This window comes from Harpia harpyja, chromosome 9 (genome assembly GCF_026419915.1).
Source record: "Harpia harpyja isolate bHarHar1 chromosome 9, bHarHar1 primary haplotype, whole genome shotgun sequence".
In the NCBI taxonomy this organism is placed as follows: Eukaryota; Metazoa; Chordata; class Aves; order Accipitriformes; family Accipitridae; genus Harpia; species Harpia harpyja.
Window position 1 is genome coordinate 47,340,163 of NC_068948.1, and position 68,790 is coordinate 47,408,952.

At 48.3% G+C, this 68,790-nt stretch overlaps 1 protein-coding gene and 3 long non-coding RNA genes across 15 annotated transcripts; 2 read left to right on the forward strand and 2 right to left on the reverse strand.

The window, feature by feature from the left end:
- Positions 1-3,496: 3,496 nt before the first annotated feature.
- On the reverse strand, positions 3,497-9,611 carry LOC128145605 (uncharacterized). Of its 2 annotated transcripts, none has more exons than XR_008236522.1 (4): positions 9,422-9,611; positions 9,081-9,125; positions 4,786-4,875; positions 3,497-3,921 (listed from the first exon to the last, which is right to left on the reverse strand). It is a non-coding gene; the product is annotated as an uncharacterized LOC128145605 (long non-coding RNA). The 2 variants fall into 2 exon arrangements; XR_008236521.1 differs by having other exon boundaries at positions 4,786-4,931.
- A 1,609-nt stretch (positions 9,612-11,220) lies between these two features.
- LOC128145602 (uncharacterized) lies at positions 11,221-20,023 on the forward strand. 10 transcript variants are annotated; one of them, XR_008236520.1, is made up of 5 exons: positions 11,221-11,816; positions 14,793-14,851; positions 16,593-16,681; positions 17,375-17,473; positions 17,959-18,877. XR_008236520.1 is itself a non-coding variant. In XM_052795957.1 (4 exons), the coding sequence occupies exons 1-4, from the start codon at positions 11,326-11,328 to the stop codon at positions 19,083-19,085; spliced, it is 591 nt and encodes a 196-aa protein (XP_052651917.1). In that variant the 5' UTR covers positions 11,221-11,325; the 3' UTR covers positions 19,086-20,023. The 10 variants fall into 10 exon arrangements, 9 of the variants coding, with proteins under 9 accessions (XP_052651917.1, XP_052651926.1, XP_052651922.1 ...); XM_052795957.1 differs by lacking the exons at positions 14,793-14,851; positions 16,593-16,681; positions 17,959-18,877 and adding an exon at positions 18,939-20,023 and having other exon boundaries at positions 11,221-11,470; positions 11,617-11,816; XM_052795966.1 differs by lacking the exon at positions 16,593-16,681 and having other exon boundaries at positions 17,847-18,877.
- A 4,808-nt stretch (positions 20,024-24,831) lies between these two features.
- Positions 24,832-30,737, reverse strand: LOC128146426 (uncharacterized). Of its 2 annotated transcripts, none has more exons than XR_008236758.1 (4): positions 30,681-30,737; positions 30,340-30,384; positions 26,046-26,191; positions 24,832-25,181 (listed from the first exon to the last, which is right to left on the reverse strand). It is a non-coding gene; the product is annotated as an uncharacterized LOC128146426 (long non-coding RNA). The 2 variants fall into 2 exon arrangements; XR_008236759.1 differs by having other exon boundaries at positions 26,046-26,135; positions 30,681-30,736.
- Positions 30,738-32,954: 2,217 nt separating this feature from the next.
- Positions 32,955-34,680, forward strand: LOC128146258 (uncharacterized). The gene is made up of 2 exons (XR_008236717.1): positions 32,955-33,121; positions 34,231-34,680. It is a non-coding gene; the product is annotated as an uncharacterized LOC128146258 (long non-coding RNA).
- Positions 34,681-68,790: the final 34,110 nt, after the last annotated feature.

Below are 68,790 nucleotides of genomic sequence, written 5' to 3' on the forward strand. Positions count from 1 at the left end.
GAGCGCCTCTTGCTCCGTAAGCAGCAGTACTCGGGCCGTGCAGGTACTGCGCGTTGCAGGCAGCAAAGGGCAATTGTGACGCTTGCTGGCGGGAGCGGCAAGGAGTGTGGAGCCACGCTCCTGTAGGGAGCAAAGATGGAACCTCGAGGGCTCTGCGGTCATCTGCTGAGGACATCTAATATCCCGACGCGCCTCTTTTGCTTTCACTGCTTCCCGTCTAATTACTTTGCACGCCGGAGGGCAGGGCGGTAAGTAACACCGTGCAGCGTCTCTTCGATAAGAGACAAGCCCCGCACAAGAAGCCTTGCGTGCGTGCAGGATTAGGAGAGCAGAGTTGTGATAGCACAGAGGTGAGGAAAGGTGCGCCCACCCCAAGAGAGCCCCAGGATCGCCAGGGTATCGCTCACTTGCAGGTCGGCCGCTCGCATCTGGTCCGCTGGGACGCGCCGTTTCCTGCTGAACAGAGCTGCCCCTCTGGCACGAAGCAGCTTTGGGTCTCTTGTGGCCTGCCTTCAGGCTGTCACCTGAACCAGGCGTTGGTTTGTTTTTTTTTTTTTTTTTTTTGAAATCTCTCGCCAGCATCTGTTGACTGGCTGCTGTCCCTCCCACAACCCTGATGCCACGTGCAGACGGATACAGCAGTCCCTGGGGCTTGGTCCAGGGCAACCCCCCCTGCCCCCTGCCGTTTGCAGGTTCCCTGTGCTGCTTCTCCTCTCTAGAGAATGGGGTGGGGGGGCAGGGACAGAAGCGACCGCCCGCATTGTCTGTTGTTTGCGCTTGACTGCTGTAAAGGCTCCAGCCACTCGGGTGCTTTTTGGAACGGAGGCAATGAAGAGGACTGCCCGGGCTGCGAGTGGGGAAGGGGCAGGGAAACGTAAGCCCTGTGCCCCCAGTAAGTAGTTGCCGCCTGTGGCTGGTCTCTACTGGGCTGAGCTGTCAGTGGTGTCTCATCCAGCTGATGCTCAGAAGAGGATCGTTGCGAGGGTGCTGCTGGCCGGCGAGCGAAGGTGGGAACTGGCGTTCGGGAGGCGCGCATGCGCGGTAGCGCGTGTGGGTGGGCCCCTGCTGTTGCCTGGTAACCGAAACGCGGTACGGCAGCTGGTAGCGCCTTTTACGGCGCTCCTGCTGTTGCCTAGCAACCGCAGCGCGACACGACGCCTCGGCAACCGCGCATGCGCGGTGGCGCGGTTTATGGCTCTCCTGCTGTTGCCTAGCAACCAGAAGGCGGTCCCGGCGTTCGGGAGCCGCGCATGCGCGGTGGCGCGTTTTGCCGCCCTCCTGCTGTTGCCTGGCAACCAGAACGCGGCACAGGCGCTCGGGAGCCGCGCATGCGCGCTGGCGGCGCCTTTCGCCGCCGCTCTCTTCCGCCACCTCGTGACCAATGTTCGGTACTGCCGCTGGGGAGCCGCGCTGGTGCCTCGTGCCAAGCGCTCGCCGCTGCCACCCTGCGACCAATGTTCGGTACTGCAGCTCGGAGGCTGCGAGTGCGCGGGGCTGCCCCCGTCCCGCACGTGCCGTCCGACGGTACCGGCAATGCGGCGCCGGCGGGAGGTGCCGCCGCGCTCGTTGCTTCCTCCCGGTAAGGAAACGCCGCCGGAAAGGAAAGCTTGCATGGGCTGTCTCTGCCTGGCCTCCCTCTCCGCGCGGCGTGGCGCGGCGCGGCGCGGCGTGGCGTGGGAGCACAAGGGGACAGGCAGGGCACTTACCGGCTGTGGGCAGGAGCTGCTGCGGCTGAAGCTGGAGAGGCCAGAGAAAGGTAGAGAAGAAGAAATGGAAGGCCGGCCGGCCGGCCGCCCGGCCGGCAGCTGCCTCCCGCTGCAGGCAAGAGAGAGCCTGCCTCTCCGCGTGTGGAAGGATCCCTCTTCGTAGCCCACAGCAGGTCAGACCGACAGGGTGCACCGCAGGGTCCGTACGCAGCACCGACGGTGCGGTACGGCCGCGAGGCGTGCGGGCCAGCGAGGCTCCGTGCCCAGGAAGCCTCGTCTTGCAAGACCTGTGAGACGCGTGTTCTCCTAGGGGGAGGACGGCCAGCGCAGCCGGAGTTACGGAAGAGGAGGGGAGCGGGAGAGGAGCCGAAAGAAGCGTCTGAACTGGCAAAGTCTGCTGGCAGTGCCAAGAAACAGAGCTGTGGTGACCCGGGCCCTCGGGGCCCTGTCTCTCTCTCCCCTCTTCTGCGTTCTGGTCCCTCCCTGCCCCTCTCCTGGCCCCCTCTCTTTCCCACACCGCTGCTTTTTTTTTTTCTTCCTTTCCTCCCTTGTACCTCTGATACTGAAAAGCCGGTCCAAGAAACTCTCGAAGGCTCGTTTTGGAGTTTTAGAAAGCAGGCATTCTTCATTGCAGCGCTGGATGCTCGGGGGATAGTTCCACCTAGCGTGCGTGCCACAGCTTTAGCACAAACAGGTCATATAGACTAACTAATTGCATATGAATCAGATTAGTATACGTATACATAAAAATGATGGCAACTGATTATCATAGCACTGCCTACATCCGATCACGCGCAATGAAGGATCCATTTGAGACGAAGGGCTGCTTTTGCGACCACCGGCCCATTTGAAGTTCTTGCTGGCTGTCCTTGAAGTCTTTATTCTTGTCCTTGGTTCTTTGATCTCGAAGCTTAACGCAGTTTCAATCGCATGCGGTCAGTTTCAGCATTGTTCTCATCTAGTCATAAGAGCAAAGAACTGCAAAACTTAGGAGTACCTACCTCTGCTAGTTAATTGCTTGGCTATACTTTTGTCTATTGTTTCAATCATCGTGTTAGTGTAAGATTTCTAATAATTATTTACTGAATCTCACTTTTACAGTCACCTAGCAGCAAACCAGTTTCCACGGCTGGTACAAAATATTAAAACCATCCAAAAGTATTTAGACGTGCCATACAGAATGTATGGAAATATGCTATCAGAGGTGTCCCAGGGGCAGGGGGAGCGTCGGGGGGGGCCCCGAGCCCCGGAGCGGACTCGCTGGCAGGACTCGTTAGGCGCGCGACTGACCGAACGGACACCGGCCGGCCGGCCCCGTTGCCCTCCGGGCTGCGTTTGCGCTCCCTTTGCACGGGGCGAGGGGCCGTGAGGGAGCCCAGGGGAGGAGGAGGTGAGGCGCTGGGGGGGGGGGGGTCGGGCCGTGCCCCCCCCGTTCCTGCTGGGCTCCAGCTGTTGCAAATATTCTGGTAAAGAAATCAAAATTTAACCACATAGAAGAGTTAGGTTTGATTAAGAAGTAAAATTGTGAAGCGTAACGTATAGGATTGTTACGTTTGAAACGTAGCCATAGAAACTTTAGGAACTGCGTTACGTGTGACTATCGGAACCTTAATATTGTTAAGGTTGGAAATAGCTAACCCCAGAAACCTCACCAGGAAGTTACAGGTTTTTCTATGTTCCGTTTCAAGAAACGAAGGAAACCGTCGTGGACGCCAGTTTGCTGCTTGGAAACCCCCTTACCCTTCCCATCTTGATTTGAGTATCGAAGATTCCAGTCAGTAGAGCTAAGCGTAACTGACCAATGATTGTTTTTAAATAAGAATATTGATAAGGTTATATAATCAAAGGACCAATCCTTAGAAAGGTTAAATTTAAGAACGAGCATAGTATGCCTTTTTATGGAAAGAGCTTATGTAACAATGACCTGACAGAAAAAGTCTGTAAAAACTGATGGATTTTGATACTAAGTGGGACACGCCTTTGGAGGAGCGATCCCCGGTGTCCCCAGCGCTGCGATAAACGAAGTGCCCGCTTCTTAACTTCACGTTGGTGTTAAGGAGTTCTATTCCGGATTTCGGTAACGGTTTTGGCGACCCAGACGGGACCTTGCGAGTGAGACCGGACGAGATCGAGTGTCGATCGAACTCCGGCCGGCGCCGAGGTATTCTCGGGGAGAACCATCGCCCTCGACTCACAAAGCTCCTCGCAGCGTTCCCTGGAAAAAAGGTAAGGCGCTGCTTCTTTGGAATTTGTTTGGAAAGCCTGCCCGTGAGGCGCGGCGAAAGCTTCGCAGGGTTGGGGCTTGGAGGGTACCCGTTTGCAGCGGAAGCCTAGGCGTCTGCCCCTAAGTCGTAAGCGAAAGCTATTGCTGGGTTGGACTTTGTGTATTATTTGGGACAACTGTCATTTGCATTTGTTTGGTATTTGGGATTTGAATGTATATAAGTATAATGGCATTAGCAAAATTGTTTAAGAATAAGAGTGCAGGAAATAGAACTGCTGATGAAAAGATACCAAAAACATCACCGTTGGGATGTTTATTGGCACACTGGGGTGAATTGCAGGAAAAATGGGAAACAAACAGAACTTTGAGTTATAATACTATATTGCAATTACTGTTGTTTTGTAGGAGAGAGAGTAAATGGAATGAAGTGCCATAGGTAGATTTGTTCTTTTTAAGTGAACGTAGCTGACGGGGACCGGCGGGGAGTCTCCCAGCAGAAGCTCTGGTTACAGCTAAACTGGGAGAACACAAAATTGAATATGAATTGACGCTAGAGTCACCTTTTCAGTTTTAAATACCTTAGAGGGAGAGTTAAGTTTTGAAGAAATTGGTGGTGTTGGTGCAACAAGTGAACGAGAAACTAGACCCTTCTTTAAATCTTTAACAATGAAATTAGGAAAGCAATGGGTCACTCAGCAGTTTTTGTATGTGCCAAATTCTCCTAAACTCCTGTTAAGGGGAGATCTACTGGAGAACTTAGAGGCAGAAATTAAATTAAAAAATGGAGAGATTAAAATTTTAATTCCAGAAACTAAACGTATCGAAGCAGTGGCTTTGCTGTTACAGGATGGTTACCGAAAGCAGAAGATCATACCAGTCAAAGTATAATGCTGTAATTCCAATCGTCTGGACTGGGAAGTTCCCGGTAAATCCAAAAAGCAGAACCTGTGAGACTTGATGTAAAGCCAGGATCGAATCCGCTAAGAATTAAGCCATACCCCCTAAAACTGGAAAGCCGGAAAGGGTTAGTATTGATAATACAAAAATTTTTAAGATATAAATTGTTAACAGAATGTGAATCCAAATATAACACCCCGACCTTGCCTGTTAAAAGGCTAATGAAAAAGATTATAGATTAGTTCAACACCTCAGAGCAATAAATCAAATAGTACAAGATATTCATCCGGTAGTAGCAAATCCTTATACTTTGTTAACAACCCTAACAGAGAAACGAGAATGGTTCACAGTGTTAGACTGAAAAGATGCCTTTTTCTGTATTCCCTTGGATCCCAACAGTCAAGAGCTTTTTGCTTTTGAATGGGAAAATCCCGAGACTGGGAGAAAAAGACAATATACACGGACAGTCTTGCCTCAAGGCTTTAAGAATAGTCTTACCATTTTTGGAAATCCATTGGCACGAGAATTAGAGCTTTGGAAGAAAGAAAATAATCAAGAAATCTTGTTGAAATGTATGGATGATCTGTTAATTGTAGCTGAGATGGAAGAACAATGCACAAAGTTAACTATTAACTTTTTGAACTCTTTGGGAATCAGTGGATAGCGAGTGTCAAAAGAAAAAACCCAAATAACCCAGAAAGAAGAAACTTATTTGAGTTTTAAAATCCTAAAAGGACAGAGACAATTAGGAACTGAGCGCAAAGAGGCAATTTGTCGTCTCCCCGAACCTAAGACTAACAAATTAATGACGAGCATTTCCGGGAACGGTTGCGTGGTGTCACCTGTAGATTATCAGTTGTGGCTTGCTGGTCCGACCTTTATAGGAGCAGCTCAAAACCTCAAACAATGGATTGGACTGATGAGACAAGGGGAGTCAAAAGAATCTCAGTAGACATAATAAAGGGGGATGAGAGATGATGTTTAGCGCTTACATTGTTGAAATTAGCTGAGGCAAAGACGGTCTTTGATAAGAAGAGCTGGTCCCAAGGACCAGCCAATGAGGTAGAGACAGCTCCCGATAAGAAGCAGGAGCAGGCCCCAAGAGCCAGCTAAGACCGGTCTTGCGGCTTGGGTGAATACCAAGAAATCACTGAGCCTGCGCAAGAAAAAAGGTTGCTAGCGGTGACGAAGAGGAGTCATCTCTCTTCATCTCTGCGACCACCAGACGACCACCATAAAGAGGCACTGCGCAAGCGCAGCTGAGAGGGGACTATGGCAATGACCTCTCGGAGCTAATTTTAATAGGAAGCGGGGATAGGTCACGCATATGTATAGGCGTATTGTGAATACGTAACACTTGACTGTATAAACTTGAGACAAACTGCCGAGTCGGGTGCGCACGACTTTGGTGGGACTACCCCCCGTGCTGCCCAGCGCCGAATGAACATACCTACTTTACAATCTCACTGACCGTGGAGTCTGTTTTCCGCACGTCACTGATGCCGAGAAAGCTACTTTCAAAGAATTGAAACAGGCTGTAATAGGGGTGCCAGCCCTAGGCCTGCCAGATCTCACAAAGACATTTGAACTTTTCACTCGCGAAAGAAGAGGTATAGCTCTGGGCATCCCGGCCCAATATTTAGGGCCAAGTGGGCGAGCTGTGGCCTACTTCTCGAAGCGATTAGATCAGGTGAGTCTGGGATGCTCTGGTCGTCTGAGAGCCGTCGCTGCAACTGCGCTACTGATCCAGGAAGCTCGTAAGTTCACCTGAGGACAAAGGATCGCTGTACGTTTCCCATACGATAACTGTTGCGCTAAAACAGAAAGGGGGGCATTGGTTATCCCCTAGCAGAATGCTGAAATACCGAGTGGTGTTGCTGGAACAAGATGATGTTTGCTTAAGAACTACTACCACCGTTAACCCTGTTGCGTTTTCAACAACTGATCAAGTTAAAGGAGAACTGGAACGTGACTGCTCGCAGACAATCGAAAGAGTTTACCCCAGCTGACTGGATCTCTGAGATGTGCCGCTAGAAGAAACAGACTGGGAACTCTATACCGACGGAAGCGGTTTCATCTGTGAAGGAAAACGTTTATCGAGATAGACAATAACAACCGAGGAGATAATTGCGTTGCGAACTTTGCCTTCGATGATATCTGCCCAAAAGGCTGAATTGAGAGCTCTTATTCGAGCTCTGGAACTAAGTCAAGGAAAGCGAGTCAACATTTGGACAGACTCAAAGTACGCTTTTGGAGTAGTACGTGCGCGTGGAGCGATATGGAGAGAGAGAGGACTGTTATCTGCACAAGGAACCACCATTCAGCATGCAGAACAAATACCGAAATTGTTAGAAACCGTTCCAAAACCAACAGCAGTCACGATAACGCGCTGTAAAGCGCATCAGTTAGGTAAGACTGTTCCTAACGCCGGTAACCGACTGGCTGATAAAGCTGCTAAAGAGGCTGCAGAAAAAGGCATCCTAGCGCTAGTTCCAGAGAAAAGTATAAAATTGCCTAAAGAAACTCCAAATTATAATGAAAAAGATGGAAGAATTAATTGTTAGATTGCAGGCTAACAAAATGAAACAGGACAGGCTGTAACACCGACAGGTCAAATAATAGTCCCGCCCACAATAATAAGAGAAACTGCCCGAGCTGAGCATAACAAAGGCTATCGGGGAACAGAAAGTAAAATATGACAAAGATTGTTTAAACATTTATAAGCGGATGTGAAATTTATATATAAAATGATCCCCAAATCAGTAATAAGATTATCTTTGGAATTATTAAATAAGGAAATTTTTTAGGGGAATACTAGCAAATTGATTTTATAGAATTGCCTTGAAAAGAAGGATCTATCCTAGTTTTAGTTGATATCTTTACTGGGTGGCCCGAGGCTTTCCCTTGTCGCACCGACAAAGCAAGAGAAGTAGTTAAAGTCTTGCTCAAAGAGATAATACCAAAATATGGGGTGCCTGTAAGAATGTCATCTGACAATGGCCCTCATTTTATAGCAAAGATGATGAGACAAGTTGAGCAAAGTATTATCTATAGATTGAGACTATCACACCCCATATAGACCACAAGCAAGGGGGGGCGGGGGGGGGGGGGGGGGAAGAAAGAGAATGAACTATACCCTTAAGCAACAGTTGAGTAAAATTTGTCAGGAAACCTCACTCACATGGGTTAAAGCCTTACCCGTGGCTCTATTAAGAATCAGAGTATAGCCAGAAGAGAAAGAAAATGTAAGTCATTAGGCAATGTTATATGAAAGACCGTATCAAGAGACCTATGTTCTGAGTATCTTGAGTGGCTTTGGAGATTTTAAAAGGTGTTATGATTTCTTTAAGAAATTCTTTTCAAGAACTTCGTCAGTATGTCTCCGCAGCTGGACCCTTAGAATTGGACGTAGCAGCGCATCCCTTCCGACCAGGAGATTGAATATATATAAAATCACTGAGAAGTGGAAAGGACCGTATCGAGTCATTTTAAGAACACTTACAGCAGTAAAGGTCTGGGAGAAGAACCTTGGCTTCATTATTCAAGGCTAAAGAAAGCACCAACAGGAAATTGGAAGTCTAAAGAAACTGGCCCTTTGAAACTGAAAACCTGTAAGTAAGTTTCACGTTATCTCTTTGGGAAAACAATTGTGTAAAGTTTATAATATTGGGGTTGCTATTAGGAATATTGTCAAGGGCAGTAATCTTTTTGTGTGTTATAGGGTTTAAGTATTTTTTTTGAGGGGTTCCAAACACAAGATAAACAAAACGAAACAATTATTGTTTGAGCTATTAATCTTGATATTAACCGTTTCTGTAATTCTGATTAAAAAAAAAAAAAATTCTAGTTTTGGAATTGATTCAAAGTTTTGTAAAGACACAAAATTTAACCTCGATAACAGCCTGCCTTCCGATTCCAAAGTCAGATGAAAATCTAGTTCCGTGGAGAATACTGACATTGAATTTAACCAAAACTTGAGAAAAGACGTAGAACAATGAGAATCATTTTAGCAAATTAAATTGGATGGATTTAAAAGGCAATTATTTTTTTAAATTTGAAAGAAGGAATTACAGCATTTTGAATTATAACATTACCAAACCATCCACCTCACGGACAAAAGAATTAATTTATCGCCCTTCGGGAGAGACTTGTACAAACACCCCTTGGGGCGGTCAGCTGCCAAAACCGTAGAGACAAGTGCGAAAAGGAACTTGGGATCCTATTTAAAATATAAAACGATGTTTGGAATTTACTGGAGTTCCAGGATCCTTGTTAGATCCACCCAGAGTCAGGACCATCTATGGAAATTTAGATTGGTTTAGACAAAGAGAGAAAAATCACACATCCTAAAGAGAAGGGTATGAACGTTTAGACTTGCAACTCCTCTGACCCCAAAATCCAAAGACTTTCTCTAGTAGCTAAAGCTCTAAGATGGGGGATGTATTTGTAGAAAGTAGAATAATATTTTAAATGATCCTGGGTCCCCTCTTAATAATGGAAAAAAATTAGCTTGGAATTGACTGTATTAAAGGACAGGTGAAAAGTTTAGGGTTAACTGTTTTGGGTGAATAGTGATGATATACGATCCACTCACCTTTTCCTGAAGGACAAAAGCAAATAATGGACTTTAGACTTAATAACTCTATCCTCTCTCTGGAAGAAATCTCCCTTGTGGCCTCGGCGGTGGACCTGGGTAAATCGAAAAGATGATACCTGGCAATTGCCAAGTCTTAGAACTAAAATAAGACGGGTATTAAAATCTGTATTTTTACCCCAGTGAACAGCTCGTCAAGAGTCATCTTACTTTGACATCTTTCATTCCGTAAACGAAGCGCCTGCTTCTGAACTTCCCATGGGTGTTCTGGAGTTTTATTCCGGCTTTCGGTACCACAGCTGCGGGCCGGGGCTGGAGGAGCCCCAGGTGCGGGCAGTGAGGCTGATGGCGACGGCCCCTCCCTGGAAAGGGGGGGGCTGCCGGGGGAGGGGCCGCGGCGGGGCCGGTGGGAGCCCAGGCAGGAGCGGAGCGGAGCAGAGCGGTGGCCGGGCTGCGGCTGCCCCTCGGGAGAAGGTGAGCGGGGCCGGGCGCCCCTCGGACCGCGAACGTCCCAGGCGGGGGTGGCCCGGGGGAGGTGGGGGCCGCCTGTGCCGAGGCCGGGGGGGGGGGGGCCGGGGCCCTGGGGGCTCGCGGAGGGCCGGGAGCACGTGGGCCGGGGGGGGCCCGGGCCCCGTGGCGGGGCTTGCGCAATCGCCCGGCGGGTCCCGGGGAAAGCCCCGAGGAGAACGGCGGGGTCCGTGCCGGACGCGCGGAGCGGCAGCGGGGCGGGGCCGGGCCGCGCCGTGCCGGAGCGGCGGCGGCGGGGACTGACCGGAGCCGGAGCCGGGCGGGGGGTGCCGCGCCGTGCCGGAGCGGCGGCGGCGGGGACTGACCGGAGTCGGAGCCGGGCGGGGGGTGCCGCGCCGTGCCGGAGCCGGCGGCGGGGACTGTCCGGAGCCGGCGGCGGGCGGCGGGAGCGCGCCGGAGCTGCCCGGAGCGGCGCTGGGGGCTCGGCGGGGACTGCGGCTGCGCCGGCGTGGGGGTGGGCGGAAACGGAAGCGGCGTCCCCTCGGGGCATGCCGGGAGCTGTAGTTTCCGCGGACTGCGGCGGCCGGGCAGCCGCGTGGCTCTCGGGCGCGGCGTAGTCCTCGCTGCTGCCGCCGCCGCCGCCGCGGCCCCCGGAGTGCGACCAGGTCAGACTCAGGAGCGTTGCCGGTTTCGCGTGGTTTTCCGCGGGCTTCCCGCTGCGCCCGCTCCCCGACCAGCCCTCCCGGGCGCATGCGCCGTCCTGCGCGTGGGGCAGCCCGGCGTTCGCGCGCCGGCTCCGGCCCCTCCGGCGCATGCGCGGTCCCCGGGAGCAGCGTGGCGGCGCGCGGGTCTCGGCGGCAGCGGGCGAGCGCCGGGACCGCGGGTGAGGCGAGCGATCCCCTCCGGCGGGGGCGAGGGCGAGGGGTGCCTCCTGCCCGCTGGCCGCCCGGGGCTGGCGGGACGGGAAGCTGCGAAGCGGCCGCCGCGGCAGGCTGCCGGTCCGCCGGAGGCGAGCCGGGCCAGGGCAGCGCCGGGGAGTTCCCCGAGAGAGAGCCGGTAGAAGGGAAGAGGGGACGGAGGCGGGCACCCCCCAGGCGCGGCCAGCGGGCGCCTGCCCGAGTCGCCAGAGCTCCCCCGGCCCCGCTCGGCCCGTGCGGCTGCCCCCAGCTCCAGCCCCTCCCCTGAAGCCTGCGCTGTAGCCGCAGGCAGCCCCCGAGCCCTGTCGCGAGGGCAGCAAGCTGGCCCTGCGGTGGTCTCGAGTCTCCCTTAACGGGGGTGCCGTTAGCAGCGGCGCGGGGAACGAGCGGCGTCTGCGGAAGCCCTGCGGAAGGAGGGGCTCCGGCCAGGGTCGAGCTGCGGTAATAACGGTCACTGCTGCCTCTTTCCCTCTCCCAGAGGCCACGCTGTGGGTGCGGTTGTCCGTTCGTCCCCTGGGGATGCCGTTGACTGCAGCAGCCTCAGGCTTGCGTGGGCTGTCTCTGCCTGGCCTCCCTCTCCTCGCGGCGCGGGAGCGCAGAGGGGCAGGCGGAGCGCTTACTGGCTGTGGGCAGGAGCTGCGGAAGCTGGAGAGGCCACAGAAAGGTAAAGAAGAAGAAGGGGAAGGCCGTCTGGCTGGCAGCTGCCTCCCGCTGCAGGCAAGAGAGAGCCTGCCTCTCCGGGTGTGGGAGCATCCCTCCTCGTAGTCCGCAGCAGGTCAGACCGCCAGGGTCTGTATGCACGACCAGCAGCGGGGTACGGCCACGTAGCGAGCGAGCGAGGCTACGTGTCTAGGAGGCCTCATGTCGTAAGAGCTGTGAGACGCTCGCGTGTTCCGTTATGCGGAGGACAGCCAAGCGACGGGAGTTCCAGAAGAAGAAGGGAGGAGAGAAGGAGAAAGAAGCGTCTGAGCTGGCAAGGTCTCCTGGCAGCTCCAAGAGCGAGAGCTGTGGTGAGTCCTGGGCCCTCGAGGCCCTGTCGCTCCTCTTGGGCGTCCCGGTCCCTCCCTCCCCCTCCCCTGGCCCCCTCGCTTTCCCATGCTGCTGTGACGTTTGGGGTTTTTTGGGTGGTGTTTGTTTTTTTTTTTTTTTTTTTCTTCCCTGTACCTCTCCTCTTCTGTCTATTCTCTTGTCCTGCTCCCCCTTCCTCTCCCCCTTTCTCTCTCTTGTTCGACTGCCCCCCTTCCTTTTTCTCTCTGCGTTCTTGTCCTGCTCCCTCTCCCTCTTCCCCCCCCCCCGCCGCCCCCCGTCTTTGTCCTGCAGCCAGTCGCTGTTTTTTCCTTTTCCATCTCCTTGTCCTGATCTGCATCCACCTCTTTCCCCGCCTCCCAATTTCTCTGGCCTGTTCCCTGGCGTTCTTTTCCTCTCTGCGCCTGTACGTGCCGCTCTGTGTCCCTGCCTTCCTATCTCTCTTCTTCCTACTTTCTCTTTCTCTCTCTATCCCTTTGTCTTGCTCGCTGTTGCTGTTTATTTTTGTCATTCTGGATCTCACTGTCCCCGTCCTCCTTCCTGTTCATCTCTTACTCTCTCTGACCCTTTGTGCTGCTTCCTGCCCCTTTTTTATTCACCCTCCCTCTCTCTGCAGGGCTCCTGATACTTCTCTTTCTAAATTCCCCAACCCCCTGTGCTTCTCACGGTCTCTGTCTGTCTTTCTCTCTCTCTCTCTCTCTCTCTCTCTCGTTGTCATTGTTCTTGTCTGTCGCTCTGTCTTGCTTCCTGTCCCGTCGTTTCTCGCTGTATCCCTTTGTCCCGCTCCCTGCTCGTATTTGTATTCCTCTCTGTCCTGAGGACCATCCCAGTTTTTTATCTCCGTCCTGCCGCTGTCCTGATTTGTCCTTCTCTGCCATGTTCCCTGTCCCTCTTTCTGTCTCTTTTCCTCTGTCCCTGCTGCTTATTTTTCCATCTCTGTCCAGACCCCTGTCGCTTCCCCCCCGCCCCGCCTTGCTGTCCCTCTGCCTTGCTTTCTTTCGCTACCTTTTCTGTCTGTCTCTCTCTGCCCCGTTCCCTCTCCCGTCCTTTCTAACTGTGTCCCCCTGTCCAGCTAGCTGTCTCTTCTTTCTTTTTTCTGTTCCTCAGTATTTTTTTCTTTTTCCGTATCTCTCTCCCACTGCCCATCGCAGTTGGTTTTCTCCCCTCCGATGCTGGCCTGCTCTTTGTCCTTTTTGTCTCTCTCTGTCCTTCTGTCGTGCTCCCTGTGTCTATTTAATCCCTTCATCTCTGTCCTGCAGCCCGTCGCTGTTTTTTTTTTTCTCTTCCGTCCCTTTGTCCTGCTCCCTGTCCTTGTGTCTCTTTCCCTTGGTTCTGCCTCCTGTCCCTTTTTCCTTTCTTGCTCCATCTCTCTGTCCTGCTCCCTATCCCTCTCGCGCTCTCTCTGTTTCTGTGTCCGTCTCCTTGCCTTTCGCCACGTTCTCTGTCTTGTTCCCTCTTTGGTTTTCTTGTTTTCCGGGTGGCTGGGCCCGGCTACCCGCGGGGGTGCTTCGGCTCGGGGGTTTGGGGTGGGGGCCTGGCCGTGCCGGCCATGGCGGGGAAATAAAGCCTGAAACGGCAATCGTGAAGCGACGCCCTGCCTGTGCTGGGGCTGCCCCGCAGAGGCGTGGGGCCGGGCCCTCCGCCGGTCCCGAGCACTCCCCAAAACTGCGCGTGGGGCCCCGGGGGTGCAGGGCTGTGGGGTGGCTACGCTCTGCGTCGCCCGTGGGCGCTGCAGGGTCAGAAATGGAGAACAAGTTTTCTGTTCCTGGGGCTTGACAACAGGCTCGCCTGGCTGATTTTGGGGCTCGGAAACAGACCGAGCTGCTGCGCGGCTTTGGGCCCAGAAACAGAGGTCCGGCCCTGCGTTTTTGGGCCTTGAGAACAGGCTCGGCAGCCGGGTTTTTTGGCTCCCAAATGGGCCCCGAGTCAGCCGGCGTGGGGGCCAAAAGCGGGAGCCGGCTTGGCTGGTTTGGCAGGCGGGTGGGAGGGTGTGGGGAGCTGCGGGGGGAAGCAGGGGGTGGGCAGGGTGCGTGGACCCTCCCCGGAGATGGGGGTCTGGTTGTGTCGGACGCCGAAGTTCGGGAGGCCGGCACGCAGCCGGCCGAACTCAACATCTGCGATGGTCTGTGGGGGGGAAAGGCGCTTTTCAGACCCCACGTGCCCTCTTGGAGTGCAGCTCTTCTTTCTGCGCTGCTCAGAATAGTTGTTCAGTAATTAATCGCCCAAACTAACGCATATTTATACGGCGTGTAACTCTGATGTTTAATCCTAATGCTCCGGTTTTGACAGCAGTTGATATACAACCTTATGGAAAGCCCAGGCCGTTGCACATAGCTGGAGCTTGTAAGGAGAAGCAGCTGAAATCAGCCGGAGCTTCAGTGCGGAGCTGGGGCTTCAGTGAGCCAGAACCGTAGCAAGCGGGAGCTGGAACGAGGCGGGGTGTCCGCTGTCTGGAGCGTGCGTTAGCCAGAGGCAAAAGTACCTGCGGCTGTAACGAGCAGGAGCCGCGATGAGCTGGAGCGTCTTTTCGCTGGAGCGTCCATCGGCCGGACCGCGCTCCCAGCACGGCCGAAGAGCGGCCGGGCGCAGGCAGGGCTGTCCGCAGCGAGCGGCTCCGAGCAGCAGGGAGGTGAGTTGTCCTTCTGCCAGCGGGGAGCCCGGCCTCTTCCCTCGGGGATGCGATCCACGCCACGCTCCTCTCTCTGCGTGGAGGGTCTCGCCCGGTCCGTTCCCGCGGGCAGAAGCGAGGTGGGGGTCCCCCGGCTCTCCTGGGGCAGCCCCCCCCCGCAAGGGGGTGCGGGCGAGGTGTCGTCGTCCCCTCGGTACCGGGCAAAGGGGAGAGAAACCGGCTGGTGGGAGCTCCTGGGGTGCAGAGCCCTTCCGGCAGAATCCTCCCCTGTCTTTTCACCGTTGGCTGGGTGTGACAAGCAGGTTCATTTCTTTGTCTCCTCTTTTCCCAGTGTCACCTTCCGCGTCACACAAAGAAAATCCTGCGTGGGTAATTCCGCTTGCTGCTCAGGTAATCGCACGTATCGGGCTGGGGGAGCGGAGAGAAACACTTGCGAGTTCGAGGGCACTAGAGATGCTCCACGTTAAACCCACAGAAAAGGCAAATTTGCTGCTAGTGCAGAAGAGCTGATGGAAAAATTGCTGTTAACAGATCGTGCCCTGTTCCTGAACTGGTCCCTTGATATGTTTGTGTTTCAGGTGAAAGAACGAAAATTCATGTCTGGTAAATTCAGAGCTGCCTGTTAGCTTCTTTAGGGTCGAGTGTTTCTCTTCTCTCTGTTCATACTGATTTTATGGGCAAGTTGGAGATAGCCTTTTATTTTTTTATGTATAACTGAATTTTTAGGAATATGTGGTGTCCCTGTAGTTCACTTTTGAGCACCTAGATGCCAGTAGAAATGTAATGGGTGAAACATGATGGAAACTGGTACTTAAACTTGATTTTTATTTGTATTTTATTTTTTTTTTTTCTTCCCCATTAAGAGTGGTGATGGCGTGTTGTCCCGTGGCACAATCCCCATTCCGTTCAGCGGAGTCTTCAGTCTAGGCCTTTTAAGTAAAAAAGTTTGTCCTTCCAAAAAAGGACTAGTCGTTCATCGGACCGAGGCGTACACTTGGAGAGTCGCTTAAGTACGTGATCGGAATTAAAGCCAACTTTCAGTTAATGTTGCTGCTGTTGGTCTTTGCTTTCATTGCTTTCTCCACCACTCTGTCATGGTTGGGAGCTCTGAATCGTAATTTTTTTCAGTCTCTAGCACATTCCACACCCCCCCCCCCCCCCCCCCCCCCAAAAAGGATAGGCAGCGTCTAAAAGTTAATTAGTTTCCTCACAAATGCGTGAGTAAATAAAATCTGAGTTATGATGATTAAAACCATAAAAATGACACCAGTCCTGCAGATCTGGACTATTTCTGAACAGGCATTCATCACACGCAAAAGTCGTCAGGGTACGGGTCACCTGCGCTTCATGCTCTGACGAGACAAAATGCTGAGGCAGGGATGAGCTCTGAAAGAAAAAAAAAAAAAAAGGATACAGGGTCACAGTTTTGTTTTGTTGTTGTTTGTTTTTGAAGAGTGCATTATTGACTGGTGCCAGCCTGCAGAGCTCTTCTGCTGCCTGACCTCTCCTTCTCTTTCATGGCTGTAATTGTCATGTGGATAATTGTAGAAGAGCAATTAAGTTACTTGCCTCTGTGAATGTGCTGGTAACACCAGGAAGGCAAATGCTTGAACCAGTAGTGAATAACTTGGCTACAAGTAGAATTTCTGAAGGAAGAACAGCAGCAGCAACAGAAAGCAAATAGCAAGTGACCAAAAATTTGCGTGTGTCAAACGCATCAAAGCTTTATTGCCAAACGTTGTTTGGCAATATGTTCCAAATGGCTGCTTTTTGGTAAACGTAAATTTTCAGGAAGCTCAGGGTTGTGTGTGGCAAAACGTGTCCCTCTGCGTACGCATCCTGCTACGTAAATAGCATGGGTCAATGGCAAGTCCAGCGGCAGGGCTGTTGTTCCCTACTCTCGACGTTGCCGTAGTAGTGTTGCGGTATTGAGACCTTAACGGACGGGCTGAGGAATGGAAGGAGAATGCCCGTTTTCTGTAAGGGCTCAGGATGCTGACCCTTTTCTCTGCCTGCCGCTCCTCTGTGCGTGAGATGAAGCTGTTTTATTTTTCTCCCTTGTTCCTGGTCTAAATATTTCTGGAGCTGTTGCTGCTGTGGGTTTGCAATTTGTGTTACTGCGTTTTTGTAGCATTCTAGCGATGGGTCGTTTCTACTGTGGCGAAGCATCGAGATACGGTTTTCGGTTTAAAGCGTCAGAAACTACATTCACCGAAACCGGTAACTGGCGGCGTAGGTGAAACCGATCTGGCGCGTGCAGCTGTGCTCGCAGGGATGCTCGGTGGCTCCTCATCAAAACGGCAAGGTGTGTGTGTGTGGACATCTGTAGGGTTGCGCTCTGGGTCCGAGAGCGTTAACGTGTTTTTGCTGTTGGAAGATGGAATGGAGCGTGTGCCTGTTAAATCTCAGGGCAGTCAAAAGCTAGGAGGGACCCTGAGCAGGTTTGGTGGCACAAACCAGATCTTTTGTTTTAAAAGATCTTGACCGTTTGGAGCAACGGCCTGGAAAAAATCATTCCTTTTTTGCAACGAGGCAGTTCACAAGGACAGATGTGTTGCTGTGCTCTTTAGCAAAAATACTCAACTTGGGACATAGAGGGTGATGAAGTCTTGGCTATACTAAGGCTCGAGAAAATGTATGTAGGTCTCTATGTCTGTCACCTGCATGTATCTAGGAAAGTGAGTTCTAGTGAAACTAAAGTTACCAATGAGTCAAAAAAAAAAAAAAAAAAAAAAAGCACGGTTGTCTGAAAAATGCAAAAGCTCTAGTGGCCTGTGTCAACAACTGTACTGAAGATGATGCAAAAATACTTTTTGCTCTGCTCAGTCGTACTGTCTTCACAAACCTTCACAAAAAAAGGCAGCTTTGGATTCCTACCCAGCTTTGTGCTAATGGTTTTTTTTCTTCTCTCAGCTGGGTGTCAGCTGGCACCATTTCGCCGTGGTTGCCCTTTCTTCTGCCGTGACGGTAGGAGACAGATGGAAAGATTCCGTAGTGGTCTGCAAGTACAAGGTACGCCTACGATGTGTCTCTGCATTTTTCCAAAGGTACTTGCAGTATGGACTTGAACTTTAAGAGTGTGCGAACTCTCCTTCTACATTTTTTTTACATGAAATATTTTAACACAAATACTAAAAATAAGTTCTGTTCTGGAGCATGTTACACCTATGCAAAGTTTACTTCCCTCCGTTTATTTTCTCTTCCTGAAAGCATAATCTTCTGTTTCTGTGCACTTGCTAGTAAATGATACAGTGAAAATAGTTTTTTACTAAAAGAGGGAAGAAACTGTTCGTAAGAGTTCAGCTGTTCGGAAGAAACAGACTTTGTTTGCATGATAAAAGCTTTATGCTTTTGCAGTCGATGAGTTTTTGAAAATATCTTATAGGAGTACTCGACAACCTTACTGAGATAATTAGCATCTGTGCTAAAAGCAGTCAAGGTCAAAGAAGAGATGTGGACAAAACAGGACAAATTGGCGGCATCTGTGTGTTTTCCAGGCTTTCCCAGGAAGCACTAGCAACCTTGTAACTAGTGACAGTGAGTCCTGAGTGTTTTTGATGAGTTACTGCTTCAGTAATGTATTTTTTCCTTTAACCTACAGTGTGTCATTTTGACTTCAGTTGGAAAGAGATTTTCCAAAATGGAAGTCTTTCTCACTCAAAGAAGTTTTGTTTTATGAACTTCCCATCAGAGTGGATCTTCAGAGGTGATCGACTTGACGGTAGAAGTCATCAGTAACAAGACTTTTCACTCTCTTTAAAAAAAGAAAAAAAAAAAGTCAATTTCCTTCCAAAGACCCAAGCACAGCCCATCTTCCTAAAGTTGATGGCATCGCTGGTCTTTGGTTTCTCAGTTGTAACAGTCGAGGTAACGTGAAAACGTGTTGCTCTGCATGCTTCAGTATAGCCAAAAGCATTAGGAAATCTGCCGGTCCTTTTTGGTGGTCTGAGGTATTGCAGCACTGGGGATTTTACAAATTGACTTGCATTGTTTAAACTGTAACTGCCAAATAGCTGTAGTATATAATTTATTAGGTGTATGTAAGCAGTTAGGTATTTTTCTAAATGTTTAAAAAGAGAGGCAACTGAATGTTATGGGTTTTTTTTCCCTGATGTTTTGGCGGAGTGCTCTGAAGTACTTTCTTTCTGTCTGGCTTTCAATGGTGCGTTTCCCTGGCAGTTCAGTAACACCTCTCTTGGGCAGCGCAGCTGGCCAGGTGTCCCTCCTCATTACGTAACACACACAAAAACCCTAGTCAAATTATAACTGTGTACTTTGGAGATAGATAATTTAATGGTATGAATTCAGAGCTGTGCAAGTTAAGGTAATGCAAAAGGAAAATCAAATACTTTTATAGTATAAGTATTTTTATTGGATGTATATAAACGTGGGCACACCTTTTTAGTGTAAAGTGAATTATTGAGATTCATTCTTTATTTTTCATTTTGCTCTTCGAAGCTTTCCACTTCACTTTCAGCTTTATTCACCAAACAAGCCAGATGCAAAGCAGCAGCAGCAGCGCAAGGGCTGTAGCTGTTGCGGTGGATCCGTAAGCGTAGATTCTGATTGCGTACGACCTCGTCCCGCAGCCTCCCAGGGTTATCTCCCTGCAGCAGTGCTGTAAGGAAGGGAGGAGACGTTTTCCAACACCGGCAAGAGTGTTTACTTGTATGCTAAGAAGGTGTTCAAAATGGTATCGATTAGCCTAAATGCTGATTTTAAGCGTTCAAATTGCTCTTAACTTTTAAAGGAGGTGGTGTATTTCGAGCTGACCTGTTTACCTGGAATCCTCCTTTAGCTCAGCGACTCTTCTTGTGCACCCCCAGCCTCCGCTGGCAGGGCGGTATGAGAAGCTGGAAGGTCCTTGACTTAGTATAAACACCGCTTAGCAACAACTAAAGCGTCGGTGTGTTGTCAACATTATTCTCATCCTAAATCCAAAATGGCCCTGTACCAGCTACTCAGAAGAAAATTAACTTTATTCCAGCCAAAACCAGGATAACCCCAAAGCCCCTGATTCTGGGTCTGCAATGGAAAAGACCGAACGAATTTGGGACTCCTGGGAAAGCCAAATCCGCCTGGATTTGTGCAGCTGGAAAGCAAAAAAACCCACCCCATTTTCACGCACAAAACCACAACCAAAAGATCACCCCTTTTTATGTTGTGGAAAAGCACTGAAACACACCCCAAACTGAGTATTTTGAAAAAGCAGAAAACTCCCCAGTTTGGGGAAGATTGGGGGTGAAGCACAGGCAGTTTGAGGGGCATTGCTGGGGGTCCTCCCAGTGTGGATGATCTGGTGTGGATTCTCTGTTGCGGGTTATCCCAGGTGAGTTACCTGCTGTGGATCGTCCCGGGTGGACTCCCTGGGGTAGGTCATCCCCACCCGTGTCCCCCCATGCACCTTTGTACCCTCCCCTACCCTCCCTCCGTGTGCGTTTCTGCCCCATTTGCCCCCCTGTTGCTCCGGCCCGCCCCCTTCACCCACGCGAGTTTTTAACCCATGCGAGTTGTTTCCCCCCGCATCCCCTGCTCTCCTATCTCCTGCCCCCCCCCCTTCCCTCCTCCGTATTCCACCCCCCCACCCCCCTCCATCACCCGTCAGGCTCCAGACCCCTGGCATGCTGCCTGCACCCCATTCTCTGTCATTTTTTTTCTTCTTTTCCTTACAAGTTGTTGTTTCTTTTTAATGATTCAACTGTTTTTGTTTCAAGCCACGAGTTTTCCCACTTCCGCCCTTCCGATTGTCTCCCCGTCCCACTGGGGGCGGGGGAGCGAGTGAGCGGTCGCGTGGGGCTTCGTTGCCGGCTGGCGTTAAACCACGACACGAGGTGAGTTGGAAGCCCTGCCTGGCTAATGCTGGAGGCTCTCTGTGTTCCTCCTGCCGTCTTGACGGGCCGTCCTTGTTCTTCATTGCCGCTTTATAGCGAGCGCCTCTTGCTCCGTAAGCAGCAGTACTCGGGCCGTGCAGGTACTGCGCGTTGCAGGCAGCAAAGGGCAATTGTGACGCTTGCTGGCGGGAGCGGCAAGGAGTGCGGAGCCACGCTCCTGTAGGGAGCAAAGATGGAACCTCGAGGGCTCTGCGGTCATCTGCTGAGGACATCTAATATCCCGACGCGCCTCTTTTGCTTTCCCTGCTTCCCGTCTAATTACTTTGCACGCCGGAGGGCAGGGCGGTAAGTAACACCGTGCAGCGTCTCTTCGATAAGAGACAAGCCCCGCACAAGAAGCCTTGCGTGCGTGCAGGATTAGGAGAGCAGAGTTGTGATAGCACAGAGGTGAGGAAAGGTGCGCCCACCCCAAGAGAGCCCCAGGATCGCCAGGGTATCGCTCACTTGCAGGTCGGCCGCTCGCATCTGGTCCGCTGGGACGCGCCGTTTCCTGCTGAACAGAGCTGCCCCTCTGGCACGAAGCAGCTTTGGGTCTCTTGTGGCCTGCCTTCAGGCTGTCACCTGAACCAGGCGTTGGTTTGTTTTTTTTTTTTTTTTTTTGAAATCTCTCGCCAGCATCTGTTGACTGGCTGCTGTCCCTCCCACAACCCTGATGCCACGTGCAGACGGATACAGCAGTCCCTGGGGCTTGGTCCAGGGCAACCCCCCCTGCCCCCTGCCGTTTGCAGGTTCCCTGTGCTGCTTCTCCTCTCTAGAGAATGGGGTGGGGGGGCAGGGACAGAAGCGACCGCCCGCATTGTCTGTTGTTTGCGCTTGACTGCTGTAAAGGCTCCAGCCACTCGGGTGCTTTTTGGAACGGAGGCAATGAAGAGGACTGCCCGGGCTGCGAGTGGGGAAGGGGCAGGGAAACGTAAGCCCTGTGCCCCCAGTAAGTAGTTGCCGCCTGTGGCTGGTCTCTACTGGGCTGAGCTGTCAGTGGTGTCTCATCCAGCTGATGCTCAGAAGAGGATCGTTGCGAGGGTGCTGCTGGCCGGCGAGCGAAGGTGGGAACTGGCGTTCGGGAGGCGCGCATGCGCGGTGGTGCGTGTGGCTGGGCCCCCGCTGTTGCCTGGTAAGGGAGAGGCTGTACGGCAGCTGGGAGGGCGCGCATGCGCGCTGCGCCTTTTACGGCGCTCGCCGCTGTTGCCTAGCAACCGCAGCGCGACACGACGCCTCGGCAACCGCGCATGCGCGATGGCGCGGTTTGCGGCGCTCCTGCTGTTGCCTAGCAACCGAGACGGTGTACGGCAGCTCGGAGGCGCGCATGCGCGGTGCGCCTTTTACGGCGCTCGCCGCTGTTGCCTAGCAACCGTTGCGCGACACGACGCCTCGGCAACCGCGCGTGCGCGATGGCGCGGTTTACGGCGCTCCTGCTGTTGCCTAGCAACGGAGACGCTTTACGGCAGCTGGGGAGGCGCGCATGCGCGGTGCGCCTTTTACGGCGCTCGCCGCTGTTGCCTAGCAACCGCAGCGCGACACGACGCCTCGGCAACCGCGCATGCGCGATGGCGCGGTTTGCGGCGCTCCTGCTGTTGCCTAGCAACCGAGACGGTGTACGGCAGCTCGGAGGCGCGCATGCGCGGTGCGCCTTTTACGGCGCTCGCCGCTGTTGCCTAGCAACCATTGCGCGACACGACGCCTCGGCAGCCGCGCATGCGCGGTGGCGCGGTTTGCGGCGCTCCTGCTGTTGCCTAGCAACGGAGACGCTTCACGGCAGCTGGGGAGGCGCGCATGCGCGGTGCGCCTTTTACGGCGCTCGCCGCTGTTGCCTAGCAACCATTGCGCGACACGACGCCTCGGCAGCCGCGCATGCGCGGTGGCGCGGTTTGCGGCGCTCCTGCTGTTGCCTAGCAACGGAGACGCTTCACGGCAGCTGGGGAGGCGCGCATGCGCGGTGCGCCTTTTACGGCGCTCGCCGCTGTTGCCTAGCAACCATTGCGCGACACGACGCCTCGGCAGCCGCGCATGCGCGGTGGCGCGGTTTGCGGCGCTCCTGCTGTTGCCTAGCAACCGTAGCGCGACACGACGCCTCGGCAGCCGCGCATGCGCGGTGGCGCGGTTTACGGCGCTCCTGCTGTTGCATAGCAACCAGAAGGCGGTCCCGGCGTTCGGGAGCCGCGCATGCGCGGTGGCGCGTTTTGCCGCCCTCCTGCTGTTGCCTGGCAACCAGAACGCGGCACAGGCGCTCGGGAGCCGCGCATGCGCGCTGGCGGCGCCTTTCGCCGCCGCTCTCTTCCGCCACCTCGTGACCAATGTTCGGTACTGCCGCTGGGGAGCCGCGCTGGTGCCTCGTGCCAAGCGCTCGCCGCTGCCACCCTGCGACCAATGTTCGGTACTGCAGCTCGGAGGCTGCGAGTGCGCGGGGCTGCCCCCGTCCCGCACGTGCCGTCCGACGGTACCGGCAATGCGGCGCCGGCGGGAGGTGCCGCCGCGCTCGTTGCTTCCTCCCGGTAAGGAAACGCCGCCGGAAAGGAAAGCTTGCATGGGCTGTCTCTGCCTGGCCTCCCTCTCCGCGCGGCGTGGCGCGGCGCGGCGTGGCGTGGGAGCACAAGGGGACAGGCAGGGCACTTACTGGCTGTGGGCAGGAGCTGCTGCGGCTGAAGCTGGAGAGGCCAGAGAAAGGTAGAGAAGAAGAAATGGAAGGCCGGCCGGCCGGCCGCCCGGCCGGCAGCTGCCTCCCGCTGCAGGCAAGAGAGAGCCTGCCTCTCCGCGTGTGGAAGGATCCCTCTTCGTAGCCCACAGCAGGTCAGACCGCCAGGGTGCACCGCAGGGTCCGTACGCAGCACCGACGGTGCGGTACGGCCGCGAGGCGTGCGGGCCAGCGAGGCTCCGTGCCTAGGAAGCCTCGTCTTGCAAGACCTGTGAGACGCGTGTTCTCCTAGGGGGAGGACGGCCAGCGCAGCCGGAGTTACGGAAGAGGAGGGGAGCGGGAGAGGAGCCGAAAGAAGCGTCTGAACTGGCAAAGTCTGCTGGCAGTGCCAAGAAACAGAGCTGTGGTGAGCCCCGGGCCCTCGGGGCCCTGTCTCTCTCTCCCCTCTTCTGCGTTCTGGTCCCTCCCTGCCCCTCTCCTGGCCCCCTCTCTTTCCCACACCGCTGCTTTTTTTTTTTCTTCCTTTCCTCCCTTGTACCTCTGATACTGAAAAGCCGGTCCAAGAAACTCTCGAAGGCTCGTTTTGGAGTTTTAGAAAGCAGGCATTCTTCATTGCAGCGCTGGATGCTCGGGGGATAGTTCCACCTAGCGTGCGTGCCACAGCTTTAGCACAAACAGGTCATATAGACTAACTAATTGCATATGAATCAGATTAGTATACGTATACATAAAAATGATGGCAACTGATTATCATAGCACTGCCTACATCCGATCACGCGCAATGAAGGATCCATTTGAGACGAAGGGCTGCTTTTGCGACCACCGGCCCATTTGAAGTTCTTGCTGGCTGTCCTTGAAGTCTTTATTCTTGTCCTTGGTTCTTTGATCTCGAAGCTTAACGCAGTTTCAATCGCATGCGGTCAGTTTCAGCATTGTTCTCATCTAGTCATAAGAGCAAAGAACTGCAAAACTTAGGAGTACCTACCTCTGCTAGTTAATTGCTTGGCTATACTTTTGTCTATTGTTTCAATCATCGTGTTAGTGTAAGATTTCTAATAATTATTTACTGAATCTCACTTTTACAGTCACCTAGCAGCAAACCAGTTTCCACGGCTGGTACAAAATATTAAAACCATCCAAAAGTATTTAGACGTGCCATACAGAATGTATGGAAATATGCTATCAGAGGTGTCCCAGGGGCAGGGGGAGCGTCGGGGGGGGCCCCGAGCCCCGGAGCGGACTCGCTGGCAGGACTCGTTAGGCGCGCGACTGACCGAACGGACACCGGCCGGCCGGCCCCCGTTGCCCTCCGGGCTGCGTTTGCGCTCCCTTTGCACGGGGCGAGGGGCCGTGAGGGAGCCCAGGGGAGGAGGAGGTGAGGCGCTGGGGGGGGGGGGTCGGGCCGTGCCCCCCCCCGTTCCTGCTGGGCTCCAGCTGTTGCAAATATTCTGGTAAAGAAATCAAAATTTAACCACATAGAAGAGTTAGGTTTGATTAAGAAGTAAAATTGTGAAGCGTAACGTATAGGATTGTTACGTTTGAAACGTAGCCATAGAAACTTTAGGAACTGCGTTACGTGTGACTATCGGAACCTTAATATTGTTAAGGTTGGAAATAGCTAACCCCAGAAACCTCACCAGGAAGTTACAGGTTTTTCTATGTTCCGTTTCAAGAAACGAAGGAAACCGTCGTGGACGCCAGTTTGCTGCTTGGAAACCCCCTTACCCTTCCCATCTTGATTTGAGTATCGAAGATTCCAGTCAGTAGAGCTAAGCGTAACTGACCAATGATTGTTTTTAAATAAGAATATTGATAAGGTTATATAATCAAAGGACCAATCCTTAGAAAGGTTAAATTTAAGAACGAGCATAGTATGCCTTTTTATGGAAAGAGCTTATGTAACAATGACCTGACAGAAAAAGTCTGTAAAAACTGATGGATTTTGATACTAAGTGGGACACGCCTTTGGAGGAGCGATCCCCGGTGTCCCCAGCGCTGCGATAAACGAAGTGCCCGCTTCTTAACTTCACGTTGGTGTTAAGGAGTTCTATTCCGGATTTCGGTAACGGTTTTGGCGACCCAGACGGGACCTTGCGAGTGAGACCGGACGAGATCGAGTGTCGATCGAACTCCGGCCGGCGCCGAGGTATTCTCGGGGAGAACCATCGCCCTCGACTCACAAAGCTCCTCGCAGCGTTCCCTGGAAAAAAGGTAAGGCGCTGCTTCTTTGGAATTTGTTTGGAAAGCCTGCCCGTGAGGCGCGGCGAAAGCTTCGCAGGGTTGGGGCTTGGAGGGTACCCGTTTGCAGTGGAAGCCTAGGCGTCTGCCCCTAAGTCGTAAGCGAAAGCTATTGCTGGGTTGGACTTTGTGTATTATTTGGGACAACTGTCATTTGCATTTGTTTGGTATTTGGGATTTGAATGTATATAAGTATAATGGCATTAGCAAAATTGTTTAAGAATAAGAGTGCAGGAAATAGAACTGCTGATGAAAAGATACCAAAAACATCACCGTTGGGATGTTTATTGGCACACTGGGGTGAATTGCAGGAAAAATGGGAAACAAACAGAACTTTGAGTTATAATACTATATTGCAATTACTGTTGTTTTGTAGGAGAGAGAGTAAATGGAATGAAGTGCCATAGGTAGATTTGTTCTTTTTAAGTGAACGTAGCTGACGGGGACCGGAGGGGAGTCTCCCAGCAGAAGCTCTGGTTACAGCTAAACTGGGAGAACACAAAATTGAATATGAATTGACGCTAGAGTCACCTTTTCAGTTTTAAATACCTTAGAGGGAGAGTTAAGTTTTGAAGAAATTGGTGGTGTTGGTGCAACAAGTGAACGAGAAACTAGACCCTTCTTTAAATCTTTAACAATGAAATTAGGAAAGCAATGGGTCACTCAGCAGTTTTTGTATGTGCCAAATTCTCCTAAACTCCTGTTAAGGGGAGATCTACTGGAGAACTTAGAGGCAGAAATTAAATTAAAAAATGGAGAGATTAAAATTTTAATTCCAGAAACTAAACGTATCGAAGCAGTGGCTTTGTTGTTACAGGATGGTTACCGAAAGCAGAAGATCATACCAGTCAAAGTATAATGCTGTAATTCCAATCGTCTGGACTGGGAAGTTCCCGGTAAATCCAAAAAGCAGAACCTGTGAGACTTGATGTAAAGCCAGGATCGAATCCGCTAAGAATTAAGCCATACCCCCTAAAACTGGAAAGCCGGAAAGGGTTAGTATTGATAATACAAAAATTTTTAAGATATAAATTGTTAACAGAATGTGAATCCAAATATAACACCCCGACCTTGCCTGTTAAAAGGCTAATGAAAAAGATTATAGATTAGTTCAACACCTCAGAGCAATAAATCAAATAGTACAAGATATTCATCCGGTAGTAGCAAATCCTTATACTTTGTTAACAACCCTAACAGAGAAACGAGAATGGTTCACAGTGTTAGACTGAAAAGATGCCTTTTTCTGTATTCCCTTGGATCCCAACAGTCAAGAGCTTTTTGCTTTTGAATGGGAAAATCCCGAGACTGGGAGAAAAAGACAATATACACGGACAGTCTTGCCTCAAGGCTTTAAGAATAGTCTTACCATTTTTGGAAATCCATTGGCACGAGAATTAGAGCTTTGGAAGAAAGAAAATAATCAAGAAATCTTGTTGAAATGTATGGATGATCTGTTAATTGTAGCTGAGATGGAAGAACAATGCACAAAGTTAACTATTAACTTTTTGAACTCTTTGGGAATCAGTGGATAGCGAGTGTCAAAAGAAAAAACCCAAATAACCCAGAAAGAAGAAACTTATTTGAGTTTTAAAATCCTAAAAGGACAGAGACAATTAGGAACTGAGCGCAAAGAGGCAATTTGTCGTCTCCCCGAACCTAAGACTAACAAATTAATGACGAGCATTTCCGGGAACGGTTGCGTGGTGTCACCTGTAGATTATCAGTTGTGGCTTGCTGGTCCGACCTTTATAGGAGCAGCTCAAAACCTCAAACAATGGATTGGACTGATGAGACAAGGGGAGTCAAAAGAATCTCAGTAGACATAATAAAGGGGGATGAGAGATGATGTTTAGCGCTTACATTGTTGAAATTAGCTGAGGCAAAGACGGTCTTTGATAAGAAGAGCTGGTCCCAAGGACCAGCCAATGAGGTAGAGACAGCTCCCGATAAGAAGCAGGAGCAGGCCCCAAGAGCCAGCTAAGACCGGTCTTGCGGCTTGGGTGAATACCAAGAAATCACTGAGCCTGCGCAAGAAAAAAGGTTGCTAGCGGTGACGAAGAGGAGTCATCTCTCTTCATCTCTGCGACCACCAGACGACCACCATAAAGAGGCACTGCGCAAGCGCAGCTGAGAGGGGACTATGGCAATGACCTCTCGGAGCTAATTTTAATAGGAAGCGGGGATAGGTCACGCATATGTATAGGCGTATTGTGAATACGTAACACTTGACTGTATAAACTTGAGACAAACTGCCGAGTCGGGTGCGCACGACTTTGGTGGGACTACCCCCCGTGCTGCCCAGCGCCGAATGAACATACCTACTTTACAATCTCACTGACCGTGGAGTCTGTTTTCCGCACGTCACTGATGCCGAGAAAGCTACTTTCAAAGAATTGAAACAGGCTGTAATAGGGGTGCCAGCCCTAGGCCTGCCAGATCTCACAAAGACATTTGAACTTTTCACTCGCGAAAGAAGAGGTATAGCTCTGGGCATCCCGGCCCAATATTTAGGGCCAAGTGGGCGAGCTGTGGCCTACTTCTCGAAGCGATTAGATCAGGTGAGTCTGGGATGCTCTGGTCGTCTGAGAGCCGTCGCTGCAACTGCGCTACTGATCCAGGAAGCTCGTAAGTTCACCTGAGGACAAAGGATCGCTGTACGTTTCCCATACGATAACTGTTGCGCTAAAACAGAAAGGGGGGCATTGGTTATCCCCTAGCAGAATGCTGAAATACCGAGTGGTGTTGCTGGAACAAGATGATGTTTGCTTAAGAACTACTACCACCGTTAACCCTGTTGCGTTTTCAACAACTGATCAAGTTAAAGGAGAACTGGAACGTGACTGCTCGCAGACAATCGAAAGAGTTTACCCCAGCTGACTGGATCTCTGAGATGTGCCGCTAGAAGAAACAGACTGGGAACTCTATACCGACGGAAGCGGTTTCATCTGTGAAGGAAAACGTTTATCGAGATAGACAATAACAACCGAGGAGATAATTGCGTTGCGAACTTTGCCTTCGATGATATCTGCCCAAAAGGCTGAATTGAGAGCTCTTATTCGAGCTCTGGAACTAAGTCAAGGAAAGCGAGTCAACATTTGGACAGACTCAAAGTACGCTTTTGGAGTAGTACGTGCGCGTGGAGCGATATGGAGAGAGAGAGGACTGTTATCTGCACAAGGAACCACCATTCAGCATGCAGAACAAATACCGAAATTGTTAGAAACCGTTCCAAAACCAACAGCAGTCACGATAACGCGCTGTAAAGCGCATCAGTTAGGTAAGACTGTTCCTAACGCCGGTAACCGACTGGCTGATAAAGCTGCTAAAGAGGCTGCAGAAAAAGGCATCCTAGCGCTAGTTCCAGAGAAAAGTATAAAATTGCCTAAAGAAACTCCAAATTATAATGAAAAAGATGGAAGAATTAATTGTTAGATTGCAGGCTAACAAAATGAAACAGGACAGGCTGTAACACCGACAGGTCAAATAATAGTCCCGCCCACAATAATAAGAGAAACTGCCCGAGCTGAGCATAACAAAGGCTATCGGGGAACAGAAAGTAAAATATGACAAAGATTGTTTAAACATTTATAAGCGGATGTGAAATTTATATATAAAATGATCCCCAAATCAGTAATAAGATTATCTTTGGAATTATTAAATAAGGAAATTTTTTAGGGGAATACTAGCAAATTGATTTTATAGAATTGCCTTGAAAAGAAGGATCTATCCTAGTTTTAGTTGATATCTTTACTGGGTGGCCCGAGGCTTTCCCTTGTCGCACCGACAAAGCAAGAGAAGTAGTTAAAGTCTTGCTCAAAGAGATAATACCAAAATATGGGGTGCCTGTAAGAATGTCATCTGACAATGGCCCTCATTTTATAGCAAAGATGATGAGACAAGTTGAGCAAAGTATTATCTATAGATTGAGACTATCACACCCCATATAGACCACAAGCAAGGGGGGGCGGGGGGGGGGGGGGGGAAGAAAGAGAATGAACTATACCCTTAAGCAACAGTTGAGTAAAATTTGTCAGGAAACCTCACTCACATGGGTTAAAGCCTTACCCGTGGCTCTATTAAGAATCAGAGTATAGCCAGAAGAGAAAGAAAATGTAAGTCATTAGGCAATGTTATATGAAAGACCGTATCAAGAGACCTATGTTCTGAGTATCTTGAGTGGCTTTGGAGATTTTAAAAGGTGTTATGATTTCTTTAAGAAATTCTTTTCAAGAACTTCGTCAGTATGTCTCCGCAGCTGGACCCTTAGAATTGGACGTAGCAGCGCATCCCTTCCGACCAGGAGATTGAATATATATAAAATCACTGAGAAGTGGAAAGGACCGTATCGAGTCATTTTAAGAACACTTACAGCAGTAAAGGTCTGGGAGAAGAACCTTGGCTTCATTATTCAAGGCTAAAGAAAGCACCAACAGGAAATTGGAAGTCTAAAGAAACTGGCCCTTTGAAACTGAAAACCTGTAAGTAAGTTTCACGTTATCTCTTTGGGAAAACAATTGTGTAAAGTTTATAATATTGGGGTTGCTATTAGGAATATTGTCAAGGGCAGTAATCTTTTTGTGTGTTATAGGGTTTAAGTATTTTTTTTGAGGGGTTCCAAACACAAGATAAACAAAACGAAACAATTATTGTTTGAGCTATTAATCTTGATATTAACCGTTTCTGTAATTCTGATTAAAAAAAAAAAAAATTCTAGTTTTGGAATTGATTCAAAGTTTTGTAAAGACACAAAATTTAACCTCGATAACAGCCTGCCTTCCGATTCCAAAGTCAGATGAAAATCTAGTTCCGTGGAGAATACTGACATTGAATTTAACCAAAACTTGAGAAAAGACGTAGAACAATGAGAATCATTTTAGCAAATTAAATTGGATGGATTTAAAAGGCAATTATTTTTTTAAATTTGAAAGAAGGAATTACAGCATTTTGAATTATAACATTACCAAACCATCCACCTCACGGACAAAAGAATTAATTTATCGCCCTTCGGGAGAGACTTGTACAAACACCCCTTGGGGCGGTCAGCTGCCAAAACCGTAGAGACAAGTGCGAAAAGGAACTTGGGATCCTATTTAAAATATAAAACGATGTTTGGAATTTACTGGAGTTCCAGGATCCTTGTTAGATCCACCCAGAGTCAGGACCATCTATGGAAATTTAGATTGGTTTAGACAAAGAGAGAAAAATCACACATCCTAAAGAGAAGGGTATGAACGTTTAGACTTGCAACTCCTCTGACCCCAAAATCCAAAGACTTTCTCTAGTAGCTAAAGCTCTAAGATGGGGGATGTATTTGTAGAAAGTAGAATAATATTTTAAATGATCCTGGGTCCCCTCTTAATAATGGAAAAAAATTAGCTTGGAATTGACTGTATTAAAGGACAGGTGAAAAGTTTAGGGTTAACTGTTTTGGGTGAATAGTGATGATATACGATCCACTCACCTTTTCCTGAAGGACAAAAGCAAATAATGGACTTTAGACTTAATAACTCTATCCTCTCTCTGGAAGAAATCTCCCTTGTGGCCTCGGCGGTGGACCTGGGTAAATCGAAAAGATGATACCTGGCAATTGCCAAGTCTTAGAACTAAAATAAGACGGGTATTAAAATCTGTATTTTTACCCCAGTGAACAGCTCGTCAAGAGTCATCTTACTTTGACATCTTTCATTCCGTAAACGAAGCGCCTGCTTCTGAACTTCCCATGGGTGTTCTGGAGTTTTATTCCGGCTTTCGGTACCACAGCTGCGGGCCGGGGCTGGAGGAGCCCCAGGTGCGGGCAGTGAGGCTGATGGCGACGGCCCCTCCCTGGAAAGGGGGGGGCTGCCGGGGGAGGGGCCGCGGCGGGGCCGGTGGGAGCCCAGGCAGGAGCGGAGCGGAGCAGAGCGGTGGCCGGGCTGCGGCTGCCCCTCGGGAGAAGGTGAGCGGGGCCGGGCGCCCCTCGGACCGCGAACGTCCCAGGCGGGGGTGGCCCGGGGGAGGTGGGGGCCGCCTGTGCCGAGGCCGGGGGGGGGGGGGGGCCGGGGCCCTGGGGGCTCGCGGAGGGCCGGGAGCACGTGGGCCGGGGGGAGCACGTGGGCCGGGGGGGGCCCGGGCCCCGTGGCGGGGCTTGCGCAATCGCCCGGCGGGTCCCGGGGAAAGCCCCGAGGAGAACGGCGGGGTCCGTGCCGGACGCGCGGAGCGGCAGCGGGGCGGGGCCGGGCCGCGCCGTGCCGGAGCGGCGGCGGCGGGGACTGACCGGAGCCGGAGCCGGGCGGGGGGTGCCGCGCCGTGCCGGAGCGGCGGCGGCGGGGACTGACCGGAGTCGGAGCCGGGCGGGGGGTGCCGCGCCGTGCCGGAGCCGGCGGCGGGGACTGTCCGGAGCCGGCGGCGGGCGGCGGGGAGCGCGCCGGAGCTGCCCGGAGCGGCGCTGGGGGCTCGGCGGGGACTGCGGCTGCGCCGGCGTGGGGGTGGGCGGAAACGGAAGCGGCGTCCCCTCGGGGCATGCCGGGAGCTGTAGTTTCCGCGGACTGCGGCGGCCGGGCAGCCGCGTGGCTCTCGGGCGCGGCGTAGTCCTCGCTGCTGCCGCCGCCGCCGCCGCCGCGGCCCCCGGAGTGCGACCAGGTCAGACTCAGGAGCGTTGCCGGTTTCGCGTGGTTTTCCGCGGGCTTCCCGCTGCGCCCGCTCCCCGACCAGCCCTCCCGGGCGCATGCGCCGTCCTGCGCGTGGGGCAGCCCGGCGTTCGCGCGCCGGCTCCGGCCCCTCCGGCGCATGCGCGGTCCCCGGGAGCAGCGTGGCGGCGCGCGGGTCTCGGCGGCAGCGGGCGAGCGCCGGGACCGCGGGTGAGGCGAGCGATCCCCTCCGGCGGGGGCGAGGGCGAGGGGTGCCTCCTGCCCGCTGGCCGCCCGGGGCTGGCGGGACGGGAAGCTGCGAAGCGGCCGCCGCGGCAGGCTGCCGGTCCGCCGGAGGCGAGCCGGGCCAGGGCAGCGCCGGGGAGTTCCCCGAGAGAGAGCCGGTAGAAGGGAAGAGGGGACGGAGGCGGGCACCCCCCAGGCGCGGCCAGCGGGCGCCTGCCCGAGTCGCCAGAGCTCCCCCGGCCCCGCTCGGCCCGTGCGGCTGCCCCCAGCTCCAGCCCCTCCCCTGAAGCCTGCGCTGTAGCCGCGGGCAGCCCCCGAGCCCTGTCGCGAGGGCAGCAAGCTGGCCCTGCGGTGGTCTCGAGTCTCCCTTAACGGGGGTGCCGTTAGCAGCGGTGCGGGGAACGAGCGGCGTCTGCGGAAGCCCTGCGGAAGGAGGGGCTCCGGCCAGGGTCGAGCTGCGGTAATAACGGTCACTGCTGCCTCTTTCCCTCTCCCAGAGGCCACGCTGTGGGTGCGGTTGTCCGTTCGTCCCCTGGGGATGCCGTTGACTGCAGCAGCCTCAGGCTTGCGTGGGCTGTCTCTGCCTGGCCTCCCTCTCCTCGCGGCGCGGGAGCGCAGAGGGGCAGGCGGAGCGCTTACTGGCTGTGGGCAGGAGCTGCGGAAGCTGACGCTGAAGCTGGAGAGGCCATAGAATGGTAAAGCTGCTGAAGAATAAAATAAAGAGGATCCAGCCACCAGCTGCAGACAGGAGATAGCCTGCCTCTTCAGGTGAGGATGGATCCTTCCTAGTGTAGTCCTCAGCAGGTCCGATCACCAGTGTGCACGGCAGGGTCTGTATGCATAACCAAAACCACAGTACAGCCATGTAGTGTGTGTGCATGTGAGGCTGTGTTTCTAGGAAGGCTCATATTGTAAGAGCTGAAAGACACCAATCTATTCTCTTAGGTGGATGACAGTCAAGTGAGTGCAGCTACAGAGGAGGAAGGGAGAGGGAGAGAGAGACAGACATGTCTGAACTGTCAAATTCTCCCAGCAGCTCCAACAGCGGGAGGTACAGTGAGTCCTGGACCCCTGGGGCTGTGTCACCCCTCTTCTGCATCCCAGTCCCTCCCTGCCCCCACCTTCTCTTTCTCTCACTGCTTTAATTTTTTTGTTTTTTTTTTTTTCTGTACCTCTCCCTTTCTTGTTCTCTAAGTCCCCCTCTTTCTCTGTTGTTCTGCCTCTCTGTTTTCTTTTTCTCTCTGCACTTCTGACCTGTCCCATCCCTCTTTTTTTTATCCTCTGTCTCTGCCTTGCAGCCCATCACTACTTTGTCTTTCTCCATCTATCCATCTGTGTTCTTATCCCAATCTTGTTAATTCCTCCCTGTCTGCCCTTTAGCCCTTCACAATTCCCACCGCTGTCACCTGTCTGATGCTGTGTCTCTATTTTTAAATTCCTTTCTCTGCCCTGTATTCTGGATACACTTTTACTTTCTTAGATTCTCTTGTTCCAGGTCCCTGTCCCTATGTTTTAACTTCTTCCCTCACTGTCCCATAGCCCATTTTTGTCTTTATTATTCTCTCTGTCTGGTTCCCTGTCCCTATTCTTTATTTCCCCTCTCTCTCCCCTTTAGATCATCAGTGTTTTTGATATTTCTCAGTCTCTCTCATCTACCTCACTGTCCCGTTTTTTAATTCTTCCTTTTGCCCTGTGGCTCATCACTAATATTTGTTTTTATCCATCTCTCTGTCTGGTACCCTCTCCTTTTTTATTAGTTCCTCCTCTCTGTCCTGTAGCCCATTGCTATTTCCCCACCCTGTCTCTCTCTGTCTCCCTTTCCTTACTTTTCAATCCCCCCTCTCTGCCCTGTAGCCGATCACTGTTGTAGTGAGTTTGTGTGGCAAGCTGGGGCAGGGGAGTGGATAGGGGCTGCAGGGGTGGGTTCTGTGAGTAGACACCAGGACTTGCCCCCATGTTGGGCACAGCCAGTTCCAGCTCCAAGATGGAGCTGCTACTGGTCAAAGCTGAGCCAACCAGGAACGCTGGTAGCACCTCTGTGATATTTAAGAAGGGCTAAAAAAAAGCTGTGCAGAAGCTGTCAGTCCTGCAGACACCAAGGTCAGTGAAGAAGAAAAAGGAGGTGGTGATCCAGGTCCTAAAGCAGAGATTCCCCTGCAGCCTGCAGTGAAGACCATGGTGACACAGGCTGTCCCCCTGCAGCCCACGGAGGTCCATGGCGGAGCAGATATGCACCCTGCAGCCGATGGAGGACCCCTCGCCAGAGCAGGCGGATTCACCCGAAGGAGGCTGTGACACTGTGGAGAGGAGCCCACACTGGAGCAGGTTTTCTGGCAGGACCTGCGGCCCCATGGGAGTGACACCACACTGGAACAGAAGAAGAGCACAAAGAAGGAAGGAGCAGCAGAGACAACTTGTGATGAACTGACTGCAACCCCCCGCTCCTTCTCCCCCTGTGCTGCTCGGTAGGAGGAGGTAGAGAAGTCAGGAGTGAAGATGAGCCCAGGAAAAAGAGAGAGGGGTGGGGGGAAGGTGTTTTTCAGATTTGTTTGTATTTCTCATTATTGTACTCTGATTTTGACTGACAATAAATTAATTTCCCCAAGTCGAGTCTGTTTTGCCTGTGACAGTAATTGGTGAGCGATTGCTCTGTCCTTATCTTGACCCACAAGCTTTTTTGTTGTATTTTCTACCCTCTGGTCTTGTTGAGGAGGGGGAATGGTAGAGTGGCTTGGTGGACGCTCGTCAGCCAGCCAAGGTCAACCCACCACAGTTTCCTTCTCTCAGGCTCCCTGTCCCTATTTTTAAAATCTGGCCTATGTTTCTTGTATGTCGTCACTTTTGAAACTTTCTACCTCTCCATCCTTATTTAAATTCTTGCATGTTTCTTAAACCCAGTTGCTTTTTAAATTTTCTTGCTACTTTTCCTTCTCTTTGTCTCCCTGACCTTATTTTAATTTCTCACCTGTGTTTCTTGTACCCTGTTGCTTTTCAAATTTTGTTCTTATGTCTCCCTCTATGCAGCTCCATGTACCTACTTTTTGATTCTTGTACCCTGTTGCTTTCAAAATTTTCTATGTTTCGTTCTATCCATCTCCCTGTCTCTAGTTCTTAACTCTTCCCTCTCTGTCCTGTACCCTGTCACTTCTTAGATTTTCTTTCTACATCTCCCTCTTTCTATCTCCCTGTGCCTATTTGTTAGTTCTTGCCTATGTTTCTCGTATGCTGTTGCTTTTTGAAAATTTTCTCTCTACCTGGCTCCCTGTTTCTGTTTTCTAGTTCTTGCTGTTTCTTCTCCCGTATCACTTGAGAATGTTTCCCTGTCCCTTGTCCTGTCTTTACCTTGTTGTCCTGCCAGTCCCTTCACCTTCTCTCCCCCACTTCTATTATTTATTCCTCCATCTCCATCCCTGTTGTTTTGCTCAGTCTCTCTGCGCTTCTCTCTCTACACTGTTTTCCTGCTTCTTGTCCCTAGCATCCCATTTTCTGGCTCCCTGTCTTGCACCTCTGTGTCCCTCTGTCCTTCCTCCTGCTTTACTCTTCCCTTTTATCACCCCATCCTGCTGCCTTTGGGCACTGAGCCTTGTAGCCAACTCATTGCCAGGATTTCTTATATGCATTAATGAATAAATTTTTCCTGCCTCCTCTGTGTCCCTGGATGTGGGTAGGTGCAGGGGCAGGGATAATATGCTGTGGGGCTTTGGCAATGGCCCCTGTTCCTGATGGGCTCCAGCTGGGGCTGGGATGGCCCCAGGTGTGGCCAGTGAGGTTGAGGATGGGGCTGGCCCTGCTGTGTGAAGGGGCTCCAGCTGTAAAGGGGGCTGCCTGGGCAGGGGAACTGGCTGAGGAGGGAGTCCAAGGGGGTCTGGCTGGTAGGTGCCTGCAGCAAGGAATGGCCAGTCCCCGTGGCAAGGAAGGATCCCTCTGAGCTGTTCCTGGCCTCTGTTGGCTACACGCGTGAGCTGCCGTGTATCAAGGAAGTCTTGTGGATGAGGAGCATTGAGGCGTCCGCTGCGTGCTGCCGAGTGGGTGAGGGTCAGGCAGCCGGCACTGGGGAGGAGGAAGGGGCAGAGGCAGAGAGAAACGTCGGGGCGGTGAAGGTCTCCTGCCGGCACCAGGAGCTGTGGTGAGTCGCACATCCTCTCCTCTACATCCTGGCCCACCTCTGCCTCCCTTCCTCCGTCTCCCTCTCTGCCTGCCCGCCTATGTGTATGGCTCCTTAAAACTTGTTATTCTTCTGTCAACTCTGCCCAGTACCCTGTTGCCTTTTAAATGTTTAATATGCCTCTCTCTAACCAGCTGCTTCTCCCTGTTTTTTATTTTTTCTGCACCGGCTTGTACCCCATTACTTTTAAAATTTAATTTCTATGTTTTCCCCTCTCTGTCTCCCTGACCCTATATTTTAATTCTTCCCTCTTTGTCCTGTACCCAGTTGCTTGAGACTGGCTGGGCATCGGTCAGTTGGTGGTAAGCAAATGTTTTCGTTTGCTGGTTTTTTTTTTCTGTTACAACTTTTAAAAAAAAGTCTTTTTAATTATTAAACTTCTTATATCAACCCATGAGTTTCTTACATTTACCCTCCTGATTCTCCCCCTATCCCACTGTAGGAGGGAGTAAGTGAGCAGCTGTATGGTACTTAGTTGCCAGCCAGGGTTAAACCACAATGCTACATCTACATTTATGAAGCTGCCTATTGCTATTTTTTAATTATTTCCTGTCTGTTGTGTACCCTGTCGCTTTGAAAATTTGCTTTCTATGTCTACTTTTATCCAGTTTACTGTCTTCATTTTTTATCTCTCTGTCCTGTGCCCCTGTGATACTTTTAAATTTCCTTTATATTTCTCAGTTTTAGTTCACTGTGGCTATTTTTAAAATTTTTTTCTGTCCTGTACCCAAGCACTTCTTAAATTTTCCTTCTATGTCTACTTCTATCGAGCTGTGTATCACTGTTTTTTAATTCTTTCCTCACTATTGTGTACCCTGTTGCTTTTTACTTTTTCTTTCTATGTCTACTTTAACCTATTCACTGTCTTTAAGTTATTCCCGTCTGTCATGTAGCCCATCACCTTTTAAATTTTCTTCCTATGTCTGTTTGTTTAGTTAGCTGTCCCTATTTTTTAATTCTTTTGTCTCTGTCATGTACCCTGTTGTGCTGGTTTGGGCTGGGATAGAGTTGATTTTCCTCCCAGTAGCTAGTATGGGGCTACGTTTTGGAGTTGTGCTGAAAACAGTGTTGATAACAGAGGGATGTTTTTGTTATTGCTGAGCAGTGCTTGCTCAGAGTCAAGGGCTGTTCTGCTTCCCACCCTGCCCCACCAGTGAGCAGGCTGCGGCTGAACAAGGAGCTGGGAGGGGACACAGCTGGGACAGCTGACCCCAACTGACCCAAGGGCTGTTCCAGACCATACGATGTCATGCTCAGCATATAAAGCTGGGGGAAGGAGAAGGAAGGGGGGACATTCAGAGCGATGGCATTTGTCTTCCCACATAACCGTTACGCATGATGGAGCCCTGCTTTCCTGGAGATGGCTGAACACCCGCCTGCTGGCGGGACGCTTCAAGGAATGAATTCCTTGTCTTGCTTTGCTTGTGCGCGTGGCTTCTGCTTTACCTATTAAACTGGCTTTATCTCAACCTGTGAGTTTTACTTTTTTTCTGGTTTTTCTCCCCCATCCCACTGCAAGGGGGCAGCGAGCAAGCGGCTGGGTGGTGCTTAGTTGCCAGCTGGGGTTAAACCATGACACCTGTCACTTTTTTCCAATTTGCTTTCTATGCCTACTTTAACCTATTCACTGTCTTTGTTTTTTAATTTTATCCTCTGTCCTGTACCATCTCACTTTTAACATTTTCTTTCTGTGTCTGTTTGTTTGCTGTCCCTATTTTTTAATTCTTTCCTGTATGTCCTGTAAGCAGTTGCTTTTTAAATTTTCTTTCTATGGCTAGTTTTATACAGTTCACTGTCTATATATTTTTAGTTTTTTCATCTCTGTCTTGCACCTCATTGTTTTAAAAATTTTCTTTCCATATCTCTATTTATCTATTTTTCTCTCCCTATTTTTAAATATCTTTCCTGTCCTGTATGCCATAATTTTTTAAATTTTCCTTCTATGTCTACTTTTATCAAGCAGTGTATCACAGCTTTTTGATTCTTTCCTGGCTGTCGTGTACCCTGTCACTTCTTACATTTTCTTTCTCTGTGTCTCTCTATTATTCACCCTATCCTTATTTTTATTTTTTTTCCTAGCCTTTCTTTAATGCTGTCACTGTTAAAATTTTCTTTGTGTCACCTTTTATCCAGTTCACTTTGTTTTTTAATTTTTCCGCTGTCTTGCACTCCATCACTTTTACATTTCCTTTCTATTTCTCTATTTAGTGTGCTGTCACTATTGTTTAATACTTTCTTGTCTGTCCTGTAGCCTGTTGCTTTTTAGATTTTGGTTCTACATCTTTATTTCTTTAGTTTGCTGTCCCTATTTTTCATTCTTTTCCATTTTTCCTTATTCCCATCACTTTTTAAAATTTTCTATCTCTGTTAACCAGTTCTGTCCCTATTTTTTAATTCTTTCCTGTCCTGTACCCCATCACTTTTTAAATTTTCCTTCTATGTCTACTTTTATGATGCTGCATATTACTGGTTTTTAATTCTTTCCTGTCTGTCCTATACCGCATCACTTTTAAAATTTACTTTCTATGTATCTCTCTCTTTTTCAGCCTATCAATATTTTAAAATTTTTTCCTTTGTCTTAGACTCCATTGCTTTTAAAATTTCCTGTCTCTGTTTTAGTTTGCTGTCCCTATTTTTTCCCTTTAATTCCTTAATGCTGTGCTTTTAAAATGGTCTTTCTATCTACTTTTATCCAGTAACTGTTTCTATTTTTTAATTCTTTCCTGTCTGTCATGAACTGCATTGCTTTTAAAATTTTCTATGTCTACTTTTATGTAGTTCACTGTCCCTATTTTTCAATTTTTTATCTCATAATTCTACTTTTCAAATCTTTTTTTCTAGGTGTACTTTTATCTTGTTTTCTGTCCCTATTTTTAATTTTTTCCTGTTTACTGTATCTTGTCACTTTTAAAACTTCCGTTCTATGTCTACTTTTATCAAGATGTCACTCCCTTTTTTTAAATTTTCCTGTCTGTCCTGTACCCCATCTCTTTTAAATTTTCTTTCCTCGTCTATTTTTAGCCAGTTTGCTGTCTTTATTTTTTAATCCATTCTAGTATGTCCCATACCCAGTTGCTTTTAAAATTTTCTTTCTATGCCTTCGTCTGTCACATCTCACTTTCTCAGGATGACAACTCAGGTTTGCCGATTCCCAGGTCAGGATTAAAGTGAAACGACACTAGGGATCCTTTAACTCACAAAACTCAACTTTATTCGCTCACCACAAAAATTGGCATGAAACTACATCAGTAAACTGTGTAACCTGTGCTAACCCTACATCACCAAACATATACTACAGGCCTTGCTTATTTTGGGATCAGTTCAGGGAAGACAAGAAGGAGAGCCCTCCGGTCGAGTCACGAGGTTCAGAGCAGACCCCTTTGCTTTCTAGACTCCTTCTCACAGAGGAGCCTGGGGCAGCTGGATTCACTCCTAGTCCCAGACTTGGTCAACGGTTTATGTTTACAGGGATAATATGTAGGGATTATAGAAAAGGAAAAAGAAAGAGAGAAACAAGACAGAGAGAGAGAGAAGAGAAAGATTTCACCAGTCCTGGGTGCAGCATTGGTTCAGTCAACTGAGGGGTCCAGTCCTGCTGGACTTGCACACCTGGGGCTTCAGTTTGTGTCCTTTTATTGTCCTTGCCCCTCCTTCGGGCGGGCACTCAAACTTGTTAGGTTAATTAGGTGTCATGAGTGAGTGGTGTGTGAGCCTTTGGGACTTGGGGGTCGTTTGGGGGGTAACTTCCCCTTCCCTGCAGATGTGATCTTTTGTCATGCATGGTGAGCTGTCCTGCTCAGCATATCAGAACAGCATTATCAGAACAGGGAGCTGTGCACCCTCTGGCATGCCCTTCCCCTTCTGTTGCTGATGGGTGCTGATCCGCTTCTTTTCACCTGTGGTTCCTTGCTATGCAGGGTTCCTTGTTATGCGGAGTTTGTTGTTAAGCAGAACTTGCCCCACCATGATGTTTGAGACATTAACTCTTTCAGCCTCTCACACCGTCTATTTAGGGGTTTTTGCTATTTTAAAATTTTTTCCTCTCTTAATGCCTTCACTTTTGAATTTTGTTTCTTTGTTCACTTTTATGTATTTTTCTGTCTCTATTGTTTCCTTTTTTCCTATCTGTTCTCTGTGTTATGACTTTTAAAATTTTCTATGTCTACTTTTATCAAGATGTCTAACCCTATTTTTTTATTTCCTGTGTCCTGTTGCTTTTATTTTTTTATCTACTTTTATCCAGTTCACTGTCTTTATATTTTATTCTAGTCTGTGCTGTGTAATTTAAAAATGCTGTCACTTTTAAAATTTTGTTTTAGTTTGATGTTCCCATTTTTTTTTTCCTTTATTTTCTTAATCTTGTTGCGCTTTAATTTTTTTTTTCTCTACATCTGCTTTTATCTACCTCCTGTCCCTACTTTTTAATTCTTTCTTGTCTGTTGGTGTCCTGATTTTGGCTGGGACAGAGTTAATTTTCTTTCTAGTAGCTGGTATAGTGTTATGGTTTGGATTTATTTTGAGAAGAATGTTGATAACTGTCCTGGATTCAGCTGGGATAGAGTTAATTTTTACAGGAACCTGGGAGGTGGGGGGGCATAGCCGGGGCAGCTGACCTGAACTAGCCAAGGAGCTATTCCATACCATGTGACATCATGCTTGGTATATAAATGGGGAGCGGGCCAGGGGGAGCGCTCTGGACTTTCGGTGGGGGAAGTGGTGGAGCGTCGCGTTCCGGGTGGTGAGCAGTTGCACTGTGCATCACGCTTTTTGTATATTCTTTCATTAGTACCGTTGTTGTTTGTCCCAGTAAACTGCCCTTATCTCAACCCTCGAGGTTCCAGTTTTTTTTTCTTTTCTCTCCTCCGTCTCCTCCCTATCCCACCGGAGGGGGTGGGAGGAGTGAGCGAGCGGCTGCGTGGTCCTTTGTTACCGGCTGGGCTGAAACCACGACAATAACACACTGGTGTTTTAAGTTGTTGCTAAGTAGTATTTAAAACAAGTCAAGTATTTTTCAGCTTCTCATGCCCAGCCAGCAAGAAGGCTGGAGGGGCACAAGAAGTTGGGAGGGGACACAGCCAGGACAGCTGACCTAAACTGGCCAAAGGGATATTCCGTACCTTATGATGTCATGCACAGTATATAAACTGGGGGGAGTTGGCTGGGGGTGGGGAGCAGGGGCCCCAGATCGCTGCTTGGGAACTAACTGGGCATCGGTAGGTGAGCGGTGAGCAATTGCATTGCACATCACTTGTTTTGTATATTATCTCCAAGTATTATGTTTTGTATATTATTATCTCCAATTATTTTATTATCTTCATTTCTGTCCTATTAAACTGTCTTTATATCAACCCACAAGTTTTACTTTTTTTTTTTTCCCCTCGATTCTCTCCCCTAACCCACTGGGTGGTGGTGGGAGTGAGCGAGCGGCTGCTTAGTTGCTGGCTGGGGTTAAACCGCAACAGTTGGGTAGGTTGTCAATTTTAGAATTTTCTTTATGTCTCCATTTACTTAGTTTGTTGTCCCTATTTTTAAATTTTTTTCCTCCTTTAATGCCTGCCTTCTTGAATTTCTTTTCTATGTCTACTTTTATGTAGTTTTCTGTCCCTATTTTTAAATTTTTCTCCTGTGCCTTGTACCCTTTTATTTTTTTTAAATTTTCTTTCTATGTCTACTTTTATTTTTTGGGGGGCTCTTTTCTTGGTTCATCCTCAGTCTTTAGAGGGTCTCCTCGGCATGCTTTTATCTCTGGGTGTAATTTGCACCCCCCTTGGTTTGTCAGAACGTTGCCTCTTCCTCGGAGCAGTCTTTTTGTCCTCTCTTCCATCTCGCTTGCCTCCAGTGGGTCAGTCTCCCTCATGATACCTGTACCGTGTTCAGATCTCCTCCCGAGTATCTTTGTGCCCTCGAGCCTTCTTCTGTGTCTCTGTCTACCTCAGCACCCCTCTATTTCTGTCACAATGCTTCCTGCGAGCATCCTTCTGTTCCATCGCTATCCTTGAGTTCTGTAGCAGGCTTTGTTTCTTTCGTATTCAGAGACAATTCTTCCCGAGGCTTTCATTGTGCCCCAGAGCACTCTTACCTTATTCACTGCCATCTTGGATGTCTCCATTCTGTCGCTCATCCCCTGAGGACATCTGTACATTGCTGGGACACCTTCTTGAGTTTTGCATTGTGTCCCAGAGCTGCCTTCTGTCTTTCACTCTCAGCACCCTTCTTCTCCCATCATCATGCCTCCCGAGGCCATCCTTGTGCCCCACAGCCCTCTTTTGGCTCTGTTGTGCACTTTGCACCCTTCTCCCTCCCTGAGAACCTTTCCTGATGCCATCTTTCATCTCCAGAATGCTCACGTTGTCCTCTATGCTAGCTAGCATACCTCTGTTCAGTCCCTAGTCCCCTGAGGACATCTGTAGTCTGTTCAAATCCCTTCTGGACGACTTCATCATGGCCTCGAGCCTTCTTTTGCCTGTCCCTCTCAGAAGCCCTCTGCTACTGTCACAATGTCTCCCGAGGTCTTAGATTTTCCCTGCAGCACACTTTTAGCCCTGTAAGCCCCCTTTGGACTCATTTTGTTGCAATTGCACCTCTCTGATACTGAAAAGCCGGTCAAAGAAACTCTCTAAGACTTGTTTTGGAGTTTTAGAAAGCAGGCATTCTTTATTGCAGCGCTGGATGCACGGGGGATATTTCTACCTAGTGTGCATACCACAGCTTTAGCACAAACAGGTTATATAGAATAACTAATTGCATATTAATCAGATTAGTATACATATACATAAAAATGATTGCAACTGATTATCTTAGTACTGCCTACATCCTATCATACGCAATGAAGGATCCATTTGAGGCAAAGGGCTGCTTTTACGACCACCGACCCATTTGAAGTTCCTGTTGGCTGTCCTTGAAGTCTTTATTCTTGTCCTTGTTCTTTGATCTTGAAGCTTAATGCAGTTTCAATCACACGTGGTCAGTTTCAGCATTGTTCTCATCTAGTGTACAGGACCATCTAGTCATAAGAGCAAAGAACTGCAAAACTTATGAATAATTACTAGTTAATCACTTGACTACACTTTTGTAATTATGTCCCCAGCTACCCGTTGTCTACTGTTTCAACCATAATGTTAATATATGATCATTTATCAAATCTCACTTATACAGTTATCTAGCAGCAAACCAGTTTTCATCAGTCTACCTTCTAAAGGATGTGTTGTATTGTGAGCTGACCTGTTTAGCTCGAGTCCTAATTAGGGCACCTGCTAGCCTCTCCCTTTGCTGGAATTCTTCTACTCATTTGGTGTTACTTTTTTAATATGCTGAAATACAATTTGTGATTTTAATTTTTCAGATGTGTTGTCGTAAGGGTGTGGTGATGCTCAGCAGATGCCCCATCCTGTGGGAAGCACCCCCTCCATGGGGCAGGCAGTGTGGATTATCTGGCGTTGGGTCAAGAACCCAGAGTGGAATTGCTGTTGCAGATTATCCCAGACGAGTTTACCTACTGTGGATTACGTGGGTGGAGCCCCTGGTGAAGGTAAACCTCATGCATGCCCCCCCCAGCCTGTGCATGTTCTTGCGCACATATCTTTCCACCCCAAACTATCCATCTAACCCACCTTCCACGCGAGTTTTTTCCCATGCCGATTGGTGGGGGCGTCACCCCCTTCCCCCCACCCACCGTGTATCCCTGAAGTTCCATGTTTTCTCGGTGTCATTTGCGGCTGCTGTCCCCACGTAAACTGTGGGGGGCGTGGCTGCTGCCGACCCTTTGCTGCATGACTGCAGGGGGCGTTGTTGCCCCACCCCCCCAGCCTGTCCCTTTGGGGCATGGCTGCTGCCTGGTCCCCCCCGTGTATTTCCATGTTTTTTTGGTGTCTTTTGCGCTTTGGGACTCTTGTACCTCTGTTAAGGGAGTCAGTTGGAGACACGCTCAGGGGGACTCTGAATCATTGGCTATTCACAGTAAATAATTTATTTTGCAACCAGAGATATTTTGGAGATGGAATTCTTAAGGGATCTAATTCTGCTTTTTGATTCATCCCTATCCAGAAGGTAGTTCTGGTAGAAGTTAGGTGGTATGCACAGTCTTGCTAGAAATGAAGCATAACCCCAGAGTGTTTTGGCTTTTTTATAGGAAACTAAAGCACATCAATTTTGATAACAACATTGTCATTGCATTTAATGAGCTAGTTTCTTACATAGTTTAGAAGGACATCTATTGTTTTCTATCTACACCCCAGAAAAATTAAGTTTAATTCTCTACCCGGTCACATTGCTGATGCAATAGGTGTAGCTGTAGTACAGGAGCAAGTAGTGTCATTTCCTGCAGGGGTTACTTTCTCTGTTCAGGGCTTTGCTTGCTGTAAATTTAAGGCAGGTGAGAACAGTGCTGCTGCTTCTCCAGCTGACTTCATAACCTCTGGTGGTTTGCCCTTCCCCTTTCCCAGGTGATTGTGCTAAGGGTGGTGGGCGGAGGGTCAGGGTATTTGAGCCACAGCCTCTGCTGAGGGAGTTCATTGTGCTCCTGGGTTTCTCTGGTGTTGGTGCTCAGCTCTTCCTTGAGTCCTTTGCAGCTTTTGAGCTGGCTCAGCCCTTTGGGAAGAGGTGTCTGCCTGAGGTAAGAGCTTCAGGACCAGTCAAGGTTCAGCAGCATGTGTAGTAGAAAGTAACACTTGTATGCAGCTTTTTTTTTTCCTCTCTTTTTTTCAGGTCAGTAATTTTGTTTTGAGTGTTCAGGGGTAGAAAGAGGGTTTAATAGTATGCTTTTTTTTTTTTTTTAATTCTTCATGCATTGTGTTTTCCTGGAATTCCCAACTTTATTGAAAACGGAACCTTGTTTTTTTCACCAGTTCTGCTGTATGCTGTGTAAGTTGCTGATATCTCTCTTAACGGGACCGATGATGACGTTGTTTAGCAGGGGTTAGAGTGAACATCTTATATGCATCTGTATATGGAGTTTTAGTATTTCTGAAGAAAGCAGAAGGGCCAGGAGGCACAGTGCCTTTCAGGCCCTGGGATGCCTCGTCGCCTTTCCTCATTGCCCACAGAATGCCATGTTGTCCCTAGAACCTTTGCAGCTTGTGGCAGGCCCCTCGTGGATTATAAGCCTTAGGACTTAACTTTATTTTGTGGACGAGTGGCAGAGCTCAGAGTCTCTGGGAAGTTCTAGGTTAGGAGGTGCCCCCAGAATTTGGGATGTGGCTCAGAAGAGCGGCTCCTGAGGAGCAGCCACTGAAGGGGGTTCAGGGGTGCAAATGGAGGGCAGGAGGTGTCAGGAAGCAGTGGGGTTGCTTTCCTGACAGTTGAGAAGAAGAAAAGGGGTTTCTAAAGTTTTGGGACTGATGGGGAAAGGGAGGAGGGTTCACCAGCCTTTCTCAGATGAGTTTTGCAGTTGAATTTGGATGTCATAGAATGGTTTGGGTTGGAAGGGACCATAAAGATCCTCTGGTTCCAACCCCCCCAGCAATGGGTAGGGACACCTTCTGCAAGACCAGGTTGCTCAAAGCCCCATCTGACCTGGTCTCGAATGCTTCCAGGGAGGGTGCATCCGCAGGTTCTCTGGGCAACCCGTTCCAGTGCCTCGCCACCCATAGTGAGAAACTTCTTCCTAACACCTAAACTAAATGTACCCTCTTTAGGACTAAAGTTGTTACCACCTTGTCCTATTGCTGTACACCCTTGTAAAAAGAGCCTCTGCAGGTTTCTTAGAGGCACCCTTTACATACCACGAAGTCTGCTATAAGGTCTCCTGCAAAGCTGCATGCCAGTGAGCGGTCCGAGAAGGTGAGGCAGTTGTCGGTCGGGTCAGTGTTGAACAGCAAAGTATTATGTGGCTGCTCGGTTAAGCATTTACCTTCTGTTTTGGAGGCGCTGTGTGGGCTATCTTTGAATTGGATGAGCGTTTGAGGAGAGCTGTGGATTAGCGAGGAGGAGCGTGGGGCCGATGACTTCTCACGAGTGCCATGCTAATTTGGTGTGTCTTGGTGCCTTAGGTACCACGAGTGACGATGGCTGCAGGGTCTGATTCTGGAATGAGCGGGGAAGTGAACACGGTGGCGCTTGTGAGGAGGGGGGAGTTGGGGAAGTAGTTGGCATTGGCTGGCGGGATGCTTACTCCCTTTTCTGGTTTATTTTTTTTCTGTGCTTGTTCTATTGCAGATGTTGAAGACCAATGCGTTACCTTGAGGAACATCCCAGTTAGCCTGTGTGGTTTTTGTGGAGGATGGACTCAGCCCCTCGGCCCTCTGAAAGCTACGTTGAGGGACCAGGGCTGGGGAGAGGCTGGGAGGAAGGGACGAAGCTGGGAATTGCAGGGAGGGGTTTTAAAGTTAGAGCAGGAGAGAGGGCTGTCCCAAAGCAGTCCCCTTTAGGCAGGCAAAGGGAGCGGGTTGCTTTTCAGCGCGAGACCTGCGTGTGCCGGGCAGGGCAGGTCCAGCCTGTATCTGCAGTGGTGTGTAGTTTGCGTAGTCTGTCTTCTGTGCCTTTGACCTTCCTCAGGTCTCGATGTCCTCGTCGCGCTTTGCGCCGGAGGAGCGTGGCATGCGCTTCGGTCGCCGTCCCTAGGGTCTCGAATGCCCGTACTCATCGGCCCGGTGCTAATCGGGTGCTTCTTTTCTTGCGTTCGGAGCTCTAAAGCGTGGATTGGTCTCGGCGGGTTCCGGTCGGTCCTCTTTTGCGGCGTTCTTCCGGGCTGCGTCGGCAGCCCCGCTCTCTAGCCGTCCATTTTCTCGGACTGGGACTTCTTCCCCGCATCCTGACGTCCTTAGGTCTTGACGCCAGGCTTCTGGCACATCCGTCATCTGGGTTTTGACAGTGCCGTCTTGTAATGGGGTGTTACGTTCGACTCCTCTCCTGGGGATCTGCCGTAGAGCCTCCTGGCCTCACGGTGGCGGCCCCGTAGGTCGTCTTGCCCGACGGCACCTCCCGTCCGGGGGTCATTCTTTTTGCTGAGAGTTTTTTCTCTCTTTGAATCGCCTCGTTGGTAGCGTTCCACGTGGCGAGGTTCTGCGCATGGGTGTGTTTGGCTTGGAGCTGCTCTGCCCGGGGATGTAGAGTCAGGGGTAGGTGGAACAGCGATAAGAGTCTGGGTGAAACGATGTGCCTAGACTGTTTAGGCGAGGGTCGTACAGTCATCTTGTTGCCGAATTCCGGAATAAAACTCCTTAACAGCAATGAGAAGTTAAGAAGCAGGCACTCCTTTATTGCAGCGCTGGGCACACGGGGGATCGCTCCGCCTATCGTGTGCACCTGTCTTGTCTAACGATACAATTAAATACACACCTGTTATACATATTCATTAAGTTTCTGGGAAATGTTATACATAATCATCAACTTTCCAGTAAATCATTAGCATATGTATATGTCTCTTCACGCAGGCGCAGCAAAGGTCTCTGGTGGTCTTCAGAAGCCCTCTGGTGGTCTTTCATAGTCTTCCTCACTTGTCCGCTTCTTGACCTCCTTTAGCTGATTCTGCGCAGTATGATTCTCATCACTATCTATATTAGTTTGCATAAAAATGTATACTATGTTCTCTTTTGAAATCCAACCTTTTCAATGATTGGTCTTTCAGTTTGTTATCAAAATGGGAAAGGTAGGGAGTTTTCAAGAAGCGAACCTTCTTGGCTTCTTAAAAGAAAATATAAGCCAACGATAATCAGCTAAAAGTACAGTACTGCACATTCTTTAAGTTCTTTATCTACTATGGTTACACCCCACAACTCTATATTCCTAATATTTCAGTTGTAATCAGATTTGATTTCTTTTAAAATGTAACAATCTCAGCTCAAGTAGGCGTCAGCGGGCTGTGTGGACAGCTGTGCCGATAGTGTTTTACAGAGACGATTGGAGCCGTGTGGCAGGGGTTGTTGAGGGGTAGTGAAGCGGATTTGAATCTCTAAGGTGTTAAGTTTTGCACGTGATGGGCTTAAAGTTTTGCCCTGGTTTTTTTTTGGTTGGCGTGTTTTGGGGTTTTTTTTGTTTTGTTTTCTTTTTAAATAGCAGGCTGTAGTTGGACTCCAGATGGTCTTTGTAGATGGAATCAAGACCTCTGGAGTTGTTAAGCTCTTGCTCTGCATCCAGGTGACTTGTTCAATATGGTTTTTTTTTTTTAGGTGCGGAGGGACAAGATGCGTGCCAGAGAGCGACGGGGAAAGGCAGCGGAGCACCGTAAGGAGGTGGGTCTGTGAGTGGAGTCAGAGGGAGGATGTGGCCGGTGGCTCTATGATTAGGTGATAGTGTTTTTACTTTTTTTATATTTTGAAGGTGCGAAGGAATGAGCGGAGCGGGCTATCGGCATCGGAGGTGACTTGGCAAGTTGAGCCGTGACTACTGGGTTGAAGCAATGGTTCCTTTGGAGGTGGTGTATTGTTGGTGAAGTTGGCAGCATCCCTTGTTATTTGTTTTTTGCAGGTGGTATGGAGGCTTCAACGTGGCAAGCTGTCGATGGCAGAGGTGGGGTGGTTGAGCGGCCAAGGTAAAGGAGAGGGAGTTGGGAATCGGTGCGGGCGGGCTGAGGTTTCGGGCGATGTCTCGGCATGCGTCTTCTGCTTTGGTTTTTGCAGGTGGCGCACGCAGCCTTGGAGGGGCGAAGCCGCAGGCCGATGAGCAGTCTGAGAAGGTGAGGTGGTTGTGGGCTGGGTTGGTGTTGTGTATCGAAGTATGATGGGGCAGTTTGGTTTAAGCTTTTCCCTTTTGTTTTGGACGCGCTGTGCGGGCCACCTTTGGAATTGGATGAGCGTTTGAGGTGAGCTGTGGATGAGGGAGGAGGAGTATGGGGCTGGTGACTTCTCACGAGTGCTATGCTAATTTTGTGTGTCTTGCTATCTCAGGTACCATGAGTGATGATGGTCGTAGGTTCTGACTCTGGAATGAGCGGGTAAGCATAACACTGGGGTATGTGTCATTAAGTGGGGGGTTGGGAAAGTAGTTCGTGTTGTAGAGGAACGTGTGTGTTGTAGAGGAACGTGTTGTGAAGCTTTAGGGTTGCTACTGTAAAGCTGAGTTGTTGTTGTTGTGTAAAGCTATTGTAAAACTTCAGGGTTGCTACTCTAAAACCCGTGTTGCGAAAACCATTATAAAACTTTGAAGTTGCTGTTGTAAAACCGTGTTGTAAAAAACCGTGTTGTGAAGGTTTAGGGGTGCTACTGTAAAACTATTGTAAAACTTTGAAGTTGCTGTTGTAAAAACAATGTGTTGGAAATAACTGCGTTGTAAAAAGAAGCGCGCGTTGTAAAAAGAAGCGCGCGTTGTAAAAAGAAGCGCGCGTTGTAAAAAGAAGCGCACGTTGTAAAAAGAAGCGCGCGTTGTAAAAACAATGTGTTGGAAATAACTGCGTTGTAAAAAGAAGCGCGCGTTGTAAAAAGAAGCGCGCGTTGTAAAAACAATGTGTTGGAAATAACTGCGTTGCAAAAAGAAGCGCGCGTTGTAAAAACAATGTGTTGTGAAGCAACTGCGTTGCAAAAAGAAGCGCGCGTTGTAAAAACAATGTGTTGTGAAGCAACTGCGTTGCAAAAAGAAGCGCGCGTTGTAAAAACAATGTGTTGTGAAGCAACTGCGTTGCAAAAAGAAGCGCGCGTTGTAAAAACAATGTGTTGTGAAGCAACTGCGTTGCAAAAAGAAGCGCGCGTTGTAAAAACAATGTGTTGTGAAGCAACTGCGTTGCAAAAAGAAGCGCGCGTTGTAAAAACAATGTGTTGTGAAGCAACTGCGTTGCAAAAAGAAGCGCGCGTTGTAAAAACAATGTGTTGTGAAGCAACTGCGTTGCAAAAAGAAGCGCGCGTTGTAAAAACAATGTGTTGTGAAGCAACTGCGTTGCAAAAAGAAGCGCGCGTTGTAAAAACAATGTGTTGTGAAGCAACTGCGTTGCAAAAAGAAGCGCGCGTTGTAAAAACAATGTGTTGTGAAGCAACTGCGTTGCAAAAAGAAGCGCGCGTTGTAAAAACAATGTGTTGTGAAGCAACTGCGTTGCAAAAAGAAGCGCGCGTTGTAAAAACAATGTGTTGTGAAGCAACTGCGTTGCAAAAAGAAGCGCGCGTTGTAAAAACAATGTGTTGTGAAGCAACTGCGTTGCAAAAAGAAGCGCGCGTTGTAAAACTTTAGTTGCTACTCTAAAACTGTGTTGTAGAAAAACGGGTTGTAGAAAAACGCGTTGGAAACAACAACCAACTGCGTTGTGAAGCTTTAGGGTAGCTACTGTAAAACAGTATTGTAAAACCGTGTTGCAAACCTATTGTAAAACCTTGAAGTTGCTGTTGCAAAACTGTGTTGTAAAAAAACTGCGTTGCAAAAAAGCGTGTTGTAAAAAAACGTGAAACTTTAGGGTTGCTACTCTAAAACTGTATTGAGAAATGGTATTGTAAAACTTTAAGGTTGCTCTTGTAAAACTGTGTTGACAAAAAACTGCGTTGTGGAAAACGTGTTGACAAAATGGTGTTGTAAATAACTGTGTTTTAAAAACACGTGGTGTAAAAACAAGTGTTGTGAAGCTTTATGGTAGCTACTCTAAAACTGCATTGAAACACGGTATTGTAAAACTTTAGGGTTGCTACTGTAAAACTGTATTGTAAAACCGAGTTGTAAAACTGTATTGTAAAAGTATTGTAAAACATTGGAGTTGCTGTTGTAAAACTGAGTCGTAAATAATTGTGTGGTGAAGAAACGGCGTGGTGAAGAAACGGCGTGGTGAAGAAACGGCGTGGTGAAGAAACGGCGTGGTGAAGAAACGGCGTGGTGAAGAAACGGCGTGGTGAAGAAACGGCGTGGTGAAGAAACGGCGTGGTGAAGAAACGGCGTGGTGAAGCTTTAGGGTTGCTACCTTAAAACGGTATTGTAAAGCTGAGTTGCAAAACCGTGTTGTAAAACTGCATTGTAAAACTTTGTAGTTGCTGGTGTAAAACCGCGTGGTGTAAAACCACGTTGTGAAGCTTTAGGGTTGCTACCTTAAAACGGTATTGTAAAACCGCGTTGTGAAGCTGTATTGTAAAACTATTGTAAAACATTGAAGTTGCTGTTGTAAAAACCGTGTTGTAAAAACCGTGTTGTAAAAACCGTGTTGTAAAAACCGTGTTGTAAAAACCGTGTTGTAAAAACCGTGTTGTAAAAACCGTGTTGTAAAAACCGTGTTGTAAAAACCGTGTTGTAAAAACCGTGTTGTAAAAACCGTGTTGTAAAAACCGTGTTGTAAAAACCGTGTTGTAAAAACCGTGTTGTAAAAACCGTGTTGTAAAAACCGTGTTGTAAAAACCGTGTTGTAAAAACCGTGTTGTAAAAACCGTGTTGTAAAAACCGTGTTGTAAAAACCGTGTTGTAAAAACCGTGTTGTAAAAACCGTGTTGTAAAAACCGTGTTGTAAAAACCGTGTTGTAAAAACCGTGTTGTAAAAACCGTGTTGTAAAAACCGTGTTGTAAAAACCGTGTTGTAAAAACCGTGTTGTAAAAACCGTGTTGTAAAAACCGTGTTGTAAAAACCGTGTTGTAAAAACCGTGTTGTAAAAACCGTGTTGTAAAAACCGTGTTGTAAAAACCGTGTTGTAAAAACCGTGTTGTAAAAACCGTGTTGTAAAAACCGTGTTGTAAAAACCGTGTTGTAAAAACCGTGTTGTAAAAACCGTGTTGTAAAAACCGTGTTGTAAAAACCGTGTTGTAAAAACCGTGTTGTAAAAACCGTGTTGTAAAAACCGTGTTGTAAAAACCGTGTTGTGAAGGTTTAGGGTTGCTACTCTAAAACTGTACTGTAAGACTATTGTAAAGCTTTGAAGTTGCTGTTGTAAAGCTGTGTTGTAAAACACGTGTTGGAAAAACTGTGTGGTAAAAAACGTGTTGAAAAACTGTGTGGTAAAAAACTGTGTTTTTAAAACATGTGGTGTAAATATACATGTTGTGAAGCTTTAGGGTTGCTACTGTAAAACTCTACTGTAAAACCGAGTTGTAAAACTGTATTGTAAAAGTATTGTAAAATTTTAAAGTTGCTGTTTGAAAAGTGTGTCGTGTAAAAGACGACGTGTCGTGTAAAAGACGACGTGTCGTGTAAAAGACGACGTGTCGTGTAAAAGACGACGTGTCGTGTAGCTTTAGGGTTGCTACTGTAAAACTGTATTGTAAAAGTACTGTAAAACTTTAAAGTTGCTGTTTCAAAACTGTGTTGTGTAAAAGTTTGTTGTGTAAAACTGTGTTGTAAATAATTATCTTGTAAAAAACTGTGTTGTAAATAATAGGTTGTAAAGAAACGTGTTGTGGAAAAAGAGCGTTGGAAAAAGAGTGTTGGAAAAACAGCGTTGGAAAAACCGTGTTGAAAAACAGCGTTGGAGAAAACGGCGTGGTGAAAAAACAGCGTTGGAGAAAACGGCGTGGTGAAAAAACAGCGTTGGAGAAAACGGCGTGGTGAAAAAATACGTGCTGTGAAGCTTTAGGGTAGCTACTGTAAAACAGTATTGTAAATCCGAGTTGTAAAACTGTTTTGTAAAACGTTAAAGTTGCTGTTTTAAAACTGTGTTTTGTAGAACTGTGTTGTAAAAAAGAGCCGTTGTGAAGCTTTAGGGTTGCTACCTTAAAACGGTATCGTAAACTTTAGTTGCTACTGTAAAACTGTATTGAAACGCTGTATTGTAAAACGTTAGGGTGGCTACTGTAAAACTGTATTGTAAAACCGCGTTTTAAAACTATTGTAAAACCTTGAAGTTGCTGTTGCGAAAAAGTGTGTTGCGAAAAAGTGTGTTGCGAAAAAACTGTCACAAAAAACTGTTGTAAATAATGTGTTGTAAAAAATCGTATTGTAAAAAACGTGTTGTGGAAAAACGTGTTGCGAAACTTTAGGGTTGCTACTCTAAAACTGTATTGGAAAATGTTATTGTAAAATTTTAGAGTTGCTACTGTAAAACTGTATTGTAAAACCGTGTTTTAAAACTGTATTGTAAAACTATTGTAAAACTTTGAAGTTGCTGTTGTAAAACTGTGTTGTGTAAAACTTGTGTAAAAACGTCTTGTGAAAAAACTGTTGTAAAACAACTGTGTTGTAAAAAACCGTGGTGTAAAACCGTGGTGTAAAACCGCGTTGTAAAAAACCGTGTTGGAAAAAACGTGTTGGAAAACTGTGTTGGAAAAAATGTGTTGGAAAAAACGTGTTGAAATAACTGTGTGGGGAAAAACTGTGGGGTAAAAAACTGTGTTTTTAAAACACGTGGTATAAAAACACGTGTTGTGAAGCTTTAGGGTTGCTACTATAAAACTGTATTGTAAAAGTACTGTAAAACTTTAAAGTTGCTGTTTGAAAACTGTGTTGTGTAAAACTGTGTTGTAAAAAAACGTGTTGTGAAGCTTTAGGGTTGCTACCTTAAAAACGTATTGTAAAACTTCAGTTGCTACTCTAAAACTGTATTGAAACACGGTATTGTAAAACTTTAGGGTTGCTACTGTAAAACTGTGTTGTAAAACCGTGTTGTAAAACTATATTGTAAAACTATTGTAAAACTTTGAAGTTGCTGTTGTAAAACTGTGTTGTGTAACACTGTGGTGTGAAAAACCGTGTTGTGAAAAACGTGTTGCAAAAAACGTGTTGTGAAAAAACCGTGTTGCGAAAAACCCCTGTTGCTAAAAAATCTTGTTGCAAAAATAGTGTTGTAAATAACTGTGTTGTAAAAAAGTATGGTAAAAAAACGTGTTGTGAAAGAACATGTTGTGAAACTTTAGGGTTGCTACTCTAAAACTGTATTGTGAAACTGTATTGAAAAACTTCAGAGTTGCTACTGTAAAACTGTATTGTAAAACCGTTTTGTAAAACTATTGTAAAACTTTGAAGTTGCTGTTGTAAAACCGTGTTGTAAAAAACCGTGTTGTAAAAAATGTGTTCTGAAGGTTTAGGGTTGCTACTGTAAAAGTGAATTGTAAAACTATTGTAAAACTTTGAAGTTGCTGTTGTAAAACTGTGTTGTAAAAACCAGTGTTGTAAAAAACGTGTTGAAAAAACATTGTTGGAAATAACTGTTTTGTAAAAACAGTGTTGGAAATAACTGTGTTGTAAAATAAATGTGTTTTAAAAACACGTGGTGTAAAAACGCGTGTTGTGAAGCTTTAGGGTAGCTACTGTAAAACTGAGTTGTAAAACTGTATTGTAAACCTATTGTAAACCTGGAAGTTGCTGTTGTAAAACTGTGTTGTAAAAAACATGTTGTAGAAAAATGTGTTGTAAAAAACTGTACTGTAAAAAAACTGTACTGTAAAAAAACGGTGTTGCCAAAAAATGGTGTTGCCAAATAACGTGTTGCAAATAACGTGTTGCAAAAAAACGTGTTGTAAAAAAAGTGTGAAACTTTAGGGTTGCTACTGTAAAACTGTATTGTAAAACTATGGTAAAACTTTGAAGTTGCTGTTGTAAAACTGTGTTGTGAAAAAACGTGTTGTGAAAAAACGTGTTGTGAAAAACGTGTTGTGAAAAACGTGTTGTGAAAAAACGTGTTGTGAAAAAACGTGTTGTGAAAAAACGTGTTGTGAAAAAACGTGTTGTGAAAAAACGTGTTGTGAAAAAACGTGTTGTGAAAAAACGTGTTGTGAAAAAACGTGTTGTGAAAAACCCTTGCTGAGTCCATATCCGGTACCCCGGTGGGTCTTTCTGTCCCGTCATCCGTTTGGTGCACCTCCATTTGGTCCCCGATCCCCTGAGGACACCTGTTCTTTGTTCAATTCCCTTTTGAGCTCCTTGCACCCCCAAGGCTTCTTTGGTCTCTCTGGCCCCTTCCGGATCTCTCTAATCCCTGCGACGATGCCTCTTGCTCTACTGGAGCCTTTTCCAAAGCCATCTTTGTGGTCCAAAGCAGTCTTTTTTTTTTTTCCCACCTTACAGTATGTTTCTGTTTGGTGTCTGGTACCCCAAAGATGTCTATGGTCAGCTTAGATCTTCTCTTGAGTTTTTCAGAGGAGGCAATAGCCTTCATCTATTTTTATCGACACATCTCCCGTGGTGGTGTTTATTGTGTTTTGCAATTTAGTTTTGCTTTAGCTAGTAAGGTATTAATTAGGCTGCTTCATACAGTTCCTGGTACGTATCTTGAATTTCCCTGTTTTTTTGGTGGTTTCTGTCCTTTGGGAATCATCTAGTTCTCTTAAGGGAGTCAGTCAGAGAGACGATCATAGCGACTCTGAAATGTCAGCGATTTACCGTAAATAACTTACTTTGCAACCAGAGATATTTTTGAGAAGGGATTCTTAAGGAATCTAAATCTGCTTTGTGCTTCAGTCCTATCCAGAAGGTAGTTCTGGTAGAAGTTAGGCGGTACGTGCAGCCTTGCTAGAAATTGGTATGCACAGCCTTGCTAGAAATGAAGCGTAACCCTACAGCATTTTGGCTTTTTTTATAGGAAACTCAAGCACTTCAATTTTGATAACAGCTTTGTTATTGCATTTAATGAGCTAGTTTCTTACATCGTTTAGAGGGACATCTATCTTTTTCTATCTACGCCCCAGAAAAATTAAGTTTAATTCCCTACCCGGTCACGTTGCCGATGCCATAGTTGTAGCTGTAGTACAAAAGCAGGTATCGTTTTTGCTAGTAAGGATTGCTTTCTCTGTTCAGGGCTTTGCTTGCTCTAAATTTAAGGCAGGTGAGAACACTCCTGCTGCTCCTCCAGCTGACATTGTAAGTTCTGGTGGTTTGCCCTTCCCCTTTCCCAGGTGAATGTGGGAAGGGTGGTGGGCAGGGCCACAGGGTGTATGAACCACAGCCTCTGCTGAGGGAGTTCATTGTGCTCCTGGGTTTTTCTGGTGTTGGTGCTCAGCTCTTGAGTCCTTTACAGCTTTTGAGCTGGCTCAGCTCTTTGGGAAGAGGTGTCTGCCTGAGGTAAGAGCTTCAGGACCAGTCAAGGTTCAGCAGCATGTGTGGTAGAAAGTAACGCTTGTATGTAGCTTTTATTTCTTTTTTTTTCAGGTCAGTAATTTTGTTTTGAGTGTTCAGGGGTGGTGAGATGGTTTAATAGTATGCATTGTTTTGGTTTTTTTTTTAGTTCTCGATGGATTGTGTTTTCCTGGAATTCCTGACTTTATTGAAAATGGAACCTTGTTTTTTTCACCAGCTTTGCTGTATTCTGTGTAAGTTGCTGATACTATCTCTCTTAATAGGACCGACGGTGACATTATTTAGTAGGGGTTAGGGCGAGCGTCTTGTATGCACGTGTCTATGGCGTTTTAGTAGTTCTCAAGAAGGCAGCAGGGCCATAAGGCATAGTGTCTTTTAGGGTCTGGGATGCCTCGTCGCCTTTCCTGATTGCCCACAGAATGCCATGTTGTCCCTAGAAACTTTGCAGCTTGTGGCAGGCCCCTCGTAGGTTATAAGCCTTGGGACTTGACTTTGTGGGCACGTAGCAGAGCTCAGAGTCTCTGGGAAGTTGTGAGTTAGGAGGTGTCCCCAGAATTTGGCATGTGGCTCAGAAGAGCGGCTCCTGAGGAGCAGCCACTGAAGGGGGTTCCGGGGTGCAAATGGAGGGCAGGAGGTGTCAGGAAGCACCCCAGTTTACGCGGACAGTCTTGCCTCAAGGCTTTAAGAACAGCCCTACCATTTTTGGAAGTCAATTGGCATGAGAATTAGAGATTTGGAAGAAAGACAATAATCAAGGAATCTTGTTGCAATATGTGGGTGATCTATTAATTGCAGCCGAGACAGAAGAACCATGCACCAAGTTAACTCTTAGCCTTTTGAAGTTTTTGGGAATCGGTGGCTATCGAGTGTCAAAAGAAAAAGCCCAAATAACCCAGAGAGAAGTAACTTATTTGGGTTTGGAAATCCTGAAAGGACAGAGACAATTAGGAACCGAGAGAAAGAAGACAATTTGTTATCTCCCCGAGGCCAAGACTCTGAAAGAATTGCGAGCGTTTCTGGGAACGGTCGGGTGGTGTCGCCTGTGGATTGCAAATTACAGCTTGCTGGTCCGACCTTTATAGGAGCAGCTCAAAACCTCAAACAACGGATTTATAGATTGGACTGGTGCCAGGAAAGCTGCTTTCAAACAACTAAAACGGGCTTTAATGGAGGTGCCAGCCCAAGGCCCGCCAGATCTCACAAAGACATTTGAACTTTTTACTCATGAAAGAAAAGGTATAGCTCTGGGTGTGCCGGCCCAACATCTGGGACCAAGTCGGCGAGCTGTGGCCTACTTCTCGAAGCAATTAGACAACGTGAGTCTGGGATGGCCCGGTCGTCTGAGAGCCGTCGCTGCAACTGCGCTATTGATCCAAGAAGCTCGTAAGTTCACCCTAGGACAGAGAATTGCAGCGTATGTTCCCCACATGCTGATCGCTGTGCTCGAACAGAAAGGGGGGCGTTGGTTATCCCCTAGTAGAATGCCGAAATACCAAGTGGTGTTGCTGGAGCAAGATGATGTTTCCTTAAAAAGTGCTCCTATCGTTGACCCTGCTGTGTTTTTAACAACCGATCAGGTTGAAGGAGAACTGGAACATGACTGCCTGCAGACAATTGAAGAAGTCTACTCCGGCCGACCGGATCTCCGAGATGCGCCAGCGGAAGAAACGGATTGGGAAGTATATACCGACGGAAGCGGTTTCATCCGTGAAGGAAAACGTTTATCAGGATACACGGTAACCGCTACCGAGAAGGTAATTGAATCGCGAGCTTTGCCTTCAAATGTATCTGCCCAAAAGGCTGAATTGATAGCTCTTACTCGAGCACTAGAACTAAGTCAAGGAAAGCAAATCAATATTGGGACAGACTCAAAGTATGCTTTTGGAGTAGTACATGCGCGTGGAGCAATATGGAAAGAAAGAGGACTGCTATCCGCACAAGGAATCACCATTCAGCATGCAGAACAAATGCCGAAATTGTTCGAAGCCATTCCAAAGCAAACAGCAGTCGTGATGATGCACTGCAAAGCACATCGGTCGGGTAGGACCGTCCCTGAAACAGGTAACCAGTTGACTGCTAGAGCTGCTAAAGAGGCTGCAGAAAAAGGCATCCTAGCACTAGTTCCAGAGCAAGTGTAAATTTACCTAAAGGTGCTCCAAGTTATAATGAAAAAGGTGAAGAACTAATTATTAAATTGCAGGCTAACAAAAATGAAACAGGATGGGCCGTTAACACCAACAGGTTAAATAAGCGTCCCACCCGCAACAATGAGAGAAATTGCCCCGGCTGAACATAGCAAAGTACATTGGGGAACAGAAAACCTTGTTAAACATTTACAAACGTGTATTTTGAATAGAGATATGATAAAAAGTATCCAAATAATTACAAGTAGGTTTGTATATGTAATAATCCCCAAACCAATAATAAAATATTTTTTGGAATGACTAAGCAAGGAAATTCTCCAGGAAAATATTGGCAAATTGATTTTACAGAATTGCTTCAAAAAGAGGGATACTGATATATCCCAGTTCTAGTCGATACCTTTACCGGGTAGCCTGAAGCTTTCCCTTGTTGCCCCAACGAAGCAAGAGAAGTAGTTATCATCATTGTTATAATCTGTGTCGCTTTTAGCTGTCTTAAACGAGCTGCGGCACGATCTCTGTTCAAGCGAGACTACTAAAAGAATTAGTAGCCTCAAGCAGGAAGGGGGGGGGAATTGGTAGCATATTTCCGTACGTTCTGTATGGTATGTCTAAATATTTTGATGGTTTTAATATTTTGTACCAGCCATGGAGACTGGTTTGCTGCTAGGTGACTGTAAAAGTGAGATTTGGTAAATAATGATTGGAAATCTTCTACTAACACTATGATTGAAACAATAGACAAAAGTATAGCTGAGCAATTAACTAGTAGAAGTAGTTACTCCCAAGTTTCGCCGTTCTTTACACTTAGGAGTAGATGTTTCTGTGCGCTAGATGAGAACAATGTTGAAAGAACAAGGACAAGAATAAAGACTTGGAGGACAGCCAACGAGAACTTCAAATGGGTCGGTGGTTGTAAAAGCAGCCCTTCGACTCAAATGGATCCTTCGTTACGTGTGGTCGGATGTAGGCAGTGCTATGATAATCAGTTATAATCATTTCTATGAATATGTATATTAATCTGGTTAATATGCAATTAGTTATTCTATATAACCTGTTTGTGCTAAAGCTGTGGTATGCACGCTAGGTGGAATTATCCCCCGTGTATCCAGCGCTGCAATAAAGAATGCCTGCTTTCTAGCAGTCCCAAACGAGTCTTGGAGAGTTTCGTTGACCGGCTTTTCGGTATCACTTGTCCGTGGGTTGGTGTCTTTCCTCCCCCATGCGTCTGTGGGTGAGTGTCTTTCCTCTCCCCCGGTGTTTCTGTCAGTGGTTTTCTCTCGATCCCCGCTCCGTGTGTCCGTCAGTCGGTGTCTCACCCCACCTCGCGTGTCCATCGGTGAGCGTTTTGCCCTGCCTTGCTTGTCCATCAGTCAGTGTCTCGCCCCGTCCCGCCTGTCTGTCGGTCTGTGTCTCCCCATTCCTTGTGTTCCATCAGTCAGTGTCTCTCCTCTCTCTTTTTGTGTCTGTCAGTTGTTAAAATTCCCCCCCCCCCCTTGCTTGTCCATCAGTCGGTGTCTCCCCCTGCCTCGCCTGTCCCTTGGTCCATATGTTCCCCCACCGTGCTCCGGCGTGTCCGTCGGTCGGTGTCTGATCCCCGCTCCAGCGTGTCCATCGGTCGGTGTCTGACCCCCGCTCCGGCGTGTCCGTCGGTCGGTGTCTCCTCTCTTCTGCTCCTCCTGCCTGTCTGCAGTGGTTTATATTCACCCATACCCCCCCAAGTCGGTGGGTGTGGGCATTTCCTCCCTGAACCCGTTTGGCGAGCACTGGCCATTCTTCCCTGCCCCCTGCGTGTGAGTAGGCAAGTGTGTTTGGCTTGGAGTTGCTCTGCCTGGGGATGTAGAGTCATGTAGGTGGAATAGAAATAAGTGTCTACGGGTGAAATGTTGATGTGCCTAGACCGTTTAGGCACGGATTGTACAGTCATCTCGGCTCGAGTAGCCGTCGGCGGGCTGTGTGGACAGCCACGTCGATAGTGTTTTACAGAGACGATTGGAGCCATGTGGCAGGGGTTGTTGAGGAGTAGTGAAGCGGATTTGAATCTCTAAAGGTGTTAAGTCTTGCATGTGGTGGGCTTAAAGTTTGGCCTTTTTTTTTTTTTTTATGGTAGGCTGTAGTTGGATTCCAGATGGTATTCCTAGATGGAATCGAGACCTCTGGAATTGTTAAGCTCTTGCTTTGCATCTAGGTGACTTGTTCAGTAATTTTCCTTTTCAGATGAGGAGGGACAAGATGCGTGCCGAAGAGTGACAGAGGAGGGAAGCAGAGCACTGCAAGAAGGTGGGTCTGTGAGTGGAGTTGCAGGGAAGATGTGGCCGGTGGCTCTATGACTAGTTTATAGGTTTGGGGTTTTTTTCTTTTATTTTGAAGGTGCGAAGCGGGATCTCGGCACCAGAGGTGACTTGGACAAGCTGAGCCATGACTGAAGGGGTGAAGCAACAGTTCCTTTTGAGGTGTGGTATCGTTGGCAGAGTTGGAAGAGTCCCTTGTTGTTTGCCTTTTGCAGGCGGTACGCAGGCCTCGACGTGGCAAGCTGTTGATGGCAGAGGCGGGGCAGGCGAGGGAAAGGAGAGGGAGATGGGAATCGGTGCGGGCGGGCTGAGGTTTCGGGCGGTGTCTCGGCATGCGTCTTCTGCTTTGGTTTTTGCAGGTGGCGCACGCAGCCTCGGAGGGGCGAAGGCGCAGGCCGACGAGCGGTCCGAGAAGGTGAGGCGGTCGTCGGCCGGGTCGGTGTTGAATAGCAAAGTATTACGTGGCCCCTCGGTTAAGCTTTTCCTTTTTGTTTTGGAGGCGCTGTGCAGGCCACCTTTGCAATGGGATGAGCCTTTGAGGTGAGCTGTGGATTAGCGAGGAGGAGCGTGGGGCTGGTGACTCTTCCCGTTCGCGTCTCTCTGTATCTTTGGTACCACGAGCAGCGACGGCCGCAGGGTCCGACTCCGCAATGAGCGAGTAAGCGTAACGCGGTGGCACTTGTGAGGAGCGGGAAGTCGGGGAAGCAGTTGGCATTGGCCGATGGGATGCTTACTACATTTTCTGGTTTGGTTTGGGTGGGTGGGTTGGTTGGTTTGTTTGTTTGGTTTTTTTTTTTACCTGCAGATGACGAAGAGGAGCCTGGCGACTGCAGGAATATCCCAGTTAGCCCGTGTGGTTTTTCTGGATAATGGATTCAGACCGTCGGCCCTCTGCAAGCTAAGTTGAGGGACCAGGGCTGGGGAGAGGCTGGGAGGAAGGGACGAAGCTGGGAATTGCAGGGAGGGGTTTTAAAGTTAGTGCAGGAGAGAGGGCTGTCCCAAAGCAGTCCCCTTTGCACAGGCGAAGGGAGCGGGTTGCTTTTCAGCGCGAGACCTGCGTGTGCCGGGCAGGGCAGTTCCGGCCTGCATCCGCGGTGGTGTGTAGTTTGTGTAGTCTGTCTTCTGTGCTTAGACCTTCCTCGGGTCTCGATGTCCTCGTCACGCTTGGCGCCGGAGGAGCGCGGCATGCGCTTCGGGCGCCGTCCCTGCGGTCTCGAATGCTCGTACTCATCAGCCCGGTGCCAATCAGGTGCTTCTTTTCTTGCGTTCGGAGCTCTAAAGCGTGGATTGGTCTCGGCAGCTTCCGGTCGGTCCTCTCTTGCGGCGTTCTTCCGGGCTGCGTCGGCAGCTCCGCTCTCTTGCCGTCCGTTTTCTCGGACTGGGACTTCTTCCCCGCATCCTGACGTCCTTAGGTCTCAGACGCCAGGCTTCTGGCGCATCCGTCATCTGGGTTTTGACAGTGCCATGTTGTAAGGGCCGTTACGTTCAACTCCTCGGGGTCTGCCGTATTGCTTCCCAGCCTCACGGTTGCGGGCCCCGTAGGTCGTCTTGCCCGACGGCGCCTCCCGTCCAGAGGTCATTCTTCTTGCTGAGAGTTTTCTCTCTCTTTGAATCGTCTCGTTGGTAGCGTTCCACGTGGCAAGGTTCTGCGCACAGGCGTGTTTGGCTTGGAGCTGCTCTGCCCGGGGATGTAGAGTCAGGGGTAGGTGGAACAGCGATAAGAGTCTATGGGTGAAATGTTGATGTGCCTAGACCGTCCAGGTGAGGGTTGTACAGTCATCTCGGCTCGAGTAGCCGTTGGCAGGCTGTGTGGGCAGCCATGCCGATAGTGTTTTACGGAGACGATTGGAGCCGTGTGGCAGGGGTTGTTGAGGGGTAGTGAAGCGGATTTGAATCTCTAAGGTGTTAAGTCTCGCATGTGATGGGCCTAAAGTTTCGCCCTGGTTTTTTTTTGGTTGGTGTTTTGGTGTTTTTTTTGTTTTGTTTTGTTTTCTTTTTAAATGGCAGGCTGTAGTTGGACTCCAGATGGTCTTCGTAGATGGAATCAAGACCTCTGGAGTTGTTAAGGTCTTGCTCTGCATCCAGGTGACTCGTTGAATATGGGTTTTTTTTTTTTCAGATGCGGAGGGACAAGATGTGTGCCACAGAGCAACGGGGGAAGGCAGCGGAGTGCCGTAAGGAGGTGGGTCCGCGAGTGGAGTCGGAGGGAAGATGCGGCCGGTGGCTTTATGAGATTGCTTTGCTTTGCTGTGCTTTGCGGGTTTTTTTGCTTTGCATTGATCTGTATTTGCCTTTGTCTTGCGTTGTTTTGCTCTGTATTTGTATTGACTGTCACGTGAGACTGTCTCGCATTGTATGACCTTTATTGTGTTTTTTTCTGACATTGTAGTGCTCTGTGCTTGTATTGACTGTCATCTGAGACTATCTTGCATTGTATTGCTCGATATTGGTTTGTGTTGTAGTGTTTTGTACTTGCATTGTTTGCCATCTGAGACTGTCTCGCTTTGCATGGCCCTGCATTGTGTTTTGTATTGCAGTGCTCTGTACTTGTATTGAGTGCCGTCTGAGACTGCCTTGCATTCGATGGGTCTGTATTGGTTTTGTATTGTTTTGGTCTGCACTCGTATTGACTGTCATCTGAGAGTCTCTTGCATTGGCCCTGTCCTGTTTTGTCTGGTATGGCAGTGCTCTGAGATTTTTGTCTTGACTGAGATAAGAGTACTGCCTTGTATGGCATTATATTTGCATGCGAATTGCATGGCCCTATGTTTGTGTGTGTATTGTATGTCATTGCAGAGACAGCATAGAAAGCTTAATGACTTTGGGTTCTTTGCATGCAAGGAGTTGAGTGGATCGCAAGTGGACTGTGAACTAGCATAGAGTAAGGCAGTAACTGGGCGATGGTGTTTATATTGTTTATGCGGATGCTTTGTGGCAAGCCTCTAGAAACGGTCAAGGCCTCGAGGTCCGAGTAGCAGCGTGACGGGCCTCGGAGCGATCGGTAACTTTGGGACAGCTCTGTGTTTGTGATGCTCTGTTTTTTCAAGTGCCATGGAGGACACTGACTGTGAGAATATGTTATTTTTGGAATAGGTGGGAAGCAGGGGAGGGGAGCGGTGGAGGACTTCTCTCTCAAGGATGAAGTGTCTAATAAAAAGCTTTGTGTGTTGTTTTTGCAGGTGATGACAGGGCACGAGGTGCTTGAAGGAACCTTGTGTTTAGGTGACATGGCTGCTATGGAGGTTGGACTGTGACATGTGGCACTGTGAAAGCTAAGTATCGGGTTGAAAATGCACGGACGGTGGAGATGATGGTGTGTGTTGAAACATTGGTGTAATGGAAGGGTAGTTTGTGGGGAGTTTGGAAGGAGGTTGGGCTCGGGCCAGGGTTTTTGCAGGTAGGGCAATTTTTGAGTCCCCCGGTGCCGCAGGCACGGGGTGATGGCCCTTTGATGGTGGTGGGCAGTTGCATGGATGAGTTGAGAGTGAGGGCTGGCATGTATGTGATCTGAATGAGTGGTGTGTTGTGAACCTGTGTAACCTTGTAGGGTTATGTGGTTTAGCCTTTTTATGTTTTTTCTTTTCAGGTTGGACGTAGAGTTGAGATGTTTTTCAGGTAATTAGAGAGAAAAAAAAATTAGAATAAAAAAACCCCAGCTGCGATATAGGTTGGTTTTTGGTGTCGTCCCATCCCGTTCCGGCCCCCCCCCCCCCCCCTTTTTTTTTTTTTTATCCCCTGGTCCTAGCCGCTCCATGAGGCGATGCTGATCCCCAATGTTCGGACCGGGGTCCGGCTCGGGCCAGGGTTTTCACAGGCAGGGCGATTTTTTTCAAGGCTCCCGGGAATGGTGTTCCCATGGAGCGCTGCCCTGGAATGTGGTAATTGCCACTTAGCACAGGGAATTATTTTGTTCAGCGGATGGTCTTTGGAAGAGAGTTGAGGATTTTGCGGGGGGGCGGGGGTTGGAGTAGATAGCCAGCATTGAGTAGGCCAGGGTTGTGAAGTGGGTGAGTGTAACTGTATTTTTCTGTGGTGGGTTTCTCAAATCTTTGAGTGGTCTTTGTAGTTTGTGATGTAATGATATTTTTCAATTTTTATTTTTGTGCCTAGGTGTGGAAGTGGACAGTCTGTCAAGATGAGCAGAGCTCACTCGTTTTCAGCTTGGGAACAGGGATCGTGGAGGTAACGTCACCTCGGGGAGGAAAACCCCTGGACGTGAAGCGACAGACGTAATGGGAGCGAGGAATGTGGAAAAGACCACTCCGTAGAGAATTGCAGGCACTATATAGTGGCAATTCTTCTTAAGGTAATGCTAAATTTTTGGAGTTTAAATGTATTTGTAAAAATAATGATTAAAAGAGGAATGAAACTAACAGTGGCAAATATTTGACCAATGCGGCCATAACTCTTTTCTATACATTGTAGTAAAAGTACATTGTAGAATTGGACTGTAAATACTGACACAGCGGAATGTACGTGGAGTCAGTAATGGACCAAATGAAACAAAAATAAAATGAAAAAAAGGCAGGTAATTAGGTCTGCTTGTGAGAGTCACAGTACTAATGGCAATCACAAAGGCAAGTGCAGAGCAAAGCATGTGTGTTTAGTGCCCATAGGTCAACTTAGCTGTTTAAGTAAGTGAAAGTGTTCATTAGAATTAGGCATCCAAGGGAGAGTTGTAGATACCTCGAGGTAAATGTAGCTGCGGATGGGTTAATAGAAAGGGCGCGCATTACTGGCTCTAGTAATTGCACAACTTTGAAATTGGTGCTGTAGCTACGTAACTGTGAAATGGGCTCAGGTACTGTGTAACTTTGAAATTTGCTAGTGCATGGTGTGCTGCTGAAATGGGCTCGGCTACAGTGTAACTTTGAAATGGGCTCGGCACTGTGCGGAGCCAAAATTGGCTCGGGCGCGGAGCTGAAATGGGCTCCTGTAGTGTGTAACTCTGAAATGGGCTTGGTTACTGGATAATATGTGTATAATATCTGGGTTTTTTTTCATTCTGTATCTCACTGTTCCCGTTCTTCTTCCTGTTCTTCTCTTTCTCTGACCCTTTGTGGTGCTCCCTACTCTTTTTATTCATGTCTTCTATTTCTCTGCAGGGGTCCTAATACCTCTCTCTATGCAACCTCCTGTGTTTCTCACAGTCCCTCTCTATCTCTTGTCATTAATCTCATCTGTCACTCTGTCTTACTTCCTGTCCCATTGTATCACGTTGTATCTGTTCCTCCTGCTTTTTTCTCTCCATCTGTCCAGATCCCTGTTCCTTTTTTCTTCTGCTGCTGTCCCTCTACTGCTTCCTCTTGCTATCTTTTGTTGGAAAAACTGTGTGGTAAAAAACGTGTTGGAAAAACTGTGTGGTAAAAAAAATTGTAAAAAAACTGTGTTGTAAAAAACATGTTGGAAAAACACGTGGTGTAAAAAAACATATGAAACTTTAGGGTTGCTACTCTAAAACTGTATTGAAAAATGGTATTGTAAAACTTTAAGGTTGCTACTGTAAAACTGTATTGTAAAACTATTGTAAAACTTTGAAGTTGCTGTTGTGAAAAACGTGTGTGGTGAAAAACGTGTGTGGTGAAAAACGTGTGTGGTGAAAAACGTGTGTGGTGAAAAACGTGTGTGGTGAAAAACGTGTGTGGTGAAAAACGTGTGTGGTGAAAAACGTGTGTGGTGAAAAACGTGTGTGGTGAAAAACGTGTGTGGTGAAAAACGTGTGTGGTGAAAAAAATTGTAAACAAACAGCGGCGTGAAAAACGTGTTGTGAAACTTTAGGGTTGCTACTGTAAAACTGTGCTGTAAAAGTATTGTAAAAGTTTGAAGTTGCTGTTGTAAAACTGTTGTAAAAAAAGTGTTGTAGAAAAACGTGTTGTGAAACTTTAGGGTTGGTACTCTAAAACTGTATTGAAAAACGGTATTGTAAAACTTTAGAGTTGCTACTGTAAAACTGTATTGTAAAACTATTGTAAAACTGAAGTTGCTGTTGTAAAACTGTGTTGTAAAAAACGTGTTGAAAAACCAGTGTTGGAAATAACTGCGTTGTAGAAACAAATGTGTTGGAAATAACTGCGCTGTAGAAACAAATGTGTTGTGAAGCTTTAGGGTAGCTACTGTAAAACTGAGTTGTAAAACTGTATTGTAAACCTATTGTTTAACCTGGAAGTTGCTGTCGTAAAACTGTGTTGTGAAAAAAACATGTTGTGAAAACCTGTTGTAAAAAAACGTGAAAAACTGTTGTAAAAAACTGTTGTAAAACCGTGTTGTAAAAAAACCCTTGCTGAGTCCATATCCGGTACCCCGGTGGGTCTTTCTGTCCTGTCATCCGTTTGGTGCACCTCCATTTGGTCCCCGATCCCCTGAGGACACCTGTTCTTTGTTCAATTCCCTTTTGAGCTCCTTGCACCCCCAAGGCTTCTTTGGTCTCTCTGGCCCCTTCTGGATCTCTCTAATCCCTGCGACGATGCCTCTTGCTCTACTGGAGCCTTTTCCAAAGCCATCTTTGTGGTCCAAAGCAGTCTTTTTTTTTTTTCCCACCTTACAGTATGTTTCTGTTTGGTGTCTGGTACCCCAAAGATGTCTATCGTCAGCTTAGATCTGCTCTTGAGTTTTTCAGAGGAGGCAATAGCCTTCATCTATTTTTATTGACACATCTCCCGTGGTGGTGTTTATTGTGTTTTGCAATTTAGTTTTGCTTTAGCTAGTAAGGTATTAATTAGGCTGCTTCATACAGTTCCTGGTACGTATCTTGAATTTCCCTGTTTTTTTGGTGGTTTCTGTCCTTTGGGAATCATCTAGTTCTCTTAAGGGAGTCAGTCAGAGAGACGATCATAGCGACTCTGAAATGTCAGCGATTTACCGTAAATAACTTACTTTGCAACCAGAGATATTTTTGAGAAGGGATTCTTAAGGAATCTAAATCTGCTTTGTGCTTCAGTCCTATCCAGAAGGTAGTTCTGGTAGAAGTTAGGCGGTACGTGCAGCCTTGCTAGAAATTGGTATGCACAGCCTTGCTAGAAATGAAGCGTAACCCTACAGCATTTTGGCTTTTTTTATAGGAAACTCAAGCACTTCAATTTTGATAACAGCTTTGTTATTGCATTTAATGAGCTAGTTTCTTACATCGTTTAGAGGGACATCTATCTTTTTCTATCTACGCCCCAGAAAAATTAAGTTTAATTCCCTACCCGGTCACGTTGCCGATGCCATAGTTGTAGCTGTAGTACAAAAGCAGGTATTGTTTTTGCTAGTAAGGATCGCTTTCTCTGTTCAGGGCTTTGCTTGCTCTAAATTTAAGGCAGGTGAGAACACTCCTGCTGCTCCTCCAGCTGACATTGTAAGTTCTGGTGGTTTGCCCTTCCCCTTTCCCAGGTGAATGTGGGAAGGGTGGTGGGCAGGGCCACAGGGTATATGAACCACAGCCTCTGCTGGGGGAGTTCATTGTGCTCCTGGGTTTTTCTGGTGTTGGTGCTCAGCTCTTGAGTCCTTTACAGCTTTTGAGCTGGCTCAGCTCTCTGGGAAGAGGTGTCTGCCTGAGGTAAGAGCTTCAGGACCAGTCAAGGTCCAGCAGCATGTGTGGTAGAAAGTAACGCCTGTATGTAGCTTTCATTTCTTTTTTTTTCAGGTCAGTAATTTTGTTTTGAGTGTTCAGGGGTGGTGAGATGGTTTAATAGTATGCATTGTTTTGGTTTTTTTTTTTTTAGTTCTCGATGGATTGTGTTTTCCTGGAATTCCTGACTTTATTGAAAATGGAACCTTGTTTTTTTCACCAGCTTTGCTGTATTCTGTGTAAGTTGCTGATACTATCTCTCTTAATAGGACCGACGGTGACATTATTTAGTAGGGGTTAGGGTGAGCGTCTTGTATGCATGTGTCTATGGAGCTTTAGTAGTTCTCAAGAAGGCAGCAGAGCCTTAAGGCATAGTGTCTTTTAGGGTCTGGGATGCCTCGTCGCCTTTCCTCATTGCCCACAGAATGCCATGTTGTCCCTAGAAACTTTGCAGCTTGTGGCAGGCCCCTCGTAGGTTATAAGCCTCGGGACTTGACTTTGTGGGCACGTAGCAGAGCTCAGAGTCTCTGGGAAGTTGTGAGTTAGGAGTGTCCCCAGAATTTGGCATGTGGCTCAGAAGAGCGGCTCCTGAGGAGCAGCCACTGAAGGGGGTTCCGGGGTGCAAATGGAGGGCAGGAGGTGTCAGGAAGCACCCCAATTTATGTGGACAGTCTTGCCTCAAGGCTTTAAGAACAGCCCTACCATTTTTGGAAGTTAATTGGCTTGAGAATTAGAGATTT

Bases quoted from the DNA above. Each gene is read 5' to 3' on its own strand.
- LOC128145602 (XM_052795956.1), top strand. From the start codon at position 14,509: ATGCGATCCACGCCACGCTCCTCTCTCTGCGTGGAGGGTCTCGCCCGG. The intron at 14,852-17,374 runs GTAATCGCACGT...TTCTTCTCTCAG, and splicing joins TAATTCCGCTTGCTGCTCAG to CTGGGTGTCAGCTGGCACCA. The intron at 17,474-19,448 runs GTACGCCTACGA...ACTTTATTCCAG, and splicing joins TAGTGGTCTGCAAGTACAAG to CCAAAACCAGGATAACCCCA.